This window comes from Capsicum annuum, chromosome 8, assembly GCF_002878395.1.
Source record: "Capsicum annuum cultivar UCD-10X-F1 chromosome 8, UCD10Xv1.1, whole genome shotgun sequence".
NCBI classification, from domain to species: domain Eukaryota; kingdom Viridiplantae; phylum Streptophyta; class Magnoliopsida; order Solanales; family Solanaceae; genus Capsicum; species Capsicum annuum.
This window is the reverse complement of record NC_061118.1, coordinates 148,322,736-148,389,611: the sequence shown is the minus strand read 5'-3', so window position 1 is coordinate 148,389,611 and position 66,876 is coordinate 148,322,736. Positions and strand designations below refer to the sequence as shown.

At 33.6% G+C, this 66,876-nt stretch overlaps 5 protein-coding genes across 6 annotated transcripts; 1 reads left to right on the top strand and 4 right to left on the bottom strand.

The window, feature by feature from the left end:
• Window positions 1-8,655: 8,655 nt before the first annotated feature.
• On the top strand, window positions 8,656-24,516 carry LOC107856815 (E3 ubiquitin-protein ligase KEG; the record flags this gene model as incomplete). Its single annotated transcript, XM_016701784.2, is given in 16 exon segments — window positions 8,656-9,531; window positions 14,157-14,519; window positions 14,641-14,871; window positions 15,048-15,170; window positions 15,470-15,806; window positions 16,418-16,575; window positions 16,860-17,017; window positions 17,172-17,293; window positions 17,917-18,051; window positions 19,633-19,757; window positions 19,866-19,970; window positions 20,063-20,305; window positions 21,314-21,647; window positions 21,958-22,146; window positions 22,324-22,629; window positions 22,769-24,516. Coding segments are annotated over 16 exon segments (4,875 nt in total). The 3' UTR covers window positions 23,990-24,516.
• Window positions 24,517-24,712: 196 nt separating this feature from the next.
• LOC107856826 (thioredoxin-like protein CITRX, chloroplastic) lies at window positions 24,713-56,728 on the bottom strand. 2 transcript variants are annotated; one of them, XM_047394539.1, is made up of 5 exons: window positions 56,699-56,728; window positions 28,526-28,773; window positions 27,682-27,804; window positions 25,437-25,517; window positions 24,713-25,215 (listed from the first exon to the last, which is right to left on the bottom strand). In XM_047394539.1, exons 2-5 carry the CDS (start codon window positions 28,727-28,729, stop codon window positions 25,099-25,101), a joined length of 525 nt encoding a protein of 174 aa, XP_047250495.1. In that variant the 5' UTR covers window positions 28,730-28,773; window positions 56,699-56,728; the 3' UTR covers window positions 24,713-25,098. The 2 variants fall into 2 exon arrangements, with proteins under 2 accessions (XP_047250495.1, XP_016557288.2); XM_016701802.2 differs by lacking the exon at window positions 56,699-56,728 and having other exon boundaries at window positions 28,526-28,862.
• Window positions 32,604-35,927, bottom strand: LOC107856818 (trihelix transcription factor ASIL2). The gene is made up of 2 exons (XM_016701787.2): window positions 34,332-35,927; window positions 32,604-33,250 (listed from the first exon to the last, which is right to left on the bottom strand). Exons 1-2 carry the CDS (start codon window positions 34,968-34,970, stop codon window positions 32,855-32,857), a joined length of 1,035 nt encoding a protein of 344 aa, XP_016557273.1. The 5' UTR covers window positions 34,971-35,927; the 3' UTR covers window positions 32,604-32,854.
• Window positions 42,137-45,215, bottom strand: LOC107856822 (U-box domain-containing protein 11). Its single transcript, XM_016701793.2, has 2 exons — window positions 43,911-45,215; window positions 42,137-42,181 (listed from the first exon to the last, which is right to left on the bottom strand). The coding sequence occupies exon 1, from the start codon at window positions 44,844-44,846 to the stop codon at window positions 43,911-43,913; it is 936 nt and encodes a 311-aa protein (XP_016557279.2). The 5' UTR covers window positions 44,847-45,215; the 3' UTR covers window positions 42,137-42,181.
• Window positions 47,866-51,402, bottom strand: LOC107856817 (aspartyl protease AED3). The gene is made up of 3 exons (XM_016701786.2): window positions 50,835-51,402; window positions 48,977-49,451; window positions 47,866-48,492 (listed from the first exon to the last, which is right to left on the bottom strand). The coding sequence occupies exons 1-3, from the start codon at window positions 51,327-51,329 to the stop codon at window positions 48,131-48,133; spliced, it is 1,332 nt and encodes a 443-aa protein (XP_016557272.1). The 5' UTR covers window positions 51,330-51,402; the 3' UTR covers window positions 47,866-48,130.
• Window positions 56,729-66,876: the final 10,148 nt, after the last annotated feature.

Here is a 66,876-nt window from a genome sequence, read left to right as displayed (position 1 = left end):
TTGTTGAATTTGAATGAGATTTTCATATCATTTGTACATATGGCGGCATCTCATTGGTCTTGGATTTGACTGGGATGTCACGTCACTTAATGAATTTGGGCTTCAAGGTGAGATGGACCTTGATGAGGAATACAATAAGCTTATTATTTTTTAAGCCCAAAATAAGTTTAAACCCAATAAAATGTGGATCAAATTTAAATTTTATATGAATTTGATCCAATAAATTTTATGTGTCCACAGGTTCTTTCTTTAATTTTATGTTTTGTCAGATGACATCAAATAATTTAGGACGGGGGAGAAGATTCATTGGGTTAGGCAGACTATTTAAGAATAAAACACAAAGAAAATGAATATTGTTATGAAATAACTAAGAATAAAGAAGAAAAAGAGTAGAGAGAATAGAGAGAGTCGTTATTTTTCTTAAGGAATGAGAGATCATCTTGAGGGATTCTCTTGGATCCTTGACGATAATTTACAATGAAGGAAGTCCTTCTATTTATAGGGGAAATTTAATCCTAGTTTCTGACTAAAAGGCAGATACTTCAAATCATGATAGATATCAACTAGATCTTATTAGATCTTGATAGATCTTATCTATATAGACATTCACTATAATGTAAATACATTTATAATACTCTTTCTTGAATGTCTAATTGATACATATATGCCTCGTTAAAACCTTACTAGAAAAAATCAAGTGGGAAAAAAATTTAACAAAGGAAAAAGAGTACACATCTCTAACAATACACATATAGACTGCCTCATTAAAAACCTTATAAGAAAAATTCAGTGGGACAGAACCTTGAAAGGGAAAAAGAGTACAACGCGTATTTGCTCTCCCTGACGAGAGCATCAATGAACTTTGCATCCCGATTATGTGCACTATCTTCTTGAAAGTTGCAATTGAGGGAGACTTGATGAATAAATCAGCCACATTGTCACTTGAATGAATCTGTTGCACGTTAATATCACCATTCTTTTGTAGCTCATGTATGTAGAAAAGTTTTGATGAAGTGTGCTTCGTTCTATCTCCTTTTATAAATCCTCCATTAAGATGTGTTATGCATGTTGCATTTTCTTTGTATAAATTTGTGGGTACTTTGTCATATTTCAAACCATATTTTTCTCGAATGAGATGTATTGTGGACCTCAACCACACACACTCTTGTTTTGCTTCATGAATAGCTATAATCTCAACATGGTTCGATGAAGTGGCAAGATAGACTGCTTTGTATATATCCAAGATATGGGAATATCCCTATATGTGAACACATAACCTGTTTGAGACCGAACTTTATGTGGGTCAGATAAGTACCCAACATCAGCATGACCAATAAGATCGGAATTGCAATCTTTAGAATAAAATAAGATTATGTGTTTGATCCCATTTTAATGTCTCGGTAAGAGCAGAACTATACCTTGCTAACAAATTAACTGAAAAAGCTATATCAGGCCTTATAGTATTTGCAAGATATATTATATCAAGTGACAATATTCAACATTTTCATGTGTGATATCTTCAAGTGTGTGGAGTGCAAATCAAATAAGTTTTCACTTAGATGCATTCTTTCATGTCACTTGATAAATGTTTCTACGTCAGTATACTTAAATAAAGGTAGAATTCAGATCCTGGTAATTTTTTACAATATTGCGTCAATATTGTATCTAAGATATTATTGATGATACATCATTTCATATTGGCTCACAGTGTGATATAATATTTTGAAATCTCATCACTTCATTATTTTCAGGTACCTGAACCTCTTATAAGGTTTTATGAAGTATTATGTCATAGACATTGCCTTCTTATTATGATTATTTGCTCCTTATCCCTTTTAAGGATTATTTCATTGGAACCGATTGGTCTAACATGCTTCACGCATGCATAGACTTTGTCCTTCATGGACACAAAATAGGAGCACTTGCAGCTTAAATATGAGATGCTTTCGACATTTGACTTGAATTATCTTTTGAATGAAGATCTGATGATAATTTCTAAAATATTTCATAGCTGCTTATAATCTTCCCCTTATGTTAGGAAAACTAAGATACATCCTTCATCTTCTTTGAGGAATCCATCTTTGTGCATCATCGTATATTCATTAATCGTATACCGCACATCAAAACTATTAGATGAAATAGTTGGTTCCTGACCTTGAACCAATTGAAAAGGAAGAAATAATCATAATTTATTGGTCTAATACATACAAGTGCTATTATATGCAACATATCATATTTCAGATTAGCACATGAAGCTTTGTTCTCATTAGTAATGGTTGTGCTATCTATCGAAGGCATTCAATGTCAAGCCATCATCATCAAAATGAATTGTCTTGATTACACAATCTGAAAGTTTTGCTCTTAACTCAATTTTATTGAGTAAGCAACTTTATGAATGTCAAATGCGGGTTGACAATGAATGTACACGTGCACATCTTATTGATACATCTTTTCAACAAATCACATGATAGGTGAACAAGCCCTTATTCACCTTTTATACTTTTTAGATTTTAATAGATTCAATCCCAATATTAGTTGGTCCAAACAACTTATCATGAGAACAAGCGACATAAACAATTCTCGAAGAATCTTCTAGTTCTTCAATACATGTCTAATACTCAATATGCACATCTTCAAGATGTCACAATTGTTCATATCAATTTATAAACTTTTATTCTTGTAAACTCCAAGTTTACTATGACATGTATTTTTTTCTTTAGTAAATTTCAGATTTACTATTATATGAATAAATTTCAGATTTATTGTTTTAGAAGTAGATTTCAAAATAACTCTTCTCAGTTATTCTGCCTCATTCAGAGGTGAGTTGTGATACCATCATAATCAAGTGCACGTTTGCATTAATAAGCTTATCATTCCCCAGAAATGAAATATAATTGTACCTTAAGCCTATCAAATTTTGATAGCGTATAACCATATCGAGGCATACATATCTTTCAAAGTATGTCATGTATTGCTACCACATTCACTTCAAGAATGGAGCAAATTGTCATCTTTCAGACCTATCATATATTGCTACCACATTCACTTCATGGAATAAAGAATATTCAATGGACAGGTTTCATGAATTTTCACCAAATACAGATTATTTTGCCTTAGCCATCATAATATTATCAATATGGTGCATTGAGATCCAAACTCAACATCTTATCCATATATGAGCGTCTTAGGCATAAACCGATGAGAGTTGAACCCAACATCTTATCATCATAATGCATCAGGACTCTACCTCAATGTCTTACTATTTAATGAGTTGAGACTTAAATCCATCATCATACCTTTTAACAATATTGTTCTTCAAGAACAATTTAAAGACAAAAATAATTTTGAACCAATTAGGTTCCCTCATATCCAAAAAATTCAATAGAATTATATCAATTTAATAATAAACTCGTGATGTCCAAATATTTGAACTCATTAAAATTAAATAGGACAAAATCAAAGTTGATTAGTTAGATTAAACCACAAGGATATAAGATATAATTTTTCACGCAGAAAATAACAGAATGTGTAATGAAAAAGTAATGCACTTTTAAGATGCTTAAACAATTGTATGTTGTTACTTTTGCATAACGGATGTACATAGAAATTCTTAACCATTACTAGGTTAATATAGAATAACAATAGTAGCGATTTTCCATACCGAGTTAATAATTGGATTCTTTCAGTAATCTAATTTTAACTTTGATTAGATGACTTTAATAGACTTTGCTAATGGATGAAAACCAATACCAATGTTTTAAGACTAGACAAATATTTAGATTTCAAGTCATAAAGTAGATTAATTCTAACTAAGATTTGTTATTAAACGAATAAATATTGCATACTTGAATCGACAGAAGATTAACTCTAATTTCATTGCTCAGAAAGGTAGAGTTTCGTGCTGATAACGCGTTATGAGATAACTAAGAATAAAAAGGTAGAGTTTCGTGTTGATAACATGTTATGAAATAACTAAGAATAAAGAAGAAGAGTAGAGAGAATTGAGAGAGTAATTGTTATTTCTATTGAGGATGAGAGATCATCTTGAGGGATTCTCTTTCTCTTGGATCGTTGAGGATAATTTAAAGCTCTTCTATTTATAGGGAAAATTTACTCCTAGTTTTTGACTAAAAGTCCTTTTATTTATTAGGGAAGTTTACTCCTAGTTTCTGACTAAAAGACAGATACTTCAAATCCTGATAGATATCAACTAGATCTTGATAAATCTTATTAGATCTTAAACATTCACTCTAATGTAAATACATTTATAACAAATATATTTTTTTTACTTGTTTTTGTGTGCTGGTTATTGCAATATTCTGAGGTTACTAACGACCCGTTTGGTTTTGGTAGGATGTATTAATTAAAATAGTCCATGTATTAAAGTTTAATCTTGCCTAGTTCATTGTTTGGTTGCACAACTTAATTTAACCCCTCTTTATTTATGGATAACTAATACACCATAGGGTGTATTTTTTTTTTTTTTACTTGCATCGGGTGTCCGAGACTCTTCAAGCCCCGACTAATCCCGGGGGTGTACAGGCCCTCGGCAAGGAGTTTCCCGCAAGTGCACCATGGGTAATTCAGGGTTTCACCCAGTCCGATGGCCCTCAAAAATTGTTTGCACCCAGTAAGTATCGAACTTGACATCTTGAAAGGGAGCACCCCATACGAGGAAATCTAAGAATTACTTATACTGGATCAAATAACATATGAATAAAAGAATTAAATGACCAAATTACCTTTCAATCTATTTTTTCCTTTTATCCAACTAATTAATAGCTTTTCTTTTGATATGATCACTTGTCTTCCTACCAAAAAACAGAAGATGTTACAGCGAATAAGATGAGTAAATTTTATATTAGTTACGAACGAACTTCGTAAGATGAGTAATTTTTTATCACTATCGAAACCATTTTAATCTCCATAAATCATGTTAGGCCAAAGCTATTTTCTCTTAGAAGATTTGGAGGGCCAAATGAAGCTAGTGGAACAAGAAATACTTTGGTTCAGCCCCTTGTTGCAAACATTGGTCCATTAATTAGTAGATCAAATGAAATAGAAATTCAACAATAAGATCAAGGGCATAATTATAAAAAAAGATATTTGTAGAATTTTAAATCAAATACAATGAACCAACACTTGGTAAAAAATAATTCATGCATTACAATTTTTGTATTAGTAATTCATCCATTACTAATCCTGCATAACTTGTCTTCCTACCAAACGACCCCTAAGGGATTAAATTGAGGGTACTGTAAGATTGAGATATTGTGAATTGTGATCATTCTATTCTATCAGGCGAAAGAGTAAATCTACATCGAGGTGACAAGTAATTTATACGGAGAAATTTTTTAAAACTTTTCTCATGTGATTTTTTTCTAATGAAAGTAGAAAAAATAAGCTTCATTAGCAACATTCCACATTGGTTGTGTCAAAATCAATCTTCTAACACACCTCATATTTATGCTCATTCGCCGCCGCCGCTACCACCTTACACCCTTATCTCCCATATTTGTTTAAATTAAAACAAATACTTTCACAACAATTTTCTTGCATAACAAATATATATATTTAAAAAAGCTAATTTTAATCTAAAAAAAATAAAAAATTTTAAAAAGCTCACTTGTTAAAATAGTCTATTACCCCCAACCTTTAGTCAAAATTTCAACTACACACTCAACCTTCAAAGATGATCTATTACCCCCTAAACTTACTTTTATCAAATTTATTACCCCTAGTTGCTGACCTGTCACTGGACATGACTACACCCGCCCATGGGCGCGTTAGTTGACCCATTTCACTTAAATTCTTTATTTTTCTGATTGTCATGTCATTATTTTTAATAATATAATAAATATTTTAATTATTACTGTAGACATGTAAATTTGTGCTCTTCAATAAGAAGTCAAATTTTGTTAGAGTTCTAGAAGTCTACTTTACCTAAATCTCGCTTATTTAAAGGGTAACATGTTCCCGAAACAGGCATCTTGAATATCTCATAAGCTGATGGGTATTCGTAAAAAGATCGGGATCTCTAATATCCCACAAAATTATGAGATATTCATAAAGAGATCATCCTATGTTCGAGAATAAGCCACTAACAGTTCTCGAATTACGGAGAAAATCAAGAGAAATTCAAGAGAGAAGAATCAAGGGAGGAACAGATTTGTAACCACAATCGTTTATCAATAAAAAAATTCTTGTTTCTTCATATTTTTGTTTGTGGTTAAAAGTTATTTTTCATGAATTAAATTATGTTGCAAACAAATTGGCACGCCTAGTGGGACCAAATCTGCCCTTCATCTCTTCTCTCATAAATCAGATCTGCAAATTTGTGCCACCGCATAAAGATGGAAGCTCTATTGGTATTTCAAGACTCGTCATCAAATCTACACTCGACAAGCCTTGAAGTAGGGGGCCTTTGTAGACATCTAAAATTTGTGGATTCTTCAATAAGAATTCAAATTCTGTTAGAGTTCTAGAAGGCTACTTTACCTAAATCTCACCTATTTAAAGGGTAACACGTTCCTGAAACAGGCATCTTGAATATCCCATAAACTGATGGGTATTCGTAAAAAGATTGGGATCTCTAATATCCCACAAAATTATGGGATATTCATAAAGAGATCATCCTATATTTGAGAATAAGCCACTAACGGTCCTCGAATTACGGAGAAAATCAAGAGAAAATCAAGAGAGAAGAATCAAGGGAGAAACAGATTTGTAACCACAATCGTTTATCAATAAAAAATTCTTGTTTCTTCATATTTTTGTTTGTGGTTAAAATTTATTTTTCATGAACTAAATTATGTTGCAAACAATTTTTTTTTTAATGAATTCTAATTGCTACGTCATATCTTCTTCTTCTCTTTTTCAAAATAAAAATTCAAAAACTCATTAATGGAGTTCCTCATCTTCCTCATTAATGGATTTCTCCGAAACAAAGAAATTCTTTTTGCTCTGAAATTGAAACCAAGAAACACTTGAACTAAGGAAATAATAAGATTTCTCCGATTAATGAATTCTTGAATGAGGAAGTTGGGGAACTCCGATTAAAAAAACTTGAAAAAATTCAAGAAATTCGATTTCCTCTCTTTTTGCTCAAGATCGCCATTAATGGCGAGCTCAAAGTTTCGAATTTCCACAATGCCATATATAATTTTCAACCCATTTCTCCGATTTTCTCTATTTTTGCTCAAGATCCTCCATTAATTGCGAGTTCAAAGCTTTAAATTTCCACAATGGGGAAGAATTTGCCATTAATGGCGATCTTGATAAAAAAGAGATGAAATTGGGTTGAAGAACTTCATTAATCCGCCGTTCAAGAACTTCATTAACCCGCCATTCAAGAACTTCATTAACCCGCCATTTTTTTCCCAAGAATTCTATTTTTGATCCAAGAAGATGAAATTGGTTGAAGAAGAAAATGAAAAATGGGGAAGAGAAAGGAAATAATAAAGTTAAATAATTAATTTTTAGAGTAAAAAAAGAAAAGAAAAAATGACGTGAAAATGACGTGGCAGCGCGTGCATCATACCATATTCCAAATGATTGATTGTCAGTTTTCGGGGGTTAATAATTCTATTTTAAAATAGTTCAGGGGATAATAATTTCACTTTAAAATAGTTCAGAGGGGTTGAGTGTATAGTTGAAATTTGAGGTAAAGGTTGAGAGGGCGCTTGACCATTTTTTTTTTTTAAGAAAACAGTTTTCATGAAATCAATCCCACCCTAAATGGAGAAGCTAAACAAATACATATTGGAATGCATAGTCAGACACAGAATTTTGCTCTACTCTCTGAACGACAACTAGGACATAAAAACTTGGGGTGGGTATAACAAAAATCAGAATTCAAATGGTAAATTTACTAGAGATACACACATGTCAAACTTTTTTATAAGTCAAATCACTTACATTTTTTCTACTTTAATTCCATCTTCTATCTCTCTCTTTCACACACATTTTAAAAACTAATATAAAATAGAATTAAAAAAATTTGAAAGATCAAGGGTAAAAAAGAGTTTTGCCTATGAGATTTCCCAATTCTTTACATGAGATTTAAATTGGACAGAAAAAATATAAAACAAAATGGTTTATATTAGAGACTTCTAAGCAACTCTTTGGTGCATTAGTAACAAATTATTAATGATATATATATAATAATAAACAGTGATATATATACTTGTTAGCTACTACCTCCCTCCAACAATAATTTTTCGTTATTTACTTGAGATTCACATAAAGTAATAGTAATAAATAATAGAACAATTTTATTATATTACTTTTAAATAAAATTAATTTAATATTTTAAGTAATAAATTAAATAATAAATATTATTTAATATTGATGGAATATTTTTTTTTTTTAAATTAAATTTATATTATACTTGTATCACGTACAACAGGTTTCAAGAATCCTACCAACGTTACAGTTTAGGATTTCCTGCCAGAGAGCAAACCGTGCATTAAGAAAGTTGTACTATACGTTTCGCTATTTGTACGTTGATAAAAATTTCCCGGGCACTAGCAGTAGAAATTGAAAAATTAAAAAAAAAAGAAAAAAGAAAAACCTCTCGGTAAAGCTTCCGTCTTCTTCCTCAACTCAACTATTAACCCCACCCACCCCCCATTTTCTCTCTCTCTAAAATCCTCACTTTCTTTCTCTCTCTACACTCCGTGTGGATCTGCAAGTACATAGTTCTGTACTTACTTCAATCGGCCCGACCCGACCCGGATTCAACAATCCCAATTTCGGCGAAATTGTTGTTTGTTTGTTTGTTTGATTGAGTGATTGTAGTGGTATTATGAGAGTACCTTGTTGTTCAGTTTGTCAGAATAGGTACGATGAGGAGGAGCGTTGTCCTTTACTCCTCCAATGCGGTCATGGGTTTTGTAGAGAGTGTCTTTCTAGAATGTTCTCGGCGTCTCCAGATACTAGCTTATCGTGTCCGAGGTGTCGTCATGTTAGTCTAGTGGGGAATTCGGTTACTGCTCTGAAGAAGAATTACGCGATCCTTGCGTTGATAAGGGATTCGAGGTATTCGAGTGAGGATGAGGATGATGAGGAGGAGGATGGGAGGGGGTTTAATGAGAATGGTGAGGAGGAGGAGAATGAGTCGAGGAGGAGGGGTGGAGCGAGGACGGCGTCGAGTTCGGGTTGTGGAGGAGGGAGGATAGAGGTGGGTGTGCATCAGGAAGTGAAGTTGATTAGGAGGATTGGGGGTGAGAGTAAGAGGCCTGGAGTGGAGATGTGGGCAGGGACAGTTTCGGGTGGGGGAGGAGGGAGGAGGTGTAGGCATAAGGTTGCGGTGAAGAAGGTGGGAATTGGAGAGGAAATGGATGCGGTGTGGGTGCAAGAGAAGTTGGAGAAGTTGAGGAGGGAATCTATGTGGTGTAGAAATGTGTGTGCTTTTCATGGTGTGACTAAAATGGAGAAAAGCTTGTGCTTGATTATGGATAGGTGTAAAGGGTCTGTACAGACTGAGATGCAGCAGAACGAAGGGAGACTCACACTTGAGCAAATTCTGAGGTAAAAGTTTTGACCTTTTCTTTTGTGTTGGATTAAGGGTTACTCCTATTTCCATTTGGTTTATCTTGTTGTTCCGGATTTTGGAGGTTTTAGTAGAGAATTGAATAAAACTGGAATTTATCCGTAACTGGAACTCTAAACTGTGGGAGAACTTTTGCATCTTCATCGCACGTGCTTTGTAATGCTCCCAATGTTGTCGCTATCTTGCAGTTGATGTTTCATATACGGCAACGTTGTGTAAATACATGTAAGGCGCCCGATTTTGGAGGTTTTAGTAGAGAATTGAATAAAACTGGAATTTGTGTGTAACTGGAACTCTAAACTATGGGAGAACATTTGCATCGTCATCACACATGCTTTGTAATGCTCCCAATTTTGGAGGTTTTAGTAGAGAATTGAATAAAACTGGAATTTGTGTTTAACTGGAACTCTAAACTATGGGAGAACTTTTGCATCGTCATCGCACGTGCTTTGTTATGCTCCCAATGTTGTCGCGATCTTGCACTTGATGTTTCATATACGCCAACATTGTGTAAATACATGTAATGTTCCCAATTCTGGATGTTTTAGTAGAGAATTGAATAAAACTGGAATTTGTGTGTAACTGGAACTGTAAACTATGGGAGAAATTTTGCATCGTCATCGCACGTGCTTTGTAATGCTCCCAACGTTGTCACTATCTTGCACTTGATGTTTCATATACGACAACGTTGTGTAAATACATGTAATGCTCCCAATTTTGGAGGTTTTAGTAGAGAATTGAATAAAACTGGAATTTGTGTGTAATGGGAACTCTAAACTATGGGAGAACTTTTGCATCTTCAATCTATCACACGTGCTTCGTAATGCTCCCAATGTTGTCGCTATCTTGCAGTTGATGTTTCATATATGACAACGTTGAGTAAATACATGAATTTGTAGATAAATGATAACAAGAGTGTGAAAATTAGTAGCTTGTCCCTGTGGCAATTATATTGGCTACTTCTACCACGTGGTAGTTAGTCATTGTAATGACGCTTCTCATATGTCGCATTAGGTATGCCATGCATGTTTCAAATTATTAATGTCCTGAAAGTTTTTTAAAGAGTTCTATAAAATATATTAAGCGATAGAGACTTACAGCTCCTATTTTGAACCAAATGATATAAGGTTGGCGTAGTACATTGGAACCAAAGAATGAAATTTGAAGAACAACTTCCTGTAAACATTGTTTTGCTTATATTATTATTATTATTTTTTGACAAGGTAAGGTTTTATTAAAAGAAGGTACAAATTACTGAAAAAAGAACATCTAACACGCCAAATACATATCTAATATATCTTCTATGGAGTCCATATTTTGCTCTATATTTGCCACAATACTCCTTTTGCAAAAATATACAGTTAACAAACATCTATTCTTAATCCTGGATAATATGTTATCCTTTCCCCTAAAAGCTGATCTTATCTCTTTCCAACCATATTGCGTTTTAGAGAAGTCAATTCCTTATTCAATTCTCCCCCCGAGGGGTACTTTTATTTAAGCCGCGTCCATAAAATACAAAAAAGGATTGTTCTCCAAACGTATTGTCTACTCTATCACCATTTGATGTTGCCATATCTTCAATAAGCTCTTAACATCGGGAGGCATTACCCACTTGACACCAAGACTCCTTTGTAAAGGAGCAACCCAACCAAAACAAGCAACTTTAATAGGTGCCATTGTCTTCCATATTGCTTTTCAAGGCCATTCTTCTTCACACAATCCCTTTTGTTTCAGTAATAGACTAACATTTTCTGATTCTGAATATTCCATCATTGCATGCTGCACCAGATCAATGAATCTCCCTTGTTATCCTCCAAACTGACATTGTCCAGTAATTGCATCAACTGAGCAAACTCTTCTATATCCCAATCATTGATGCCCCTCCTGAAAATCAACCACCAACCATTGTTTGAATAAAAGTCTACCACCTCCCCCTATTTATTTTTGGAACGGCTATGCAAAGTTGGGAACTTTTCTGTTAAACTTTCTTTTCCCAGTCAAACATCATAGCAGAAATGGATGACTGTACCATTCCCAGGTTTAACTTTACAAAGTGGCTATATTCACCCTATAGGTTACTGATAGTACTCCAGATCCCACCTTTTGAGGAAGATTATACTTGACTGGGTTTCCATCTGTCTCTCCTACCATATTTGGCATCTGTTAATTATTTCCAGAACCTATTACTACCCTCATTGTATATCCAAAGCCACTGAAATGATAAATATTTATTATGCGACCTCAAGTTCCTCACTCAAACCCACTTCCTTCGTTTCCTTCATCACCTCTTGGCATCTGATCAAATGGAATTTCCTGTTTTCAGCATTCCCTTTCCATAAGAATTTATTCCTCATAAGATTTAGTTTTTTCTCCACTGTTGCTGGCATTTTTAAAAAAGACTTCTGAACACTGTTAACCAATGCAAGTCTCTCCCAAAAGGATAAATATTGTCTTTTGCATGGAACCAACTTACTGTTACGCCTGTCTGGGGCCCCTTGCCACATTTTCTGATCATTCTTTCTAGCTCCTAGTGGTAGTCCTAAATAGGTAGGTGGTAGCTGTTCTGCCTTGCAGCCCATAACATTTGCCAATACATCAATGCGATGTTCGGTGTTAATACTGAATATCATTATAAGAAAGGTTTAATACTAAATACACTATTCTTTGGCAGATTCACTTTTAGACCTTACACTGACTATCATGCATATGGTGGTCAGTGTGGTTGGAAAGAAATGGTAGATGTTTTGAAGATAGGTCCAGTTCCATTCTTAAAGTAAAATGGAATTGCATTGTATCTTTACTTTTTTGGTGTAAACAGTTGTGTATGGTAGATATTGATCAACTAGTAGACTTAATAGGTAACTTGTAACTGCTACTATTTTTTATGGAGGTGGCCAGCATGTCCTTAACACAACCATCATTTTCAGCTTCACATAGTATCAAAGTATCACCAACATACCGTATGTGCGAGACTGTGAGCTCTTCTCCCCAATTTCTTCTACAATTTGGCCCTTTTATCCATCTTCTATTCTCTGCTTTTTAGAGCGTTCTACTTAAGATTTGTATCATTCTACTTATTTGGTACCCAACTTGCACCCACCTCGTCTATTTCACCTGTTACTCGGTATTGGGTAATTCTCCCCACAATAAACACTATTATATTTATTATTTATTTCCTTTAGAGGAACGAAGATACAAGTTCACTATTTGAATTCATTCTGTTCACTGACAAAATAAATCAAATGAGCTAAAGCTACCATTATAGAAAAGCTGTTAGCATAAATGAAGGGTTGAATTGCAATATCCACTATCAAGATGTAAAAGCAATATCCATAAACAGAATGGAAGAGAACTGCTGACTTCCAAGTATCCTAGGTGTCTTATTATCGATTTTAAATCAAGACGTAGAAGAGAACTAACTTTTAAGTCTATGATAAACTTACTTTTGCACTTGAGTCTTGAGATAATTCAGTAGTCCAAGGCCACATTGTTTGCTTGAGATTGTCTTTGCCGGACAATTCTTGGATAAAACATTTGTCATGCTTAGATTAGCATTACTATGCTAATAACACAGCCACTCCCGCTAAATGCTGATATATAGGTGATAAAGGTGTCAGGTTCGCTTGTGCACAACTTGACTAATCACTGATTGGGTAACTATACTCATCGTGGTTTTGGTAGACTGATGAAATCGCCTGGTACTTTTCTTTCTGGTGGGATTCAAGCCTTGGTCTTTCATGGCTTATCCCACTTTGGAGATGCTACCAAAATAATGAAGAGAGCAGAATACTATAATGCACAATATCTAATGGATTTACATGTACATAATTAAGATGCAAGAGAGTTAGTGGACTGCTCAAACTCCAGTCCCTTCCGTAAGCTCACCACTATAGAAGCTTATAGGGGTGACAAACTCAGTTAGATACAACTCACCCTTCCGCATGCTCTTATAATCTTAGATATAATCGTTAGATATAATCTTATAAGCTCACCATGATGTCCAAGAAGGTTAGTTGTGAAATTATAAGCTCACCATGATGTCCAAGAAGGTTAGTTGTGAAAGCTTGAAGGTCGGGGGAATGTCCTCCATAGAAGTGCTGGACTCAGCCGACAAGATTTTAGAAGCTTATAGGGGTGACAAACTCAGTTAGATAAGTTGCTAATTTACAAATCCTTTCAGCACTTCTATCACGGAGCTCTGGAAGTTCTTCTGTAGATTCTAAACCTATCACCAGTGTTCTCCCAATTTAATTATGTTCATTTTCATCCTCCATAACTGAAATGGTGAACTGGTAAGGAAATGAATTTGGTTGGATATGTTGTAACTATCTGGCTAAAATTTTATCTGCTTAAATCAAATGTTCAAACTTTGAAGCTTATCAAAAGTCTAGCTTACAGATGCTTTAGAGTATCAGCAAGGTTCAATTCCTGCCCAGTGCTTCCGTTCTTCATCCCCTTTCAACTCTTCCCCAGGCTGCTCATTGGAGTCCAGTTTACAGAGTCTAGTCATTTTTCTATGTGCACTCCGAGGATGGTGGATTTAGTGTTACATGTATCTTCTAAGTTCTAACCTTGATGCATTTTCCCATCTTAAATTCAGGTATGGAGCAGACGTTGCGCGTGGGGTGGCTGAACTTCATGCAGCTGGTATTGTTTGCATGAATATTAAGCCGTCCAATCTTCTTTTAGATGCAAATGGTCATGCTGTCGTAGCTGATTATGGGCTTCCTGCAATTTTAAAGAAGCCTGGCTGTAGGAAAGCTCGATTGGAGTGTGAGTCCACAATAACTCATTCTTGCATGGATTGTACAATGCTTAGCCCAAACTACACTGCTCCAGAAGCGTGGGAGCCCGTAAAGAAATCACTTAATCTTTTCTGGGATGGTGCCATTGGTATATCTCCTGAGTCGGATGCCTGGAGCTTTGGTTGCACGTTGGTGGAAATGTGCACTGGTTCTATTCCGTAAGTGACAACTTTGATTTCTTTAGCAATTACTCGTCTTCTTGCTTCTACTATGTTTTAGCATATGCTCTCTTCTACTCCGTATGAATTACTTAGAGCACCCTTTTTCATTCTTATGCAGCTGGGCTGGCTTGAGTGCAGAGGAAATTTATCGGTCTGTTATAAAGGCAAGGAAACAGCCTCCTCAATATGCAAGTGTAGTGGGTGTTGGAATACCGCCAGAGTTGTGGAAGATGATTGGTGAGTGTCTGCAGTTCAAGGTTTCCAAGAGACCAACCTTTAGTTCAATGTTAGCCACATTTCTTCGCCACTTGCAAGAGATCCCTCGAAGCCCTCCTGCCAGCCCTGATAAGTAAGAACATTTAGCTAAGCTGATATTTTGTAGCAGGATTATCATATGAACATGGTTGCAGCAGTGCTCTTCTTGTTCCCTAGTCTGATTGTTAATTATTAATGTTTTGCAGTTTTTTTCAAGTTTAATCATTGGCCACTCAGATAAATGTTGATTTTTATATGTTAAAAATGCAGTAACTTGCAGTACTTGGAAACGAATGGGGTAGTACCTTCTGCAGCATATCATTTGGAGGTTTCTCTTGATGATCCCAGTTTTCTACACAAACTTGTCTCCGAAGGCAATGTAAATGGAGTTCGGTAAGTCTTAACGTGTTTCTTAAGTAGTAGGATATTCCATTTTGCCAAATTATTCGAGAGACTAACAGAAACTTGAAAGGAAAAGTTTCATAATGTAAAGAAAAAATTAAAAGATATCAGGTCATCAAGATTTTTCAAATTTGGGAAGGGAATTTACAGAAGTTACTTGTGCTTAATCACATATTCCTTCAAGAAATTTCAGGAACACCATTCCCTGAATCGTCTTTTTGCAACTTCTGGTAGTTCTCCTAAGAATTCTTTTCCTGTGTACTTCATCTCTTTTACCCTTCTGCATGCAGAGATTTGCTTGCGAAAACTGTCTCAGGAAAAAATATTACCTCTTTATGTTCTGTACTGGAGGCACAAAATGCTGATGGGCAAACTGCTCTGCACCTAGCTTGTAGAAGAGGAAGTGTGGAACTTGTTGAGGCCATTCTGGAATACTCGCAGGCAAATGTGGATATCCTAGACAAAGATGGTGATCCACCCCTTGTGTTTGCTCTTGCGGCTGGATCACCTGAATGTGTTCGTGCTCTTATCACGAGGCACGCCAATGTCAGGTCTAAACTTAGAGAGGGCCTTGGTCCATCTGTTGCTCTTGTGTGTGCATACCATGGCCAACCAGATTGCATGCGTGTAGGTCTCTTCATCCTTCTATGTGTATGTTGAGAAAGATGCATCCTTCTATGTGTATGTTGAGAAAGATGCTAAGCTAAAACTGAAATGTGTGGGACAACGGAAAGTCAGGCTATTAAAGAGATAAGATAAATACTATTCTAGATTAAAAAGTAAAAGGCATCCAGTAGGTACAGGTTCAATTTCTCATTCTTCCTCGTCCTTCCCCTACCTGACACACCTCCTTCACTCCTGTTATAAGAAAATGAACAAAACAAAATAAAAGAAACTCCATAGTCCAATTTGAAATTCATGCTTGTTCACTGGTGAAACTCCCTACTTTGTATTTGAATCTCCAAGGTTTGTCCAGACCCTGCCTTTCCATTCTTCAATCTATTTCAATCATTTTTGGTAGGTGGAGTACCGGGGCAATTCTCATCATTCCATCAGTAGGCCGACACCCCCCCGGCCAAAAACCACACACACAAGAAAAAAAACTGAAAAAGAAGACAAAGCATGTTTACAGGATGCTGTTTTCTTTTTTCCTTTCACATAGAAATCTTTGGCATCTGCTCGTTGTTTTACTCATTATTTGAGTACTCATTTTTCCTTATATTTTTCCCTTGCATCAGGAATTATTATTGGCTGGGGCTGATCCAAATGCTGTTGATGATGAAGGCGAATCAGTGCTTCATCGAGCAGTTTCTAAGAAATACACGGACTGTGCTAAGATCATACTGGAAAACGGGGGCTGTAAATCGATGAGTATCTTGAACTCCAAAAATTTGACGTAAGTTCAAATGTGATTCCTATTCATTCTTTGAAATTCTTTGTGAAAAAAAATTTTCTACTTGGCAATTGTTCATTAAACCTGCTTCACTTCTACTCTAGTTGTTCACAGTTTGGCTTTTCGAAAAAGCAACAGAGAAAAAACTGATAGTGTCAAAAAAACAGTGAAAAAATTGACTGCTCGTGAAGAAGGACGCTCGAGCATGTTTGTCCTTATATTATTCTTTGATCTCCTCCTCTCTCCCTTTTATACATGGTGCATCTTTTGTCTCTTTCCTTCTACAGGCCACTACACTTGTGCGTTGCAACATGGAACGTTGCTGTTGTCAAGAGGTGGGTGGAACTTGCATCTATTGAAGATATCACCAATGCTATTGATATTCCAAGTCCTGTTGGTACCGCACTGTGCATGGCAGCAGCCTTAAAGAAAGATCGTGAAGCAGGTGAGCTGACTATATATATATATTGCAAAGATTAAATTAAATGTAGTTGGTTTACTAGATATAACAGTTGATAGTCGTCTTTTTTTTTTCTTCCTTTTTTGCTAGCCATACATGTTCTTGGTTGTCATTGCAGTAATCTTGTTTACTTTTGTAGAGGGGAGAGAACTGGTACGATTAATTTTAGCTGCTGGAGCAGACCCAGCTGCACAAGACACACAACATTTTCGAACTGCTTTGCACACTGCTGCTATGATAAATGATGTTGAGTTGGTCAAGGTACGCTGATATGTACTTGAATTTGGCAAGTACTGTTTTGGAAGTAAGATAATGTAAATCTTAGGTCATATGTCCAAATCGTGCTTTGGCTGGACTGTGACACTTTTTTATTATCAGTTTGGTTACATTTTTTGCTGATCGTATGTTAGTATTCAGGACACTACCTCTAATGATTTTTCGTTGGAAAAAAAAAGATATTTTGTTAGTTCTGTTGCTTTCCATTGATTCAGATAAAATGTATATAAAATTATTTCTGATCAAATAAATGGGTTATTACTATAAAGACAAAACTTAATATTAGAAATGATTGTATGAGGCTTTAATTAACCCTTCCTTCAGGCGGAACAGTTGTGTTAGAAAGTTACATTGGGAGTTCATACAGGATGAGGATCATTGGGTGCTAAATATGTGCAGAAGTGATCTTATGTCCTATTTTGTTTGCTCCCCCCAAATTATTTTAAACTATGCACGTCTTTCATGTCCTTGTCAGTCAGTGCATGCCTTTACTGCCAAGAGACTAGTTGATTAGTTCTGCCCAATAGCTAAGGAGGGTTCTTTTTCATTATAGTATCTTTTAACCACTAGAATATTTGTCGTCTCACGAACTACCAAATTTTCTTCAGATTATCCTCGACGCAGGAGTTGATGTAAACATCAAGAATGTGAATAACACAATACCTCTCCATGTGGCATTGAATAGAGGTGCCAAATCATGTGTCGGATTGCTTTTGTCTGCTGGGGCAAATTGTAATATTCAGGTCTGTAATTGACACCTTTTGGATCTATCACTAGATACGAATATATGAACTGTCTTTGGCTCCTTTTCTCTGTGAACTTTCTGTTTTATCTTTGTGATGATGGTATTTTTTTTAATCACACCTAATAGTATATGTGCTATTTTCTTTTGGTCCATTGTACATCTGGGCTGTTTAATTTGCTTTAAATTAACCTGGAAATTATCATTTTTTGTTGTTCTTGCTGTGAGTCCTTGGAATATAAGCCTATCAGATCCCTGCTTGACCCCCTCGAATAAATAATTTAAAAATAAAAAGAATAGAATATAAAGATAGCAAACATAAAAGAGAAATTTTTGTGGATAAGAAAAATATTTCTGCCAGATGTACTTAATGAGACTTCATTCTCATATTTGCACCTGAGGAAGGGCTTAATTTGGCATAGTGAGGACTAAGATAAAGGGTATCAGGTGTTCATATATTTGCATACATACTGCTAAGTTAAGAGATTCAGTGGTGCATGGCTAGTATTCCTTCAAACTTGTATTAGATGGGCATGACATTTTTGGAAACCCAATTTCTTTGTTTCCAGGATTTTTTCGACTGTATAACTTAACACCAAAAAAATAGGAGGACAATTTTTATGACTTTGAGAATTTCATTGATTTATGACACAATTGGTTATGGTTGGTAAGCCTATTTCTGTACACTTTTGCTTTTGTAGTTACTCAGTATGTAAACTTATCTTATCATGGGACGAATATGACAATTTTAGTCTTAACATAATAAACCAATCTAGCAGATTCCTTAAGAGTTCCGTTCTTATGCATATATTATTATTGTGTGATTTTACTTGAGGGTTGGAAATAATAGATGATTAGAGTGCATCCTCCTTTCAAGGAGCAGGATGTGTTGAGCGTAATGCAAGATAAATACAAGCAAAGCACTTAAGTAATTAGAAGAAGTCTTAAATGTAAGACACAATCATAAATCATAATGGTAGTTGTAAAGTTAACTTTGATATACTTTTGGAGAGAGAAAGACTCTACCCCAGCTCAAGTACAAGGGTTTGTATTTTTGGCCTCTAGAGTTAATTTACTGGATGTATTGGATATTAGATGCTTTTTTAGAATTCACGAGCTCCTTGCAATTATAAAAGTACTGGCTTTTGCTCTGTACATATGTGCACCTGATGGTGCTGTTATCATCATTAAATATATTACTTTTTGCAACTTTGTTGGAGTTCGGTAACTGCAATGTTTGAGGAAGGAAGTTCTTCACTAAGTTTAGATGTGCAAACTCTCAGCGGATACGCCCCGAACTCGAGAAATTGCCGAGTTTTGTATTTTATGGTCATAGAACGGTTTTTCCAAAAGTTCCTATTCTAACAAGAATGACCCTCATTGGAAATCTACTTCTGCAAATTGTTTTTGGGAGGCTCATACACGTATGTAGGCACCTCAAAGTACATCATAGTTTCAACCATAATGGCCATGGCTCAGTATTTCATTTGCTCATGACATTTACTTGCATCTCAGTACTTGTCGATATTTGTTTGTCTAACATTCCACTTTTAGCTAATTTTGTATTTCTCCCTGATGTCAGGATGATGAAGGTGATAATGCTTTCCATGTAGCAGCATTCTCTGCTAATATGATACGTGAAAATCTTGATTGGATTGTAGTTATGCTCAGGTATCCTGATGCTGCTGTTGAAGTTAGGAATCACAGGCAAGTTTCAATTAGCCCAAGTCACTCCTTCATATGATCTATTTTATCATAGGGTTACACTCTTGTATCTGAGTTTGGCATTAACTTCAGCAATGTCTATTGTTGCAGTGGCAAAACTTTATGCGACTATCTGGAGGCTCTTCCTCGTGAATGGATTTCAGAAGATTTGATGGAGTCACTTAGGGAGAAGGGGGTCCGTTTATCTCCCACAGTGTGAGATATTTGTCATTATTTCATAACAATTGTAAATTGCTTGTTGATTGGGCTTGATATTCTAAACAGTTGCATGCTCATATGCTATTCAGATATGGAGTAGGGGACTGGGTGAAATTCAAGAGAAGCATTGTCACACCAACTTATGGGTGGCAAGGTGCTAGACATAAGAGTGTTGGTTTTGTTCAAAATGTCCTTGACAAAGACAATCTCATTGTGTCCTTTTGCTCTGTGGAGGGCCGGGAGGCTCAAGTATTAGTAGATGAAGTTGTTAAAGTGATTCCACTGGACAGGGGGCAACACGTGAAGCTCAAGCCAGATGTAAAAGAACCAAGGTTTGACATAAAATTGTTGTTACATTGTATTGATAGTAGGGCTATGTGCTTCGTATGTCCGTTCTGCTCTCTTTCTCAAGCTAGAGTATTTTGGCACTAAACCAGAAATTCTCTGAGGAGGTTGGGGGAAATCATATGAAGGCCCCGATTTTCACTGATTTGTTGAATCTTGCTCAACAGTCTTTTCCCGCTGGAGATATTCTCTTGGGAATGGTTTAGTGCATTCCCTCTTATTTCTGTATCTTACGTTTGAAGAAGACAAATTGCATGGGCCTTCTTAACGGCGAGTTACTGTTCTTACTTTCTACATGCGCCTTTTTCCCTTTCTTGGTGTTGTGTTTGGCTTTTGTAATATCTCATAATATTTGGCTATGTATGTACGATGAAGTTTCTTGCTATCATTATGATCAAATAGGGCATGAGTTCCTTATATAGTAGTGATTCATTTATGTAATAATCAATTTTTCCTTTAATTAGGTACGGTGACTTAGATGCAGTGCATGGCAATAACTTAGTGGTCCAAGAAACAGATGCCTCAAGTCTTAAATAGATAAATACTAATATAATGAATTTATAGCTCATAAGTAGGTCTTTCTAAGTGAAATAAACCGAATATTAATGAAGAAATTTGAAGGTACGTAGAGGGAAATCTGGCTCTTGATGGAGTAGCAGAGCTTACGTATGATTACCCAAGTTTCCTGTTCCTTAGCTTTTTCCTTGCCAAATAGCTTATTAGATTTTCTTGAGCTGATATATGAATGTCACTTGCAACGAGGTTTAAGATGAAATGTTTTAAGTTTGGCTCACTCATTGATCTAAATATTCAGAGGAAAATATAAGAGATTTAGAGGTCTAAACAGCTTAAATATAGTATAGGGCAACAAAAAATTGCATCACTTACAAGATTAGTCAAGTATCGTAGTTCTGTCTTGCCAATTGCTGCTTAGTTTTTCTGGTGCTGACTCATGAATGTCATTTAATAGCTAATAATAACTAACATTGCTACAGGTTTGGTTGGCGTGGCCATGCCCATGACAGCATAGGAACTGTTTTATGTGTTGATGATGATGGGGTGCTTCGTGTTGGGTTTCCTGGAGCATCTCGAGGGTGGAAAGCTGATCCTGCAGAAATGGAACGCGTGGAGGAATTCAAGGTTGGAGACTGGGTTCGGATTCGTCCTACACTTACAACAGCGAAACATGGATTTGGATCTGCAACACCCGGAAGCATTGGTGTAATATACTGTATTAGACCAGACAACAGTTTGATGGTGGAACTAAGCTACCTTCCTCATCCATGGCATTGTGAGCCAGAAGAGGTTGAACCTGTCGAACCATTCAGAGTAAGACATATATTGTTCTGTGACTCTACTGATGTTCCGTAGTTTATTACTCCCTCGTTCATTTTATATGACACTTAAAGTTTTTTTTGCAAAAAGGTGACATTCTTTTATATTTGGGAACTGTTTTAACTTCAAACGTCCCATTTTGCTGTTGAGACATGCTGTTATAGTCATAAACATGTCATGGATGTTTATTGGTTAAATGTTGTGCCCAGTCAAACATCATCAAATAAAATAAAATTGAGTAGCTTCTTCAGAGTTTCTATTGCCTGTTCAATTGTTAAATTCTGCTTTCTGTACCTTTTCACAGATTGCTGATAGGGTCTGCGTGAAGCGCACTGTTGCAGAGCCAAGATATGCTTGGGGCGGTGAAACTCATCATAGTGTAGGAAAAATAATTGACATAGAGGCCGACGGTCTGCTGATCATAGAAATTCCCAATCGGCCCATCCCGTGGCAGGCAGATCCTTCTGACATGGAAAAGGTGGAAGATTTCAAGGTAATACATGTAAATGATCAATATTTTGTTCTTTAATGAGGATGCTAGATGTGGGTGTTGGTGATTTTGGTAATTCAGTTCCTTTTTTTTAGGAGGGGGGGGGGGTAATTCGCGAGACAAAAAAAAGTAGGTGTAGGTAGCGTTCTCAATAATGTTTCTCTTATCTGCCATTAACAGGTAGGTGATTGGGTAAGAGTAAAAGCTTCAGTTCCCTCACCAAAATATGGTTGGGAGGATATCACAAGGAATAGTGTTGGTATAATCCACAGTTTGGAGGAAGATGGTGATGTTGGCATTGCTTTTTGCTTCCGCAGCAAGCCTTTCTCTTGTTCGGTGACAGATGTGGAGAAGGTGCCGCCTTTTGAAGTTGGACAAGAAATCCATGTTCTGCCATCTGTTTCTCAGCCTCGACTTGGATGGTCCAATGAGACACCAGCAACGGTTGGAAAGATTGTGAGAATCGACATGGATGGTGCTCTAAATGTAAGCTTGCACTGCTTGTCTCATTTTAAATTTGGAGAGTATCTGACCTTATAAGTACCATAAAATCTAGTGAACTTTGAATTGTCTTCCAATTCATTTAGTTTTTAGTTTTAATGAATTGACCTTTGATGCTTTCTAGGTTAGGGTTGCTGGGAGAGACATTTTATGGAAGGTTTCTCCTGGAGATGCAGAAAGACTTTCTGGATTTGAAGTAGGTGATTGGGTACGTTCAAAACCAAGCCTGGGAACTAGGCCCAGTTATGATTGGTACAGCATAGGCAAAGAAAGTTTAGCTGTTGTACATAGTGTTCAAGACACCGGTTATTTAGAGCTTGCATGCTGTTTCCGCAAAGGGCGCCTAATGACTCATTATACTGACATTGAAAAGGTTTCTGGTTTTCGAATTGGGCAGCATATTAGGTTTAGGTCTGGGCTGGTAGAACCAAGATGGGGCTGGAGAGGCACTAATCCAGATTCTCGAGGTGTTATAACTAGCGTTAATGCTGACGGAGAAGTTAGGGTTGCGTTTTTTGGTTTGCAATGTCTCTGGAAAGGGGATCCTGCAGATCTTGAGATAGAGCCAACATTTGAAGTCGCAGAGTGGGTCAAGTTGAGAGAAATTGGAAGTGGTTGGAAATCTGTAGGGCCAGGTAGCATTGGAATTGTGCAAGGAATGAGCTATGAAGGCGATAAGTGGGATGGAAATGTCTCCGTCGCTTTTTGTGGAGAGCAGGACCCGTGGGTGGGATATTGCAGCCATCTTGAGAAAGTAAACAAGCTATTAGTTGGCCAGCGTGTCAGAGTTAGAAACTCTGTGAAGCAGCCAAGATTTGGTTGGTCAGGTCATAGTCATGCAAGTGTTGGAACTATATCAGCAATTGATGCGGATGGCAAACTAAGAATCTACACACCAGCAGGCTCAAAATCATGGATGCTTGATCCTTCAGAAGTAGACCTTGTGGAGGAAAAGGAAATCCAAGTTGGTGACTGGGTCAAGGTTAGGGAGAATGTGTCTAACCCAACACACCAGTGGGGGGATGTCAGTCATTCAAGTATTGGGGTGGTGCACCGCATAGAAGATGGAGATCTTTGGGTTGCATTCTGCTTTACGGATAGACTATGGCTCTGCAAGGCCGGAGAAATGGAAAGAATTAGAGCATTTAAAATCGGGGATAAAGTGAAGATCAAAGATGGGCTGGTGGCACCTCGGTGGGGATGGGGGATGGAGACTCATGCAAGTAGAGGTGAGGTGGTTGGAGTAGATGCTAATGGCAAGTTAAGAATCAAGTTTCAATGGAGAGAAGGGCGTCCATGGATTGGAGACCCTGCTGATATTGTTCTTCACGAGCATGATGAATAATGAAGGAGTTGCCTTTATTACAGATCCTCTTTTTATTAGATAGCGGACAGGGCAGCCAAGGGCTTCTTTAATTTATAGGAGAGGCAGTCGGTCAATGTTGTGTCTGAGCGAATGGCAGTATAGGTTGCCCCAGTGCAGTTGACAGCCATGAAGACGGAGGGATGCAGGGTAGATGTGATCGACAGAGAGATGGATTAAAGGTTAAAAGGAAGTTTGGGGTTGATTCAGTCAACGATGCTGCCTGCGTTGGGATTTTTCTGCATAATGTTATGTTTTAGCTGCGTTAGCAGAAATATGCTTGTTTACTGTTCTGTACAAATCACAAGTAATTTTTGGGTTCATAGCTTCTAAACATAGTTCACTTGCACTGGACTGAACATTTCTCTCCTATATCTTGTCATTTTAAAAAAGCTGAGGCCACAGCTGATATTTTTGTAAAATTTTATTTAGCCGTTTGAATAGAGAAGCATGTGAAGTTAATTGTCTTGCCTCTTCTATTGGTGAAATATGATTTGGGTTTCAATGGATCTTTCCTTCAATTTCTCAGCTTTCTGATATATTTGTCCAAACATGGGAAACGAGGAGAAAAAGAAAGATTTGCACCTAAATTATACAGGTAGAAAATATGGGTAAACATTTTTTCAGAACTTCAAAACAGGCGTGCATGGTATCAATCCAAATTATTTGTTCTATGATTATTGTTGAAATTTTCAAACTCTATGAGACCTTCAATAAAAAATCTAAATTAAATTCAACATCAAGATTCAGCTTCGAACAAGCTACCATGAGAACACTTAGCAGGGTACATAATACACTTTCAATCTAGAGGAAATCTATTCATCTAAACATTCATTTCTTATCTGAACATGTTACAACTCTTACCACTGCTAGGCAGATACCAAGTCACAGATTCGCAGAGAAATTGCTGAAAATTTATGTGGAGATTCACATATTGGTACCACGCTATGAATGAATGAGGCAGCTCGACAATAGCAGCAAAGAGCATGGGCTGCATAGTTCCATGACTGCATGAGCGTAGGTGAGTGAGAAGCATAGGAGGGGTGGCCCAAGGGCAGCGGCAGCCAACAAAGAACCTACTGAATTATTCTTCATAAATCATTATCAATGATGTCCCGCATCATTTGTATTGGGATGAGCCCTTCAGTTCTGATAGCATCCTTATTTGGATCTGGACTTATGAAATACAATGTAGGTAGTCCTCGAACCTGGAGGAGATCATTTCAGTGTAACAGACAGCTTTGCAAATTCTCGAAAGACAACAGAATGCACTTATGAAATATGTGATGAAAGCAAGGAATTCTGATAAATGATGAGTATAATGTTGAGTGACAGGAGAGAAAACAGAATTTTTTTCTTCAAAAATGATGACCGTATTGAAAGAGAAACAAATTTTGATTCAAAGGAGAATGATGGTAAGAGGTTGTACCTGCATATCACGTGCAAATTCGTATTCATCATCTGTGTCTACTTTGACAATAAGTGCATTGTTTTCATACTCTACAGCAAGCTGTCAGATGAAGTTGGAATTATACCACAGAACAATGAAATAACATGTTTATCAGCCAAGATAGCATATCCTTGAAGAAAAAGATAGTTAGCTCTGAAGAGAACAACTCAAAGATAGTTAGCAAAAGATAACCTAGTCTGCCTAGTAAGATACTAAGCTCCAAGCAGACTACTACAGTCTACAGATGGATAGCGACTTACGCGGAGGAACGTGAGACTCTCTTTACCTAAGTTGCATGGACTCTTAACTTTCGATGACACACCCATGTCGAATTCTCCAAAAATACTTACTTTTGGAGATTTCGATACACATCCATTGATATTTTTGAAGAGTCCGAGCAACGTAATTCTTTACACCAAAAGACACCTTCTATTTCAAATATATCAATTAAACTTGATTTAGAGTGTAGGATCTCCAATCTTGCAATCACGAGCTTACTCTTTAACCCTATACAAGAGGGTAAACTTATAAAGGCCTAGAAGAAATAGAATCCTTTGATTATAATTTGTGACATGTAATTTATGTCAGGCTTCCAATCGAATTCCTCCAGGGTTGCAACAAAATATAAAGATTAATGTCAATATTTTCTCTGAATACTAGCTCCTCAACTTACTTAAAACTTATCAATTACGAACTTTTACTTTAAAGTGTTTTCAAAAGAATAGTTACTCTTCAGCTGATATTCCTTCACCACATAGCAGCAACTCATCCATTTAACACAAACCCTTTGCTCGTAAAGACTTTTAACCATTCCGCATATAACTACTAAATAATGGAGGATTTATGCAACCATCAATGTGACATTATTCAATAAGAAACTAGGGAAATCGAAAATCACTAAAATCTCCATATGGCACTGTCTATTTATATCCTTTCTCACAGAAACAATGACTACAGAAGAAAAGGTCAACACAAGTTCTTTTTAAGTTATTCGGACTCTTCACTTTCGGTACCGCACCTGTGTCGACACGACATGGGTGTGGATGTGGGATCCGTACCCAATCTGGTCAATCGATTTTGGGTACTTTGACAAAAACAACATGAGAGTCCAGACAAATTTAGTGAATTCTGTAATCAAAACAAAAGCGAAGATGAAATTGATGAAAATGAAATACATTGTCTACAGAAATTTCTGTTTCTGTGTTACTGCGTTTCCTTTTATCTACTTTCAGGATTCTCCTACTGATCAATATTTTCCACATAAATATCTCAAAATTTAGGTTTTGTAACTCTAATTTTAGATATTTGAATTATTTTTAGCTGAATTCCGACACTTGTAATCATACTTGGATCCACATGCCCGAATCTTAAAATTGAGACCATGAAGAATCTGACCTCCAGATATACATCCTTATCGGACACCCATACCAAGTCCAGAGTAACTTAAGAGTTTTTTCTCCAAGCAAGTGAGCTCGAGGAGATTGAGGATAAAACAAACTACGTGACTATCATAATCACCTGAGAATTGACACTTATCTCTATCTTTGCAATAACTGAATGTAGGCCCTCAGAATGGCACGAATTTGAGTTGCTATATATTCAAATACACCATAGCAATGAGCATAAGGTTTCCCTAGAGTTTAAAAGGATTATCCCCACAGTGATTGACGACTCATGATTTGTTCATAGAGTTATCAGGCCTACCTTACATTATATCATTCACTACGATAGAAAAATGTCCACTCCTAACTTCAAGTATATTTGGAAGCATTAGAAATTCAGGGATAATAGATTCACTCCTCTACCCTTCTCTAGGTTTTCTCCTCATATATGGCAAATCGGCAACAGTGATTTTAAGCATTTAAAACAATTTCTAACCATTGGGAGCAAAAAGATACACCCCCACCCCACCCCGACCAAATATGTAAAGCTTCACAAACATAGCATGCCCTAAAACCAGATAACAAAAAGTTCCATAGGTTGTCGGACTGCTAAAATTAGCCAAACTATGACGGAATACTCTAATTTTATAGCGACCCCAACTAATCTAGAATTGGAGCTAGAAAATGGAGTCATGATCAAACCGAGTGGTTCTGCAAACTGGGAAACTGATCAATTCAAATAAACAAGTTGATTAGAACTCTGGTACGATAGAACTACATTAAGCCATCAATAGCAGATTAATGAAATGCTTAAGACGTTGTCATGTGAAATCCAAGCTTACCATTTCAAGTTCTTGCGCCATCAAAATACAAGGACCACACCATGTGGCATAAAAATCAATAATCAGTGGCACATTCCTTTCTCCCTTTATCAGTTCTTGAATCTCATTGGCAGACACCTTCTTCTGCAATCCCAAAGCAATCAGGGAAAAAATGAATCGAAATTAGCAACCTTGCATAGTGTGCTCATTAGAAACAAAACTACACTTAGGGACCATTTGGTAGAACGTATTCGAGAAACTAATACACATATTAGTCATTGTATAATTCAATCCTTTGTTTGGTAGGATTTTCAGCCTATGTATAGCTACATTCTATTCAGTATTATAGGGTATATAACTAATATATAGCAAACCATGATACTAGTTACAGAATGGTTATTAATACACAAATAAGCATGATATAAAGACGGAATTCTCCTTAACACACCAAAACAAATAGTACGCAGTTAATAAGAAATAATCCAGCATAACTAGTCTGAACATTATGGATGCACCCTATTTCATACTATTCTTATACATTCTACCAAACAACCCCTTAAAGAATTCTTATACAGATATATTCCTCTAAATGATTATAAAGCAGAGTTCGTTTGAGGATTTGTTGATCCAGCATTTCCAGTTTTTTCAGCAATAAACAAAGCTTATCCACAATGTCTGTCTAAAGAAAGCACGTACTTCCGACTTTTCCAGCAGATGAACGAACAAACCCAATAGTCGAAATTCGGAAATAATATTGAACTAAATTTGAGAAAGTAAATGAAATTAACCAACCCAAAAAAAAAAAGAAAATAATCAAACAAAAGGCAGCAGAAGATGTATGTAGAGTAGAGAAGAGAAAGCATACCACAAGATAATCTTCCCTGACGTATTTGCCTACAGCTGGGGTTTTACAAATGGATTTTCTAAACAGGGTTTGGGCAGACCATAGTGAGGGGGTTGGGGGAGTGTATGAGAAGAGTGGGTAATTGAGGGGTTTGTAGGACAAGTGAGAAGGTGAACAGGCATGGCGTGCTGGAGGGGTAAAACAGAGAGCTGCAGCAGCTTGCATTCTTTCTTTATCTGCTCTGATGAAATGAGAGAGAGAGAGAGAGATATTTAGAGGTTTAAGCAGCAAAGAGATAGGGGTTAAGGAGAGAGAGAGAGAGGGGCTGTACAAAAAGAAAAGAAAAGAAAACATAGGTTTAAATAGGAAATAGAGAAAAGGGTAATATAATAATAATAATACAACGAGCTAAGTTTCACATCTTGGGGAATTGCTTAGTAAAATCATTTTTATTTACCAAAATGAATGAGTTGTAATGTAGTGATGAGATTATTTCATTCTTAATTGGGATTCGAGTCTTGAATATGAAAAAATTTCTGTTGGGAGTATCACCCCAAAATAATCTCTGTCAGTGGCAGATCCAAGAATTCAAGGTTGTGGGTGCTTAAATTTTTTTATAAAAAATAGTATGTAGCTGTAGCTATTCGAACCCGAAAAGCTGTACACGGGAGGCACATCCTCAAGCTACTATACCCAACCATATATGTTTGTTCTCTGGGTACTTTTTAATAAATTATACAATTTATTCTGTGTTTCTTATATAATGATACCTAATTTACGTCGAGTTTAGTGGGTGCCGGAGCACTCCAAAATTACACATGGGTCCACCCCTAACCCCTGTAATGCATGATCCAAATTAGCCGGAGCTCTAATACGAATGCCGAATACTGGGTGGAAAACCAAAAAAAAGATCATTTTTATTTCTTATAGGAGAATAAACTTATTCAGACTATTAACTACTCCTATTATTTAATAGTCTGAAATTGATAATATCTCACTATTGACTTTTAACTTATTTTGATATTTTTTAACTTAAAAATAAGTGTTTAAAAGTATATTTTAATTTGTGTTTAAAAGTATATTTTAATTTTCTCATTCACCATCAAAATTTTTAAAATACTTAAAATTCAAAAATATTTAAAAATAAATCAACTCCAAACACCCACAAAAAGGAACTTGGAACCAAACTATGTAATCAAACTAAAAAAAGCATCAAACTATGTCATATATTTAAAAAAATACCAATTTATGCTTAACTCACAAAAATTGCGAGTTATACACAAATTTTTTTAACGGAAGGTAACTAACGACTTCAAATTTTTTGAAAAGTGCATAACTCACAATTATGCATTCTTATTTTAGCATAACTCACAAAAACTGTGAGTTATGTATTCTTATTTTAACATAACTCACAATTTTTGTGAGTTATGCATTCTTATTTTAATATAACTCACAAAAATTATGAGTTTTGCATTTTTATTTTAACATAACTCACAAAAATTGTGAGTTACGCATTCTTATTTTAACATAACTCACAAAAATTGAGACTTATGCATTCTTATTTTAATATATCTCACAATTTTTATGAGTTATGTGTTAAAGAATAAAGTCTTTCCCTTTTCCAATCTTCACTTGACCGATTGAGATTAAAAATTTCAAAGATCCCTACCTAGTTTCAATTGGTCCATCCATTGTGTCCATCGATTGTGCTTCAAAACAAGAAAAAGCGGCGATTTTTCACTGATCCAGCATTATACATCCATCCAGCATTAGCAATGATATTTTAGACCTACCGATAATAATCGGCAGTATCCAAGCTTAGTGACAAATGAACATTTGCAGATGTTCCAGCATTATGCATCCATCTAAGTTGAGATGATTGACCATAATTATAATCTTTTTCAAAAAATCAATATCATTCGTGTCACGCAGAGTTAAGCCCCTAAATAAAATATAATATATGACATAAGAAATAGACAAAAAATCATTAAAATATAAAATATTAATAATAACACACATTAAGAGAAATTACCGATCACTTTCATTCAAAGTGTCATTCAAATCAGGTATTGAGATATGTGTTGGCGTGTAACTCGGCATGATGTATTGGGGAGTATTCATGTAAAAAAAAGTATTATACTGAGTTAAATGAGCACTAACAGCACTTGTTGGATCATCAAATTGCATATGCACATTTGTCTGTATTGGAAACTGCACAAGATGATTTTTACGCTCCTTCTTAACATAAACTTGAAGAATGTTCAGTTTTATTTGACTAGCATAGTCACAAGGAGCCCTCAGAAATTTAGTCAATGACTCATCATCACTAATAATCCATTCTCCATAATTTACCATTCCTTGAGATGAGAAGGAATTTGGATACTGTCCAACTATAAATAAATCAAAATCATTACTTTTTATTTTCATTCTTCTAAAAATTGATTCTACAAATTCTCTGTAACCAATTGTAATTGGATACTTCACGTTGGACTTGGGGGATATACTATAATATATTGTATTTCCCTCATGAATAATTTCGCCATCCCCAAAAAGTGCAACTTTAACACGTTCAGAATTCATTCTCTAAAATTTGATAAAGTTTTGAAAAGATAAATTGAGTTTGAAGATAATTGAAAAAAGAAGAATTGGAGTTGAAGAAGAAGAAGAAGAATTTGAAAACCATATGCAAAGAATGAATGTATACGGGCGTTTAAATAGGAGAATTTAAAAAGTATGCAACTCACTTTTTTTTGTGAGTTATGATAAAATAGATGCATAACTCACAAAAAAGGTGAATTATATACTTTTATGAGTTAAATAGAATTTCGGAAACGTTTTTCATTATTTAAATAACTCACAATTATTGTGAGTTATGTTAAAATAAGAAGTTGTGAGTTATGTTAAAATAAGAATGCATAACTCACAAAAATTGTGAGATATGTTAAAATAAGAATGCATAACTCACAATTTTTGTGAGTTATGTTAAAATAAGAACGCATAACTCACAATTTTTGTGAGTTATGTTAAAATGAGAATGAATAACTCACAAAAATTGTGAGTTATGCACTTTTTTAAAAAATTAACACTGTGAACTGTTTTCCGTTAAAGATATTTGAGCATAACTCACAATTTTTGCGAGTTAAGCATAGATTGATACATTTTTAAATATATGGCATAGTTTGGTGCTTTTTTTAGTTTGATGGCATAAAATGGTTCCGGACTCCTAATAATTTGGCTGAATAATGCTGTTGCTGTAACTTGATGGGGGCTAAAAATGTCCTTTCCTTACACAAGTTTTACGGGATTTTTTATTTAATTTCAAATATTATGGATTGGACGTGCTCATCTCTCATCTCTTTATTTTTCTTTATTTATTTGATAGTAAAGATTTTCTTCATTTTAACATAAATATAAAGTATATGGGAGGCTATAGTTGACATAGTAGGGTAGATATGTGAGTGTTTGCAGTAGTACTATTGAGATTAGGAATACAAAATTAGTTACCGACAAAAGTAATCAGTATCGTTGTAAAAAAAAAAAGTAATTAATATCTAAAGTAGCTAGAGATGATCGATTATAAAAATTAGAGTTATGGTGAATCATCCTGTCTTTAGTTATTTATTTCTGTGTCTTTGATGATGTCTCCTTCCTCGATGACATGAAGAGGATGGATAACGAAAAGATCAGGAGGTCCGCCCCTCTCCATTATTGTGTTATGTTGCAGTCTTGGAGTGAATTACCTCCATAAGAAGTCATAAATGTAAAACGTACAAAAATTTTTAATAATTATATTTTACATGAGATACAATTACCAGCGCATGTAGAGAAATAAATAAGTCTCTTAACATTATCATTTGTGGACTCACTTATTCATCTGTTAGTGTGTGATATATTGATGAGTTAATGTGATAAAAATATAAACTTAGTCATATGAAGGAAAGTTGTCTATAAACATACAATATATATTTCAATATTTTAATGCAGAGTGTAACTGAGAACAAAAAATTCACTAGTACTAAAGTTAATTCAGATATAACAAATTATGCACACCCATATAAATATATAGCTAATATTGGCTTAATTTTAAGATTGTGGCATATAAAGTTGATGGTAGGTTAATTTTATTCCTCTTTATCTTTTTGATAAGATTGATGAAGGAAGAAGTGATATAGTAAAGTCCTTTAAGATTACAAATCAGCAAGATAATGATGGAAGTGGCAGTTATTACTAATCTAAATAAAATGTCCTCCATAATTAGATATAGTGGCTGGGTCAAGAAGATATCATCAAATTAAAGATGATAACAAGGTTATTTCAGTTTCCACAGCCAGATAAAATATTATTTGCTCATCATGAACTTCTTCCAATTCTCAATGAGGAGTCAACTGATCCTTTGGTAATACTAGCAAAGAGCTTAGCAATCTCAAGCTGAGTGTTGGCAATGATCTCAGTTCTCTTAAGGTCCATTTCTCCTCTTTTGGCCTCAGCTTCTGCCCTCATTCTCTCAATGTCTCTCATCGTCTCCATTCGTGCCTGCTCTGACCTTACGACTACTTCAGCTAGCAAACGTATGCTCTCTCCGATTTCCCACCCTTCCACTGCCCTCTTTCGCTTCTTTGATCTCAATTTCGACTTGCTCTTGTTGTCGCTGTAGAGCGCCGGCGTGCTGCTGCTATTTGTAGCTGTTGCGTTTTTGTGATCTGGAGCTGCAGCATTGTCTGATAATTTGGCGTCCATTATGTCTTCCTGGAGACACAGATAGGCATTTTCAGTTTCATGCTCCTTATAGAAGATAGTGCACAATTTATAAAGGATTGATTGTTTTAGTAATAACTCTACCTAACCTACAAGTTACTTTCGTTATATTTTTTGTTGTTCACTTGTTAGTTCACTATCTTTAGACTCAACTAATTTAAATTCATAATCAGAAGTCCAGCTACTTTGAAAGGTAACACAATTCCTATCAAAGTCGACTTTTTAATGTCGATGACTCCAACTCAGAATAAATAAGTACTTATTTCTTCATTATAATATTTGGTGGTGAGTTAAATTAGGTGCTTAACCAGCCTGTCTGGTTTGGATTGGATTAGTTACGTGCTCTTACCAAAAGAGCTTTTATGCATTCTTACAGTGTTTGAATAAAATAAAAGAGCTTTTATGCATTCTTACAGTGTTTGAATAAAATAAAAAAAAATACGCACTTGGTTTTAAGCCAAAAATCATAAGTTAATTCTTTTAACTTATCGAACCAAAAGTTGTAAGCCCGTTAAAATGGGCTCACAATCCTGCTTCACATGTGTAAAATGACACAATACATAAACAGAGCACTTAAACAAGCTTGACCTCAACTAACGAATAAACACTATAATTTGAGAGCACGTATGTCGACGCTTTAACTTGTCTCTACTATGTCAATTGAATACTCAAACTTATAAAATAATTGTCTAGACACCTCAAAATTTATGTGTCAGGTTGGCGAATGTCCACTGGACATAGTGAAGAAAGTAATGCAAAATTATTATTTTAAGCACAAACGCTTAATCTCTTTTCTTATACAATTAGATTTTGAAAATTTCTTTCTTAACTCAGTGGCGTTAAGTATATAATATTCGTTTTTCTCTTCAATTCACATAAAAAAAGGCGCAAAAGAAAATCAGAACAAAAAGCACAGATCATAATTATTTGGACTTCGAATTAATTTTCTTTTAATTGAAAATACTGCAGAACCAAGTTGGTTAAATTTATTAAAAATTTGAAACAGTCTAATTGATTAAATAATAATACTGATTAAATAATAATACTTGTCTACATAGTATACTCTACTAACCTTTATTCCTCTGTCCAAACCATTAGAACCATGCGAATTCTGATCACCATTCCCAATAGGCAAAGCCGTCGGCAGCGGCGGCGGGAGCGGCGGCAGAGAAGTAGGAGGAACTTCCGGAGGTGGAGGCATTACTATTGCCGCCTGCGGTGGTTCCACAACGTCAACCACACAATTCAGCGGCGGCGCAACCGCCGCCGGCGCCGGAATTAGCGAAAAGGAAGCTGCGGACGCGTTATTTCCACGTAACAAAAGGTCAAGGCGAGGATATAACGGCCAGGAAGAAGCATCGGCGGCGGTTGCAGATTCCGATCGGTACCTTTTCTTCATGGACTCAATTTTGTTCTTACACTGCGTTTGAGTTTTTGGTGATTTGGTTGAATTTGCACGCGCCGACACGTGCTTAGCCACGTCTTCCCAATCTTGTCCTTTGAGCTTAGCTCTGTTACGGAGTATCCATTTCGCTTCATAAGCTTCTAGAAGACACGAAACTGCTCCTTCACTCCATTCATCCCTCTTCAACCTATCACTGTTGTTTCCAGTGGCAACTTGGTAATTTTGCGGCTTAATCTTCGGTGAGTAATCATCTTTGTTAGATATTTCATGATTTTGATGATGATGATTCCCAGCTTGTTTATCCATTAGTATTAAGTATATCTAATAGTCCTCTTTCATTTCTAATGAGTTATAGTTAGCTGGTAACAATATTTGAGACCTGTAAGAAAGACATACGGAGGGAAAGAGGAAGTAAGTGGGGTAGAACGGAGGAGGAGAAATGATGGAGGTCAAGCCACTAGAATTAAAGGGAGAAAAAGGTGAAACAAATAGCTAATTAATTCCAGTGGGTTTAGAGAGAGTTTGAGTTAGCCAGTTTTTCTTTATTTTTGGTTTTTATTTGGGCTTTCATATTCATGTTGAAGGCCGATTAATTAGAATTCTCATGGTGTAGATCGTTGAGTTTATTAACAAATATTTTCATATTCAAAATTTGATATTGAGATCTCTGATTAAATGAAGAAGAGTCTTGTCTAAAATATCTTTTGATGGTAGTTTGAATTAGTTAAAATAGATGATGAGTATCAAGGATTAAAAGATATATTTTGATGTTAGAAATTAATTTTATAAATAAATAATTACGTATTTTAAAAAAGTATTGAAATAAATAATAATCAATTGTGTGTTTGATAAAAATATGTCGATAGGCACTTTTATGTAAAAAAGTTATTTACCAAAAAATATTATAACACTTTGAATAAAAAAGAATGAATGACGAAAATAAGTTGGAAGAATAATTAAAATTATGTTTTAGAAAAAAGTAATTAAAAATTACCAAAGATATTAGAGATATATAATTATAAAAGACAGATCAAATAAAAAATATTTATAAATTGCAAAAGTCATAAATTGAGGGTAATCAGCTTATGTCTTTTGTTATGTTGGTTGATAAACTCTTGGCTTATAGGTATTTTTGGTGTTTATTGGCATATAATCTAATATGGTCTCGATTAAAAACCTAACTTTTAAGATTAAAGAAAAAAAAAAGAAGAAGAAAGAAATAGTAGACCATGTTATCCATCGAATTCGCTCTAATCTAATTTCTTGACACTAAAATAAGATGAATGCTTACTTATTTATTCACACCGTGTTCTTTAACACCTAACTAATTATGTTACTCTTAATTAACTAAAAGTTAAGATAAAAAGACATAACAATACTTGCGTATGAAAGTTATTGTGTTGTATTTATTGATCGAATATAAATGTTCGGAGAAAAATTAAGATAAAAAGACAACAATTATTTGGGTACGAATATGTGTTTTGTATTTATTGATTGGATATAAACATTCGGAGAAGTTCTTAAACAAATTGAGTGCCTAGCAAGAGGAATGGACCTAAGGTCAATTTTTGGATGCTCTGACATCCATTAAACCTGACGAAAATTGAGTATAATTATATAAAAGAATATATGAAAATTGATACATGATTTAGAAAAGCGCTTCATAAATCAAGAAGATAGATGGATGTTTTAATTTTCGAGTAAAATAATAAAGTTTTAGACATCAATATGTGTTTTCGGACCCCTGAACATCAACGATCTCTAAATTCTGGTCCCCACCAAAAGAGGGAAGAAAGTGTTTAGCGTGAGCAACTCCCTGTAATTTCAAAAGGTTGTCAACTTTAGGATTCTTATGCATTAAGGAGAATCATGGAATTTCATAGTGACATAAGAAAATCTTGTTATTGGATTTTGTTTAAAGATATATTGAACGACTTTCATATCGTAATAATCAAATCAAACTTTAATGCTCCCTTAGGACACCTGTTACTGTGTTTAAACATTTAAAAGGACGCAGCATATCTTAATCCTCCTATTAATTACTCCAAGATGGAGTACTTAATTATTCCCTAAGAATCTCACTAATCACTATAACTAGACTTTACATGGTTGAAAAGTACTCCCTCCGTTCCTTTTTACCCGTCCCAAATTAAGATGACACAGCTATTAAGAAAACAATGATTAGTGATGTAACTTTATCATTTTGCCCCTCTTAATTGTGTCTTGTTATTAGTTCCAATATTGATGAATGACTAATACCAAAACACCATTTATATTCTTAATGGTGTACTCTTAATGGTAATCCTACATTTTTTAAGAATGCTAATAACAAGGACTAATCAATTACACTAAGGGTATAATGGGAAAAAAATTTGTCTTGTCTTGATAAGTAAAAAAAGACAAGTAAAATGAGACATCAAATTAGGAAATTTGAGAATGGTAAAATGGGACGGAGGGAGTACTCCCTCCGCTTCGTCTTAATTGACCTTCTTTCTAAAAATATTTATTTCAATTTAATTGTCCAAATTCTAAAATCAAGAGTATTTTATACATATATTTTTCATTTTACCCTTGATAGGAATACTAAATACATTCATAGTTTTCAAAATCATTGAATGATGCATAAATGATCTTAATTCTCAAAATCAAAATTAAATGATTATTACTAGTTTCAATTATAAATATTCAATCCTCTAGATATCATACATGGGATGAGATAATATGTACCAAATTTTAATGTTTAATCATTGCATTAATTATTTCATTTTAAAAGACATATAAGGATAAATATATTATTAATTTCTTAATGAATTAATCAAGTCCATATAGAGGTCAACTAATGAGAAATGGAGGGAATATTAGATAGAGACAGTATAAATGTGCCTGTACTTTAGTATACATATTAAATACATAATATGGTGATAGAAAATAAAAAGAGTTTTAATACTCTCACATGTAAGTCCAAGTTCAATTCTCTTTCACTTGGTTTTTAATCATCGTAGGAACCAAAATAGTTGAACATTTTGTTGGGAAAGAAAATTGTACTTGAAGTTGAATTGTTAAGTATAAATTACATTTTATGAGATTGTTTGGTAGAGTATATAATAACAACTGAATGGTGTGTATTGATAATGTTAGAATTAGTTGTGTTGAAACTATTTCGAATTCATCATGAGTATATACACAAAATAGTATTCCTTATTAATAGTGATGAGATTATTTTTTATCCGACTGAATACATGTATTAGGTTCCTTGCTTTTTTAATAAACATCTTTCGGTTACTAGCATAGTATTGATGAGGAAAAGAGGAAAAAATTGTGCCCAACCAAACGATAGGGAGAGAGGGCAAATGTTGTTTAACTTTGTCAAATGAGTTAATGATGGTAATCCAACTTTTCTTCCTACTTTTTGTTAGTGTTATCTTTTTAGTGAATATGTATAGTGTTTAGTTTTGTTGAAATGTGGTTTTGGGCATATTTCTTTTGGCTGTTAGCGTTGATATGAAGCCAACCATGACATCCACCTATAAATTGGTGGTCAGTCACGTGGGACTGTCACCCACTCCATTTTATCAAACACCATCCCGTGCCATATTTAGTGCCGGAATGGATGTAGCCTCTTTATATTTAATTAAAATTTGAAATTTTAATCTTGGGTTGGAGTAGAAAATTAAATTAGTTTCCATGCTAATAACTTTACATGGTCAATTTGAGATTATTGGGCTAGTACGACCAAGAGATGTAGCGAAATAGATAGATAGGAATTTTTTTAATTTTTTTTTTTTATCTTTCACAAGAGATATCGAATTTGAATTCCTAGAAATGAAAAAAGTCTCTAATAGAGAGTATTTTTATTTTTTTTGATGGATTTTATGTGGTGTAAATTCAAGTTAATCGAATTAGTGTATATAAGATGAAAAATGATTATACCAAAAAAATTATTGGACCAGTAAAACAGTAAGCGCCGAATATAACTTGCCATTATTTTTCTTTTTAAAATTTTTATGAAATGAAATATCTCACTTTAGAGTATTGGAGTATCAATGAGCACTTGACAAAGCATATACCATCCACTTTAAGAGATGCAAAGATTCATCAACTTTGGCCAAAGCATTTAACTATTTCAGGTATGGACCATCAAGATTACTGTGGAAGTGTAGTTATTTATTATCTTCAATCAAAAGTGATAATAGCATAACTCGACCAAAAACACTGTAAACTGAAATGCTACATTAATATAAAATTGGTAGCCAATGCAGTAATCTCTATGTTGGTCCTCTCTGAAGTAATTGGGTTCCATAAAGTCAACGGGACTAAAACAGTGGTGGTGTATTTTTGGCCTATGAAAGTTAAAATAGAAAATGAAAGAGGTACGTGTGGAAATTTTAGCCATTTGGACAACCTTTAAGAAAAGCAATTTGACAATTTTACTTGGAACAATATATACTTTTCAATAGATGTGTGAATATTATGCGATGGAATAAGAGTTTTTAAAATTAAAGAAAGACCACCTAAAAGCTGTTCACTGAAGAAAGATATATAGAAACAACGCATTATAAAAGAGCAATAAGATTTTTGAAAGCTTTAAGGATTTATTTTTTTCAATTTTACCCTTGACATTAACTAATGATCGTAGAAGACAACGAGAGGCAAGTCTTGATGGATGCTTCTGATGAATCTCTCTTTTAGCACGAGGATTGAATTCGGGTTAAATATCCCTTTTGTTTTCTTTGAAAGGCTCTTATGATTTTCTCTTGGTTTTGCGCACTAGGCAATGAATGCGCCATCGTCATTCCAACTTACGAGTAGCGGCTCCTTTTTTACTTTTAAGGCCTTTCCACTCACCTTTTTAGCCTATTCTCCACATATATTGTCGACTTTTCACCTACACGTGAGGACTGGACAATCAACCCAAAGATATTATGTGGGCGGGCAAGATCTTTTCTCCATCAAAGCATTGCCTGATAGTTTAACATTAGAGTTTTCTTTATTATATCTACATAGTGCTTGTTAGATTAGGCTTGTCTCTTTTGGATTGCTACACTATTTAAGTAAAATGTGAAGATATTTGTACTGTACATGTCTATCACTGAGGAAGCCAAGATGGTAGAAGAGCTACCTATTGATATGTTGGAGAGGGAGGGGGTCAAAGTCTTCCGTTGCCTGATAACATCTTAATCTACGAATAAGAAATAGAATCATCTAGCCAGGTAGGTAAACTACACAAAGTCGGGTACTTCTATCTAAGCACAAACCATGGAAAGGAAAGGCGGAAGAAAAAACAATGCTACAAAATGTTATAGAACCAAGAACTTACAGAGGACTACCAGGTAAGGGTCACTAGGATAGTAACTAAACCCATGCCTTACACTACAGTTAGTCCTTACGTAGGGTAAAATTGATCAACATCACTACTAACTGGAGAAAGCTAAGTGGAGAGGATCTAAACCCAACTAGTACAGCAGCAAACTCGTTACTCATTTCAATAGGGGTTTTTCCACCTCATCAGAAAACAGAGACAAATAGAGGAAAATCTTGATGCTTCTGCTGAGCTCCTTTTTTAGCACGAGGAATTGAGTGATCAAAACTCGTAAAACTACTCCGATACAACTCTCAATCCAAGGAAAGGAAAGAGGCATAGGCTTGATACTCGCTAACCCTTTTCCTTCCTTCCTGTGCCCCCCCTTGCCCTCACCACACACCCAAAAGGTAGGGGAAGAGAAGAAAAAAGGAGGCTCAAATAACATGCAAAAGCACAAACATCTCCAAATTAGATGCACCAAAGAGCATTTCTTCAGTGTTACGAGGTACAAATGCATTTCCAATTGCCTTTGTAGCTGAAAGTCTCATCAGAAAATTGTAAATAATCTGCAAGATATATGTTTAATATATAGAACTAGTCCGAGAAACAACAGTACCGAGTCTACAGACAACTTACCTCTTCATGTACTTAGCGTGTCAAATCAAGTATTGTGTCTATATAGAACTCTCTAGTTATGAATGTGTAGAGTCAACTGGAAAGCCAGAACAGTTTAAACTCTCTCTCTCAAAAGATCACAAAGAAGGAACAACAAATATTCAAAGGATAAACTTCTTTCCCATTTTCCCCTCGAGAAAATAATTGAGACAAATTCCTTAAAAACAAACTCCATGCACCAAAAGCAATTTGGAGTTGCCTACCTTTTAAATAGGCAATTGGTTAATATAGTCAATGTATTTTGACCTCATTTTTTTAAATAGAAATGGACAAGAGTAGCAGAAAGCATTGGAACCTTGGTCGAGACCATTCGAGACGTTAGGTAAGTCAGTTTTATATGGGGGAAGGACAGCGGAAGACAAAAGTTAGTATCTTACAAATTCAAGAATAACTGAGAATACAAACATGAATATATTGCAATTAAGAATCCTATAAGGTCCAAATTGCTAGAGAAGCACCTTCAAGGTAAATTTGCTAACTTACAAACTTAAAGACTACCTAAAGGTATTCGATATATACTGAAGGGTCAGAACTGAAGCCAAATAACTAGCTGTAAATCTAGTCAAGGTACATGCAGCTAAAAGATCTTGAAGTCCATCTACTATACTCATTTTCATACCTTTGACATACCTGGAGCAGTTATCACGTTTTCTCCAGATGAAGCAACTAACCACATCAAAGATGTCTTTGGGAGATGCTGGGAACAATTATTAATTGTGTTTCTTAAGCTTCACCAACTTTTGTCAGGTTTTGATACTTCTAAGTTGCTGTCTACACTGTTTTCCTAAATTGCTCGGACTCTCCAAAAATGTTGCCGCACCCGTGTCGGATCCTTCAAAAATACACTATTTTTGGAGGATCCGACACGCACCCGTAGACATTTTTGAAGAGTCCGAGCAACTTAGCTGTTTTCCACTTCTCTTATAGAACTTATCCATCACTACATTCTTAGAATTGAATGTCATGTACTACGATAATAATTTCGTGGAAGCTTTCTTGAGTATATATCATTTTTTACAAGGTACGCTTTTATAGGTATACAGCATTCAGGAGTCATTATAGAGTAACACCGTCTCCCTTCCATTTCACCTTCTATTCCCCAAAACTCAGCAATTTATGCTTTAATTTCAATTTTAGAAATGAAACATATATTTTTGGAATTTGTATGAGATGTGAACAAATAGTGAGAGCACGACACGAGCTTTTGGGGAGAGAAATCTGATATCTCAGGTTCTTCTCTTCAGCAAGACCTATAATTGGCTTATAAACGTAAAATAATCACTTTGAATATAGTTTCAAAATTTACATCAATAGAATGTGCTGCAGCCACGTCGCGGGCATTGCGCAGCCCCCACAGTAGAAGGCTGATGCTCTGCAGCATCACCCTCAGAGGCCTAGCCATTCGCAGTAGCAGTGAGCAGGGGGGATGCAGAAGCAGAAGATACCATTTTCAGAAACAAACCGGGGGGGGGGTGGGGGGGGGGGGGGGGGGGGGGGGTTCTGTGCATGTATGCATCTAACAGGATAGTCCTGCTGCAACCTGTAGAGTTATCAGGAAATAACCAAACAATTTAAGACTAACAAAGAGATACAGGAGAAGAAGAAAGTAAGTCCATCTCTCCTGTATTTAGAATGGAACGACAAAAAAAGAATGAACGGAAAAGCTTAATTTATATGCTACGCTAAGTGAAAATTGGTGTAACATTCATAAGGAGGGACAGGAGAAAGTGGAGATGATGGAATTCTTTTGGAAAGAGTCCATGGTGTTGAGGTAACACTCAAGTCACCAAAACAGAGAACAACCAAATAAGACTCAACTTAGTAATTTCCATCTTAAAACAATTTTAAAGCAGAAAAACAAATTAAACTCAAGTCTCAACTTAATCAAAATTCTCTAAAAGGCAGCCCAATGCACTAAGCCCCTGCTAATGCGCAGGGTCCAGGGAAAGGCCGGACAACAAGGGTCTATTGTATGCAGCCTTAATCTACATTTCTCCAAGAGGCTGCTTCCATGGCTCAAACCCATGACCTCCTGGTCAAATGGCAGCAACTTTACCAGTTATGCTAAGGCTTCCCCTTCTTAACCAAAGTCTCTAACTCATAAAATTAGATTTGCACCGACATGTCCCACATTTTACTCGTGGCCATGAGGAAAAGAGAGGACATTTTTATCTGCTCTAACCTACTACTTTTCAAGTTGTCACAAGTCTAATAATATATTCCCATTTATAAACATAATTCGTAAGATGTTCCAAAACAACGTGGAATCACTTGACCCCTACCTCATGAGATTAAATTTTATTAATCTAAAAGCACAAACTGGTTGAAGGGAAAAAATGAAAATCGAGAAATTGAACAACTAACAACAACATACCCAGTGTAATCTGACAAGAGGGGTCTGGGGAGGGTAGAGTGGACGCAGACATAACTCCTACCTCGTTGAGATAGAGAGGTTGTTTCTGATAGACCCTTTGCTAGAATAAAGCCAAAGCCTTCATCATACATGAGAAAGATTATCACATGCGATGCCACTGGAGCGCAACTTATGATAAGGCTTCAACAGATAGCATCATTCGAATCTCCGTTCTTAATTGACAATCATCAGGCTTTAGCTAAATTGAACAACTAACTATTCTGAAATAAGCATGACCACATATTTCAAAAGCTAAAGAGAAAAAGGAAACAGAAGCTGGTTTTAGAGTGGATGTAGAGCCTTTGAATCTAATGTATTTTGTGCTGTGCAAAATAAATAATGAACTAAACCGATTAAAGCTACACATCGATGAACCAACAAACTACTGTAGTAATTTATAAAGGATAGTGAAATGGCACACATAAGAGTGGACAGACCATCTTGTATGTATAACTATTCAGATTACTTATCAAAGAATGGAGAAATCAATACTCAATTGACTGAACTAACCCTCTGCTCTCTATGGCAATAACTTTATCATCAAACAGGTAATGCAATGGTCCTTTTAACAATATCTAGCCAATGCAATACAGTTCTAAATATTCTGTTAATACAAAATAAGAAACGCCTAAAAAAGAAATGATTTATCTACAAATTAAAAATAGGAAAAGGAAAATTCAAATCATGTGGTATTCAGTTTGTTCTAGTTAGTATTCAATCCAAACTAATCCTTACAACCACATTAATGCATTTTCACACCCCATTCACTGTTATATAATATCACAAAGAGTACAAACACGAACTCTAAACGAAAGGTATCTATACAAGCATAACCAAAGAGATATATTTGACATACTCATAACGAGTGGTTCGATAAGTAGTCCATCTGCTCCTCTTGAAAGGTACAAGAACTCGCATCAAGTATCTTCAACAACGCCATTGCCTTGCTCCTTCCTTTCTCCGTTCCATTTTCCGCCACTTCAATAATACCATCCACAGCCCCTAAAACTGTGCCGCGAATACTATTAACTGTCTCCTCTCCGCCACATTGCACCAAATTCAGCAAAGCTGAAACTGCGTTCTCTTTAGTTCTACTGCTTGATCCAGTTGAACTATCCAACAAATCCACCAATACACCAACCCCTGATATCCTCCTAAACGCCTCCCAGCTCTCATCACAACCAGCAATTTGCGCGATCACAGCTGTAACATCCTCCAATATCCCAACTCTACCGTCATTACAAAGCAACGAAAACAACGGGGGTACAGCTCCAAGCTCGATAATTTGAGCACGATTCAACGGATAAAGCGCTATACCAAAAAGCGCTTTAAGCGCATCTTTAACAGTTCTAGAATCCGAATTAGGGTTCTTAATTATATCAATAAGCCCGAATAGAATATCCCTCTTGTGCCCAATTATCGGCCGATAAGTCTCCGCGGTCAATAAGCTGAATATCGTCGCGGCGGCGCACTGAGCTACGAACGGAGAAGAAGGATTCCGGAGCGCGTGGGAGAGCGCATCGAGGAGCCCGCGCGTGGACATCAACAAATCCTTGTTGGAAATTGAGAGATTATGCAACGTGGCGGTTGCGTTCTCCTGAGACAGTTTGTTCGAAGAGTACAACGATTCCGACAAGTACGGAATCGCTCCAGCGTCGGCGATCAACGGCCTGCTGTCGGAATCGTTCTTTGAAATTAATCTGAGTTCACAAATTGCTTCGGTTCGGATTTGCTCCGATACGGAACTCAGCTTCGTAACGAGGTTCTTCACCGCCCTTCGTTTGACCTCCATTTCCGATTATTACTTTTTCCTCAGGGCAATTTTTCAGCATATTACAATTCGTTGAACTAATCAGAAATTCCTTAATATAGTTGAGATACATGTTATTAATAATTTAAATTACGCCATTGTTGACTTTGAGTTAGGAGAGTTTGGTGTGCTGTGTGTTTCTGTACAGACGTCCTTTTCCCTTTGAGAAAAAATTAAAACAGTGGGAACATAAAATTAGATTGAAAATTACTAGTGTCATTTGGACTTTTTAAAAACTTTTAATTAATGAAAATTGTGACCCTCGGTGGAATAGGTAATAAATAGCCAATTAAGGCATTAAGCTGAAATCAGGTTAAATTGTTACCCTCGATATGGACCATATGGTTGTAGTATGTCTCTTTGTAAATTATTTACATTCATGACTAACAGATTCACTGAAATACCAAGTATGAGGTGGTTTGGAGAGATAAAGTTTGACACATCTGACCTCTATCTTGTGAAGATAGAGAGATTATTTATGAAGGAACCTCAACTCAAGTAGCATCTTTAATTTGGAGTTTTTTCTATGACTAAAAATATATGCGTAATTTCTTGAATTTGTTGATTTTTTCCGTATTGCCACCTAAATTAGGATATACTCCTATTAAACACTTCAACTATATTAAAATTATGTCAATTAAGTATAAATTGCACAATTTCATATTAGGTTCAAAACGTAAAAATCACTTGTCAAGACATAATAACTATAATCAATGCTACAATTACATATCATCAAAGGAGAAAAAAAAAAATTGAAAAAAAATAACAAAATAAAAAAAATCATTTTTATGCCTCCTTCCTCTAGAAGCGTTTGTTTCTTTCCATCGTTGAAGCATCAATAGCTAATAACATATATTCGATTTCTTCTTTCTCCCTCTTCTTCCATTATTATTAGTTTTTCCCTTATATCCATCCTATTTATTGTTTTTGGCCTCTTTTGATTTTTCTTACTTCTCAAACACAATTTTCAATAAAAAGAAAAAAAAAGGCCTCATCTTCACTCCTTCATTTTTCCACTTGAACAATGCGCAACAGTCATTAAAGGAAGATAAAAGCAACAATACGACATACACACTGATATATCGTAATAAGCAACAATAAAAAAGAAGAGGATCGCGTGGTTCTGATTTTTTCGACAAACCCCAACACAACCAGCTATCCCTCCCTCATTTCCGTCTCACCGGAGAAACCACCAGTGAACATACCAACAACGGCAACGATCAACACCATCACTAAACCACCATTGTAAAAATCACAGCTACCTTCATCCCGTTTTTCGGCGAGCTGCCGGTGAACCCATCCAACACATTCATTGACCAAGTTCGAACCACCGTTCACTTCATCGGAAAACAATCATTTTTCTCCATTTTCATACACCCCACCAAACTTAACAAATTCTCTCTTAACGCCTCTTCTTCTCCCATGAAGCATAAAAATGCAATTCTCTTTGTGCACAACTTGATTACACACACAATATTTAATTTTCGATGTTAAATTTCTACACAAGAACTCAGATATTTTATATTGAATTTGTTTTGTTGAAGAAAAGAAAATCACTACGATGTTAACTTCATATCCTATTCAAGATCTCCAATTGTTGAAAACAATTGTCTTTTATGTTCTAAGTACGTAATTTTTGTCTGCATTGAATATTTTGGAAGAATTTTACCTATAAGAGGAATATATATATATAGTAAATTATAACTTCTAACTCTCATAGTAAATGGTGTATTGCACTAGTAATTATGTTTAATTGACACACGAAGGATTTCGGCGTTCAATAGAAACATGATTCAGGGCTCCATATGTATTTAGCCCTTTTCTATTATTTGAAAAATCTTAATCTTTTGTCCATATCCAACGTTTGATTTTCTCCACGAATTGATAGGGATATGGGATTGGGTGTTTATTAGCCCATGCCCCATGGAAAAAGTCGGGGAAGGTGGATGCCTAGACAGTGGCGGAGCCACAGCCAACGAATGGTGGTCAGATGAACACCCTTCGTCGGAATTTTTTTTTGAATATATAGGTTAAACATAGATATTTATGGTTATATACTTATTGTTGCACACCCTTGACAAGCTAGAGAAGTATAGTCTAGTGGTCAAGAGTATGCATTTCCGCGTCAACAATCCGGTTTTGACCTTGGCAGGTGCAACAGTGCTTTATTTTCTTTGTTTTTTAAATAGTTCTTTGCCCAAAAAAAAATATGAACACCCTTAATCAAAAATCTGACTCTGTCGCTGTGCCTAGATGGTCCGGTGACTAGTGGATTGTGATGGCTAGATAAGAATTAAATGGTCAATTGGGAATCATGGAGAGGCACAAGGAAGGTATGGTCACGAAACAAACTAGTACAAAAAAGAAAACGAGGATGAATTTGACTTCTTCGTTTTCTAAAAAATAAACAATAACATGGATGAATTTGACTTTTTAAAATTATTAATATATAGCTTAGGCCTTAGGGTCATAAATGTAAGACATATATATATTATACAGAATTTTTAATACCACATCATGAATTTTTCATAGTCTTAGTTGTAATCCAGGATAAGGGTGCTGCTAGATTTGTCAAATAAAGGTTAACAATATTGTATAATAACAATAACATATCAATGTAATTTCACAAATGAATTTGAAAAGAACTGCGTGTGTTACTTTACTCATATCTTATTGGACGTTTGATATATTACAACTAGATTAATTCTGAGATAAAATAACACAATGTTGTGTTCATCTCCAAAGTTTTTCTCACAAAGTCTCTTAAAAATCTCAGGTTAAAAACTTTTTTCCTTTAAAAAATTTCAGCTTATCTAATTTAAATCAAATACATATTTTATACCAAATTTTTAATCCAATTAACTAACCACCTTCTATATCATCATTATTTTTTTTCACATTACCATCGTTGAATTATTGTTTGGTAGTGTTTGTTCACCAATTAAACTAACAGTAAACAGTGGTACAGTATTATAAATGTGTGGCACAATTGGAAGGGAGGGACCAGTAATCATTTTACTATTTTATTTTTCGTTTGAAGGTGTGGAAGCCAAGAAACAAGAGTATCTGGAAACAGGAACTATTACTTTCAAACCCGTGACACAGACAATAATACTATATGGAAAAGCAAAATACACCTACCGACAATATGAAATTAGTTCCAAACTCTCTCCCCCTAATAATTCATAAAGCAGATAAAAATACCAAAGAAGGTCCACATTTAACTTAAATTAAGAAAAATCCAAATTAGTACGCAACAGTCGTTCTCAGCTACATGCTTCACGAGCAACGCCAACCCTAGAATTGGGGACATCAAAGAGAATCCGATGATTCTGCTGCTGCCAGCTGGCGATGACGTTGAGTACAGAGTTCACTGGATCAGCAGGTGAAGCAGCCATAGCTAAGCAAGTGGTAGTGCTTGAGCTGCTTCTTATAAGGAAGTTGTCTTGTGGCAGCGTCACGTTCATTCCGGCGAACATGAGTGTTATTGTTGGAATTGTAATTGGGACGGTGTAGCAGGTGTCGAATCCCCCAAGTGATGTCACTGTTGTGTTCCTACCCATTCGACGCCTGAATTCGTTCCTCACTGCTGTGTATGCTGCCTCCACTAGTCTCGTGAATACCGTCCCTAACAATGACCAAAAATAATAAATTGTGCTTCAGTTGATTGACCTTAAAAAAAAAAAACATATCTAACGTATCTCAACTATATATATATATATATATATCGTGTTCACTTTTACTACCCGGATGTCACCATAATTAGAAAATGTAAATCGTTAATAGTTAAATTGTATTTTACTAAATAGTTGATCTTGTTAAATTAAAGAGTGAAGCGACAAAAATGCACCTAAAATATTTTTGTTTTCTCGAATTTTCTGAATTATTCGGGTGCGAGTCACTTGAATTATTTATCAAAAACACATTTCACCCGTTAATTATTCATTTTCCTGTTTGAAATATCAATTAGTATCATTCACGTAGAAAAAGTGTATCGTTGAAACTTAAAAATGTATCTATGATAAGAAACTTGACAATTGATAGTTAAGATATGAAAAGATTTATTGCGACGATTAAAAGTAACTAGGAATAATCATTAAAACTTGAATTACCGGAATCAATGATTGTGCCAGCGCCGGTGTTAGGATTGAAAGCCAAAGCACTAGGAGGGATCTTGACGATTGCCTTGCCAACTTTAACTCCGACCAAATTGACATAGTAAAAAGATGATCTCCTTGGGTTTCTTAGCAATGGGGTTGTCTTAATCCTTAATGGCTGGCCTTTCGGACCCAACCTAAGTGTGCCAGAAAAGTTGGGAGACTTGTAACTGGGCAAACAATAGGAGAATGTCGACTTGTAGAGGCTATCAGCTTGGGACATAAATGACAATGAGCCACGACCCAAAGCTAATAGACCCTGGGGTGGAGCTGAGCTGCCAGTGGCCTTTCGGATACAACCAAAGTTGAATTGGGGTACTGGGTCAGCAGAGAGTGCAAATGTGTCTACTGAGAGGCCTCCACCTATGTTGGAATTACCGTAGGTTAGGTTGAACGTGCAAGTGCCCGCATCACAGTCCCGTTTTGGTACCTAAGCAAGTAAATTTAGCAAACAACAATAACGATAATATATTTAGTATAATTTTAGTAATTAGCATTACAAATCATGTGACGAGAATAATAATAATAACAATAATAATAATACCAAATCATGTGACAAAAGTCACGGGCCCTGCGGCTGATTTGCATTATTATCGACAATGCCAGAAAGGAACAACTTTTCCTGACCTCACGCGCCGTATCTAGCGCGTTATGAACTTCACATTAATTTTTACGAGTTTAGCACGATCTTAAAAGAATGAATTGCTTCATCTAATTTCTACCTACTTTTTCGGATTTTACTCTTCGACCGAATAACATGGCAGCAATTTTTCTAAAATCATGATTGTTTTTAATTCTAAATCAAATTAATGTCGATAAAAGTTTATTCTTAATCATTACTCTCTTTGTTTAAAAAAAAAACACCTAGTATGACTTGGCACAGAATTTAAAAAAATAAAAAAAACTTTTAAATTTTATGTGTTAAATTTAAAATACGTCAAATATACTAAAATATCCTTCAATCTTATAATCTTAAAAATGGCAAAATTAAAATTTAAAAGTTACTAGAAAGGTAAGAGCGGCTTTTTTTTAAACGGATTAAAAGGAGGGAGTAGTATGAACTGATATAGCTAAGCTTATTTGAATCGAGTAGGATCATTAAATTGAAAAGACACAGAAGGCGAATTATTTATGTCATTCATATGAACTTATCCAAAAATGTTGTAGATATTCCATCGTAGCAGAAATGTACCTACATCATTTAAGTTCCAACTACTGAATCTACCCTCTTTGTTACTACGATTTATGTGTTCTTTTTGTTGTCTTGGTTAAAAATATGTCATTTTCGACCTATTCAATATTTTACTCTTTTCTATGGTCTTGTTTCTACATTTAACAACCTTCCAATTTCAACATTCCATGGCATATTTAAAATCATGAATAGAATTGTTATTCTTTTACTTTTAAATTTTTTGTGGTAAGTCAAATTAAAACACAAACGTAAACCGGTATATGTTGCATAAATGTTACTTTTATTGACACTTTTTATGCTTTAATTTGTTATGTCAAGAATGATACATTTCAAAACTTTATTAAATACTAACCTTTCTACTTTTAGATTTTAGACAAGCTCTTGTAGTTATAGCAATGCCACCATATGCATCTTTAAGACTTAAAAAAGTCTTTGGTTCTTTCTATAACTTCAAAATGAGAAGACAAGTGTAATTTCAACTTTTTACGGGAAATGTTAAAACTATAAGACTTAAAAGAACTTTTCGCTATATTCTATATGTCTTTAGTTTATTAGCATAAGATTCAAAAGTTCTTTTTATAAATAAATTAAAACAGAGGTGAGTACTAGATAATTACATACCAAGCTGCATACGGCACGTTCACAGCTAACATTGTTGAAAGTGGTAGACTTAGTGGAGGCAAAAACAGTAGATGAGCAACCAACACATCCACTACAAGGGAACCAAGAAAAATCATTGCTATTATCCAAAGCCACCATCAATGTCTGAGGTGGTGTTCCAATCTTGGCCTTCACAATGTAAGATGGGGTCTGTAGAATTTGTCTACCAGAACCTATAGGGACAAAAGATCTACCAGCCACAAGGCTAGCCAAGAATTGTAGCCTGTTTGTGTCCTTGGACTGCATTTGGAGGACATTGTCCACCCATGATGTGTACTTTTGTTGTTGTTTAAGAGGTGAACATGGACTGTTTACATGCAGGACTTGTAGTGTTGTTGAGTCTTTGTTGTTGTCTTGGTGAAACTTGGCACATTTGGGGTTGGTTAGTTCCCCTGCTTGGGCTAGGCTGAGGATTAAGAGAAGGGATAATGAGAGAATATGGATAGTGCCCTCCATTGGCTTTTGTTTTGGGTTTTGGTGTGGTTTAAGGGTGTTTACCTACCTCTATATATATAGTGGAGTGTGTCTTCTTTTCTTTTAATTAATTTTGATTTTAATCTTTTAATATTTACACTCCTAGTCCTTCTACTTCTAAATCTTCACAAATTTAAATTATATTGCTCGTGTATTATGTTAAACAAATTATTTAATTAATTATACTGCTCTTATATTATGTTAGATTTATACTGCTATCGGTCCTAAATTGAAGGTCAATCGGAAACAACCTCTCTACACTTCACCTGAGGGCTGAGGTAGTGGTATGGTCTGCGTAGTCCACTATATGAAAATACACAGGGTATGTTGTTGTTGTATATTATGTTAGATTTGTATTTATTAGGGAATAGAGTTCTAAGATTGAGCTAAATATAACATATATATTTCCTATATTTTTAAGGGATCAAAAATGTATACTACTATATCTTAATTACTCAAGGCTACCATATGAAATATTACAAGGACAAATATCTGAGTTTAGATAATTGAAGGATCAAAAGGGTAATTACCCTGTCTTTTGGGAAAATATCAAGAATCCAACTGCATTTTTCAAAACAAAATTTCCTATCAGAGAGAGTAATACAATTTGTATTTAAGTGTTTTAAGCTATCAATTAATTATCACTTAAAATTTGAGAAAAGAGATCGTTTTCACCCCAAACTATACCTGAAAAGTCGAAGCTACACCTAAACTATACTAGTGACCTATTACACACCTAAACTATACAAAAGTGAAACTATTTACACCCCTAGATCTGATGTGAAAATAAAATTAAATTAAAAAGAAAAAAAAACGCGTCTAAAGTCAAAATTATTGTTTAAAACCCCACCCCATCACCCAACCCCACACAGATTCTCTCTCCTTCAACCCTATTTTTATTTTTTTTTCTATTTCTATCTCAATCTTCTTTCTTCTTCATTTTTTTCAATTCACAACCACTGCTCCTTGTGGTTGATGAAAATGATTTTTTCATAGTAGTTTTTGTAGAGAAAAAGAGAAGTTGAATCGTTGAATCGACGTGTTGAAGTGAGAAGAAGGTTCACCGGACACAGTTGAACTATTGTTTTCTAAATTCAATTCATCTTGTTGATGTACTTTCAAATTAATCTGTTTATGGGAGAAGAAGTTTAATTCAATTTGGTGATACTTGTACTTTCAAAATTCTTTACTCATCTTGTTGAAAATCATTGAAATTAAAAAAAAAAAAAGTCTATCAAATTATTTTTTTTTTATGAGACTTGTAAAGATTGGAGAAAACTTATTGGAGAAAAAAAAGAAGAATATAACATTGAATTTGAATGAAGTTGTTGCTTGGGTGTATTGATTTTATATCAACAATGGAAGAAGAAGATGACATTATGGTCATTGGGAAATTGAAGAAAAAGAAAAAGATGGTTTTGGACATTGAAGAATTTATTGAAGAAAAAGAAGAACAAGAACAAGAAGAAGGAGGAAGAGGTTTTAGACATTGAAGAAGATGATTTTGGACATTAAAGAATACGTGCACTTCCATTGTTTTGGACATTGAAGGAAAAAACATAATTATTTAAATAAAAAAAAATTATGAAGAAGAAAGAAAGAAAGAAAAAGGATTTAAATTAAAAAGAAGAAAGAAAAAAGAAGAATTTATGAAAATAATAAATTTATTATTTTTTCGGATGATGCTGACGTGGTGCTGATGTGGCGTTGACGTGGCAGCGCGTGTAAAACACCACACCACATGCAAATGGTGTAATGTCTGACAGGGTGTAAAAAGTATCACTTTTTTATAGTTAAGGTGTGTAATAGGTCACTAGATGTGACTTAGACTTTTCGGGTATAGTTTGGAATGGAAACGATGCCTTTTTCCCCTTAAAACTTCAACCGAAATCCGCCATTTAGTAATTCTGAAGTCCTTTCCCTTCTTGTTTTGAAGAAATTCAAGGGTAGTGTATAGCAATCGATACGATAAATTAAAATAAGTACGAGGATCTTCTAGACCATTTCGTCTGAATTATTAGAACATGGGTGGGACTTGGGAGCAAGAGAGGAGGAGAGAAGTATCTAGTTTGATACAGACTGTATTCCATTTACATATCTTGTCATGCACCTCTCCTCTCTGTTCTCCACATAAAAGATTAAAAAAAAACATATTACTACTATTTCTTGGTATTCAATTTCTGGGACAATTTTTATAATCAATTAAAGTTGTCATATAGTGACGACCAATGGAATATCTATGAAAAATATCAACATGAATTAAGCAACAAGCTTAGTAAATGGTACTCAGTCTGTGATAACATTCTATCTACTTTTGTCTATTTCCTCCAACCATCTAATCAAGTTCTTATAGTGCCATGCATATATTAACAACACCACTTGTTGGTCAAAATCAGATTTGCTTTTGTCTTCTTAAATATATATTGCAATTAGTGCTCCTTTTCTAACGGCTTGTATTATGGACACAAAGAAAGAAAAGATACTTAACAAGAAAAAACTTCTCGTGAGTGGCGGAGCGAGGATTTTCACTGATCAGATGGTTCAAAAGTGCACGTACGGACTAATCGAAGAGGGTTCAACATCTACTATTTATACATAAAAAATAATTTTAATAATATATATAAATAGTGTAATTTTTCACCGAAAAAAGTTCGAATCATATGTTAGCTCCCCCTTGCTTCTAGCTAGTTTGTGCACACTCGTGTTGTTTGATATAGAAGTAAACTTCTGCATAGATTAGTAATTTATAAATTGTTTAGTACGATTAATAACTATTCGTGAAGGTAATTGTTACGTGAATTATGTTACGAGATTGTTATACATGAATTACTTACTCTAAAAAAAATATTTTTGATTTTTTTTTCTTAAAATGTAATCTCATCATTATTAATACACGTTTCTTATTACCCATATATTCTACCGCATTAAATAATCCTCAATGTATATACGTATTATTTAGTACGTCTATCAAACATTATATAATTTTATACAAATTTTATGTTGAGATCAATTGTATTAGTGTAATCCAACCAAACTAGTAGCCTGTGCAAGTTTTTATGTTGAGATTTTGTTAGTTACTCACTTCTATTAATTGTTTTGAAAAAGAAATACACACTTATATTGCCCTTTCCCCAACTAAGCTTTTAAATTACTAAAAATTACACAAATACACAACTTATGTTTTCAATATTACAAAAAAATCCAACTCACTAAACATATTACCAAAATCCCAACATATACACAGAATGCTATGTATATGTGGGTTATGTTATGTATATTAATAGGGAAAGAGAGTAAAGTAATTAAAAAAGTGAGAAAGAGTGTAATTACTTCCAAAAAGGTTGGTATTTATGTTATTTATACTTTAAATTATCCAGAAAGACAACTATTTATAAGCCCTTCTTAAACTCTTGTTTTCGTTGCCAAAAGAGCTCTTTGATCATCAACAACAACAACAACAATAACAACTAACACTACTATAAAAAAAAAATTCCTTGTTACAAGTACAACTAGCTACTTCCTTCTTCTCATTTTACTTGATCTTTGCATAAATGAGTTTTATTGCATACTTTTTTCATATTACCATTATTATTCAATAACTACTACTATGTGAAATAATAGTAATCAAATTTAGAGTTTTTAAAACATCACTAATAAAGTTAATTACGTAAAATATGAATCTAACTAAAAAAATTTTAAGAGGTGTGTCTAATCAACAAGAGTCAAGTAATATAAAAATGAAAAGACAAATATTGAATTGTAAGAAAATAAATTGTATATACTCGTTCCATTCACTTTTACTTATCACGTTCCAGTCTACCATCCCTACTTAATCCCTCTCTAGAAATATATTATTATAATAATATGGATCTATCCATTAATGCAAGGCTTTTTTGGGTCTTCATCATGATCTTATATAACGGAGATGATCAACTCCATGCCAAATATTTCAACGTTGAACTTGTAGGCATTAAATTCAGAGTGCCGTTGTATAAATAGTATATTTATTTATTTTATAATATTATAAGCTTGAGTCTATTGAAAGAGAGATTGACATTTCAACGTATACTATTTTTTTGTCATTTTCTACTATGCTTATAAACCAAGAGAACACATGGAGAAGTAAATAGAAACTCAGAAGGGATCGTCTGCTTTATGGAATACACAATTTCGAGGTATAGAATTTGGGTCTCAATATTGGAACATTTGGTTGGATTTTTATTTTTGCTATCGACAATTCTAGATACATATTACCATATCATTAACTATATATCCTGTGTTAAAATAATTAAATGATCAAAATCTCCTCCTCCAACATCCTTAAGGAGGTTAAAATTAAAATTGACATAAACATTTATTCAAATTTATCTATTATAAAAAACAGACAAGTATTTTACAGTATACTTCATACATGTATTTTAGTTGACCTGTTCTTGCTAAAAATATTTAATTTATTTCAATTTAATTGTCCCATTTATGAAATCAAGATAGTTTTATTATATTTTTTCAATATTATCTCTATTATTAAATGACTAATTATATTCTTAAAGCATAATTAATAATACTATTATTATAAAATAAGTTCCTAATAAATATTTTTTCTTAAAGTAAATATCAAGTCAGGCCAACTATTTCGAAACGAAGGAAATACTGTGTGTGCGCGTGTATATATATATAATAAATGATGTCATTAATATTATTTATTCTCCATATCAAAAGTCATACTTTATAATTAAATTATAACTTGATTGAGAATATATATATCCAATAAATGTTGTCATTAATATTATTTATTCTCTATATCAAAACTCAAAAGTCATACTTTATAATTCTATTATAACTTGATTGCCAATCATACAAGCCCCCATAGAGTACGCATCGGTAGGGATGTGCATCGGTAGGTTCGGTTCGTTTTTACGTGTTATTAGTTCGATTTATCGGTTTTCAGTTTTTAAATATATAAAACCAATAACCAACCAATAAGATATTTTCTTATCGATTTTTGGTCCTTAACGGTTCGGTTTTTGGTTTAACCAATAAGAAAATACTTATAAAATAGAAATAGTAACAACTAACATAAAAAAATGAAATCTTAATTACCTCCAAAACCTACGCAATGCATTTTAGTTTACAAGAATCTTTAAACTTGAACTGAATGTTAGTTAGGGAAAAAATTGAATCCTAATTGTTGAAAGCTATAAATGCTTCAAACTTTTTATTACGATAACAGTCGAACTTTATATTGTGCCTTTGTTGCCCTAAATAGGTTAATACTTTGTGAATCACTAAATTATGAATTAGTAGTGCATATAATCTATACACATATCTATATCTATATCTATATAGACAGAGAGAGAGAGAGAGAGAGAGAGAGATAGATAGATAGATAAAGAGAGAGATTTAAATATATAACATAAATAGGGATAAAATAATACTCCCTCCGTTTCATAATAAATGAATTATTGGATTTTGGTACACATATTAAGGAAAAGGCATTAAAGACATAAATTTAACATAACTTTTCATTTTTACCCAAAAAGAAAAGAAAAATCTGACCTTGTAATACCTTTTCAAAAGTTAATTGGATGTCAAATCATAAGGGCAAATTTGAAAAAAAATTCAATGATTCACTTATTTTGAACTATCAATAAATACCCCAACAGTTCACTTATTCCGAAACGGAGGGAGTAACTTAGTGTATCCTTATTAGGTTATCGGTTTAATCGATAACCCAATAAGCTAAAACCGATATCGAACCATTTACCCAATAAATTTTTTCATAAAATCAATAAAAAACTGTTAACCCAATAACTCAATAATATTTTTATCGGTTCGATTCATTTTTTTTTCGCACAGCCCTACGCATCGGGCCATAGATTATGGATTTAACCCCAATAAAAAAGGAAAAAGAAAAAGCAAAAGGCACTAATGGAGAGACCCACACAAATAGCTCTTCTTATTACTAGTGTTATATAGTTCGATTTCGCAAATAGTTTTAAGAAGAAAAAAAAAGGTTTTGATCAAATTTATGGTCTAAGACAATCCGAGATCATTTTTGTGTATATAAATCATTTTAATAATGTAGACAGAAATTTCAAAGTTAGGTTATTTTTAATTATTATAAAAATGTAATTTTTTTTTGGTACTAACTAATAAATAAATTATGTTACATAAATTGAGGGAGTGTATTATTTTGACACAGAACCAAGGGGGTTCAATCGGACCTCACGTGTATATTGTGCAATAAAGTAAAAAAATGACCTTTTTTATTATACGGACACTGTTGAATTTCCTTGATATGAAGAAAAATCCAAACATATATAGTGGTAAAAGATGTTTACAAATAAAATTGCTTTATATCATATCTGCTAATAATTAACCCCTTTGGCATTCTAATTTTTTGTAATTCTTTAATATAAAAGTTTGATTTCGCAACTAATTTTGGAGACATTTTTTGGCGTGGGGTATCACTTTTGCAATTGCAATTAGGATCAACGTTTCATTTGAGAATATTATTAGTAATATATAATATAGTGAGCATTAGCACATGCATGAGGGAAAGAAAAGATGGTCAGTCCTTAGAATGATTTGATAGATTCCATTAGTAATATATTGACAAATTAAGAGTAGGGACACTTAGAACAATAAAAGAATTAAGATTAGAACCTGATTATTCAAATGAAGTGATTAAAATCTCCATCTGATGCCATACTCGATGTACCAAAAATGAAAAAAGGTATACCCTAGAGAAGATGGGTTATCAGCAGTGATTGTTTACCTCTAATTAAATATTTTACTTTAAGAATCAAGAAGATTAAAATGAAAATACATAATATTACTTAATTAGTTATAGTTAAGTGCTAAAAAATGTACTCCATATGCTAAAAAATAAGTATATTATATTAATTGACTTTGATGTGAATCTCGGTGTGGTTATTAATGCTTTTAAAATTTCTAGTCAAACATGTCAATGATAGCTACGAAAGATTAATATAATGAACTATACACTAAACTAATTGAGATAGATCTTATTAAGAGTCAATTTTAGCTGGCCCCTACAACCCTATAAAAGGGATTGCTTGATGTTCAGCCCTATTTTTAAAGTAGTTTATAGTTTATACACTCTACTTGTTAGAACTAAAATGAATTTTCCAAACTACAGGAAAATGTATTGAATTTTCTATAATTTTTAATAAGAAAAAGAGAAGAACCTGATCATTAACTCTCTATAAAATTAAGTTCGATGAAGCCAAATATAATGGTCCTTTTCAGTGGAAATAGGTGGAAGCATTCTCTAAACCTCTTTAATTAGCTCTACCATACTAAATATCGTCACATCTAAAATTAAAGAAGAAATACTTTTATTTAATTAATTATGTACTAACAACTAAAATGTTGTCATTGTATCATTTGAACTTACACTTGATTGAATTTTTTATTTTTTAAAAAAGTCAAAGGGTGCCTAGGGCTTCTCCTATTTCAAGTTCGAGGGAAAACAAAGGCTCACATGGAAAATTTCTTCCTTAATACTCCACAATTAATGAAAGGTATGACCTCGTAGTTTCCTTTTTCAAAATATTTTGATTACATTTCTCACAATGAATATTTTGACCTGGTTCAATATAAATTAAATTTATAAACTATAATTTCTTAACCCAAGCTCCAAAATAAAAAAATAAAATTAAATTGGACAAGGGTGTTTTGAGTGTCGGTGAGAAATAGGATGGAATATGCTTTACCCTCTTCTCCATGTTAACATTGACAAACAAGAAGGTGAGATGCACAATATACATAAAACAAGCTAAGGAAGGACAACAAAATTAGACAGCCCAATGGTGACTTTCAACTGCTCAATTTGTCAGTTAGGAAAATGGCACAGTGTACGTAGAAGATATTGGCATGCATGTGACCACTCTACTTCTCATCTTTGCCAGTGAGAGGTGCCCTATTTTTAGTCTAATTTTTGGCTTCCCTTGATCACTAGTTCGTTTGTTTCGATAAACAAGGTGTCATTTTTAAAATTTTCTTTAAAATTGTTGTTTTATTGGTCAACTGAACAGGTGCGGTAATTTGTACACTGGAAAAGGGGTAAATCCATATGTAATTGTTCTTCAAGATAACCACCAAACCATTAGCATCCAATGTTGTGCCCTAATAATTTACAAAATGAATCGAGAAGGTGAGGTATCAAAGTTCAAGTTTCAATAGAAGCAAAGACATACGCGATTTAATTTCTTCTTATATGTTGGTGTACGGAATTATATGATATTTGTGTTGGTGAAAGTGACATATACCTAGTAAAATTAATCAAAATGCATGCAAATTAATCCAAACATCAAACATGTTCAATAGTTACTGCTTTTTTAACTGGTATGCATAGATCATACTTTGATTATATAATACTGTCTACCTATATTATATATCCGTTGACGGAGTAACTGGTAAAGTTGCTGTCATGTGACCAGTAGGTCATGAGTTCAAGCCTTGGAAACAGCCTCTGACAGAAATGTAAGGTAAGATTGCGTACAATACATCCTTGTGGGTGAGGACTTTCCCCAGACACGCGCATAGCGAAAGCTTTAGTGTACCAAGCTGCCTTTTTTTTTTTACTTTTACTTTTAAGAGATTGCACAAACGACTATTTATGTTAAAAAATTTCACAACCAGTAAACTATAAAGGGGTGAAAAAGACAGAAGCTGGTAAAAGAAGTTAAGTGAGACGTGAGCACAGAGGCGGAGTCAGGATTTGAAGCTTGGGGGTTCGAACCCCATCTCAGGGATGCGGAAGTAACGCGCCTACCACTGGACTACCAGCATACACATTTTTTGAATTTTTTAATTACAAATATAGAGTCTGTACAAAAGATAGGGCTTTCGGCCGAACCCCCATCAACCACACTGGCTCCGCCCCTGTGAGCATAATATTAGATTGAGTAACAAAACAGTAACACTAGCTAGATGCCCCAATATAATGTTATGCCCATGATATGGGGTCACTTTTTGGTCTCCATTTTCCAATTAATCAACAAAAAAAGGAGGGAGGAGGAGGAAGAAAAAGGCAATTTCCTTTTATGATTAATGTCCTAGTATAATTTACACTATGTGTTTCTGGTGAATTGCAGCTTTATCATATTGTGCTTTACCTGTTCACTTTCCACTTCTTGAATGGGCAGCACAGCACCTTTTCTAATTTCTTTAGGTTCACGAGAAAGGCCCCTATCATTCATCTACCGACACAAACACATTACACACCACCTTTTTCATCAAATAAAAAGACTACTACTTGTGCGAACTAGTCGAAGGGGTTCAATATATACAATATATATATAAAAAATAATTTTAATCGTGTATAAATTGTGTAGTTTTTCGTCGAAGAGAATTCGAATGAACACCTGAATATATGCTAGATCTGCCACTGGTATCATATAGTATCTCATATACTAATATATACTATATATTATAGCATATGTTTAAAGGGAGATTTGCTGATTCACTTTTTGAAAGGTTAACTTACTATTACGAGTTAATTAATTGAATGGTCAGCAACAAGATTGTATTTTATTTTTTTGACTAAAAAATACATAAGAGGTTTCCTAAATTTGATTGATTCGAATATGTAATTTGACATCTAAGCTAGGGTTAATATTTATTGAACACTTATAGCTGACAAAAAAGTGTACCTATTAAACATATTTTAGCTAGAGACATGACATGTGATGTAAAAGTTACACCAAAAATTGGATCTTGTCAACAAAATGAATTTGTTGTGTTGAGAAGAGGTTGGCAATTAGCGTAAGTATAAGGGATCGTTTATGTATTCTATCTTTTTTTTCAAGAACTGAACAGAATGCTTTTCTTAATTTTTATAGTCACTTGATTTTTATTTTATTATATTAAAGTCAAAAAATTATGTTTTGTAACGAAAAAGTTATTCAATTTTACCCATGCATCACATGAGTGACTAGATTATATTTTGAAGTGAAAAGATCACTCAATTTTGTTGACGTATGATAAAAAATGTCATTATGAGAAAACAAAGAAGACATTTTCTCTAATACTACATCAAAGTTAAGGGACTTGTTTTTAGATATAGTTAAAATTGTAATGTATTTTAATTTTTATTAAATACAGACAAAGTTAAGTGAATCTTTAATTAAAACAAACTATTTAATGATCTGGTAATGTTCAGTGATTTTTTTCTTTTTTTAAAAAATAAAGACTTTTATAATAAAGGAAGAAAGAAGAGAAAAAACTAGTTCAAAGAAGATTTTACTAAATTTTCTGTACTTAACAATGAAAAAAAGATGACGATTTTCTACTTAACTTTAATGTTTAAAGTAAAATATTTTATCAATAAGAAGCAGCAGTGGCTATTGTATATGTTTATGGAAGTGGGCTACATGAAAGTCTCGATGGATAACAAAATTTAATAGTAGTTGTAGTAGTATTTTTGTCAACCCACTACAACAGACACATCATATGATATTTTATTTTTGATGATGAACCATTTCAAACTCAAGGTGCCGATAGATCCTTCTTTACTATGGCTGCCTTGGCATAATAGACCAGCCCAAAAGTTCTAACTACTTTGTATGCATCATGATTTGTAATCTTTATAGGTTAAATTCCTTAATATGATTTGTAATCTTTTTTTAAAAAAAAAAAAAAACTACTTCTTACAATAAACAAAGATGATCTAACTATGTAAACAAACTTATACTACAATGTCTATACCAAACATAGCTCTAGAACGAACTTGCTTATTTCTTTAGAACGGAAAATCTCCCTTAAGAGTTGCAAATTGAAACTTGTAACTCGTGTATTTACTCAAATAATTAACCAGAGTTTAAACCATATGCACTTGCGTTTGAAAGAAATTATACAATTACAACACTTCAAAATAGTTACACATAGCTATCTAATTATCATTGACCGGAAGCTAGAATAAATAATATAGGAATTCAAACTTATATTTATTTTGTAAAGAAAATTACTTATCTTTTTTTTTTTTCCCCAAGGTATCCCCCAGCCTGACAGGCCAAGGACTAATTCTTAGCGGATCTGAGCTCCATTTAAGGGTTTGCCCCAGGCCAATTGGTTGTTACATGCACAAGGCGGGAATCAAACCCCCGACACTTGCTTAAGCGACCTAATGAGCTAACTACTAGGCCAACCAAGCTTGGTCGAAAATTACATGTTTTTCTTTTATGTGCCTCGTAAGAAGACATTTGTTAGGAAAGATCTTTGATTGTCTAACTATTTTACCCTCATTTATATCTTAAGACTAGAGGTGCATGCCCCATGTCAGCACGGGCTCAACACTATAGACATCTTTTAGCACCAATGTTCGATATTGATGAGATACAAACATAAATGTACATTGATTTAAAACGATAATTTTTTAAATAATAACCATTTGACGGTACTTGCTAAGGAGTGAAGTTTTATAAGATAGTTTCTTTCCACATGATAAAAAAGTGTGATGTGTTGTGTAGTTGGGTTATTTTAATTGTTTGATGATAAGATTGAGACCTGTTACAAAATATAAAAAAGATGTAAAACTAATATTCATAGGATTATTTCATATAAAAACTGAAACAAAAGATACTTCAATTAACAACAAAATTTTGGATCATCTTCTCAAAGATGATTATGGTTGAAGTAGCTGCAACAAACATGTCATAAACTCATATTTTTCTTGTTTTAATTAAATACTACTCCCTCCGTCCCATTTTATGTGTCGCCATTTGACCGGACACGGAGTTTAAGAAAAAAGGGAAGACTTGGTAAAGTTTACCAAATTATCCTTTATCAAAAAATGTGTCAATATCTTTTTTTTTTTTTAATTAAGTGGAACCAATAAGGGTAAAAGGGTAATTGCGTCTTTAAAAAGTTGCCTAATAAGGAAAGACGACACTTATTTTGGGACGGACTAAAAAGAAAATGATGACACATAATTTGGAACGGAGGGAGTATTAATTTTCTAATACATAAATGACTTATAATAATTAATTAGGGGTGACATAGTAAAATCACGGCGCAACTCTTGAAGCAGTCATGTCGAAACCAATGTTTTAGTTAAATATTATGAATTTTTTAATATATAAATGACTTATAATAATTAATTAGGGTGATACAGTAAAATCACGATCGAAGGAGGTCAACTTAATTTAATACATCAAGAGTTAATTTATCATTTTATGTTTTTTTTTAATACGATTAAATTTTTAACACTTAGATGACTCATAATAATTAATTAAAAGCGATATTTAGCAAAATTATGGTTGAAGCAGCTACAGCACGCATGCCATCTATTTTTTTAATTAAATATTATTAATTTTTTAATACATAAATGAATTATAATGATTAATTAGGGATGATATAGTAAAATTACGGTTAAAGCAGCTGAAAAAAATGTCATAAATATCTATTTTTTAATTAAATATAATTAATTCTAATATATAAATGACTTATAATAATTAATTAGGGGTAATATAGTAAAACAAATTATTAATTCTAATAAACAAATGACTTATAATAATTAATTTAGGGTAATATAGCAAGTCACGGAGCAAATAGGGATAATACAGGTAGACATGTCATCTATTTTTTTAATTAAATGTTATTAATTTCTTAATACATAAATAACTTATAATAATTAATTATGAATAATATAGTAAAATCATGGTTAAAGCAGCTGAAACAAACGTAAAAAATATCTATTTTTTAATTAAATATTATTAATTCTAATATATAAATGACTTATAATAATTAATTAGGGGTAATTTAATAAAAAATATTATTAATTTTAATATATAAATGACTTATAATAATTAATTAGGGGTAATATAATAAATTACTGAGCAATTAGGATAACAAAGTAAATGACGAAGCAGTTGATTTTTTTAATTGAATATTATTAATTTTTAATACATAAATGACTTATAATAATTAATTAGAGATGATATGGTAAAATTACGGTTAAATCCGCTGAAACAAACGTCACAAATATCTCTTTTTTAATTAAATATTATTAATTATAATATATAAATGAACTATAATGATTAATTAGGGTAATATAGTAAAAAAATATTATTAATTCTAATATATAATTGACTTATAATAATTAAGTAGGGATAATATAATAAATTACGGAAAAATTAGGTGTAATACTAACAGACATGCCATCCATTTTTTTAATTAAATATTATTAATTTTTTAATACATAAATGACTTACAATAATTAATTAGTAATGATATAGTAAAATAACGGTTAAACCAGCTGAAACAAACGTCATAAATATCTATTTTTTTAATTAAATATTATTAATTCTAATATACAAATGACCTATAATAATTAAGCAGGGGTAATATAATAAAAAATATTATTAATTATAATATATAAATGACTTATAATAATTAATTAGAGGTAATATAGTAAATCACGGAACAATTAGGGGTAATATAGACGAAGCAGTGGTCGAAACCATAGACAAACATGTCATCTATTTTTTAAAATTAAATATTATTAATATTTTAATACATAAATGACTTATAATAATTAATTAGGGATGATATAGTAAAATCACGGTTAAAGCAGTTGAAACATACATCATAAATATCTATTTTTTTAATTAAATAATATAAATTCTAATATATAAATGACTTATAATAATTAATTAGGGGTAATATAATAAAAAATATTATTAATTCTAATATATAAATAACTTATAATAATTAATTAGGGGTAATATAGTAAATCATGGAGCAATTAGGGGTAATATAGTAAATGAGAAAGCAGATGATTTTTTTAATTAAATATTATTAATTTTTAATACATAAATAACTTATAATAATTAATCAGGGCTGATATAGTACAATCGAGTTTAAATCAGCTGAAGCAAACGTCATAAATATCTATTTTTTTCATTAAATATTATTAATTCTAATCTATAAATGACTTATAATAATTAATCAGGGTAATATAGTAAGAAAATATTATTAATTCTAATATATAAATGACTTGTAATAATTAATTAGGGGTGATATGATAAATCGCGGAGCAATTAGGGGTAATATAGGCAGACATGTAATCTATTTTTTAATTAAATATTATTAATTTTTTAATACATAAATGACTTATAATAATTAATTAAAGATGATATAGTAAAATCATGATTAAAGCAGCTGAAACAAACATTATAAATATCTTTTTTAATTAAACATTATTAATTCTAATATATAAATGACTTATAATAATTAATTAATTCTAATATATAAATTACTTATAATTATTAATTAGGGGTAATATAATAAATCACGAAGCAATTAGGGATAATATTGACAGACATGTCATCTTTTTTTAATTAAATATTATTAATTATTAATACATAAATGACTTATAATAATTAATTGGAGACGATATGGTAAAATCACGGTTAAAGTAGCTGAAACAAACGTCATAAATATCTATTTTTAATTAAATATTATTAATTCTAATATATAAATGACTTATAGTAATTAATTGGGGGTAATATAATAAAAAATATTATTAATTCTAATATATAAATAAATTTTAATAATTAATTAGGGGGTAATATAGTAAATCATGGAATAATTAGGGGTATTATAGTAATTGATGAAGCACCGGTCGAAACCAGTACTTCTATTATATAGAAATGTAATATCTCTTTATTAAATATTTACTCTATTAAGGTATTTATAGTGTTCAAGAACAATTACTAAGAATAAATAAAAAAATTGAAACAATTTTATCATTAGCTTCTAAATTTGAGATAATTATTTCTATAAATTCATGACGTATAATTTGAGACGGGCAATATTATATTTTCCGAAAAAGAAAGAGCAAATGAAGTGGGCCCTGAACCGGCACAATGAATATGGGTTTACTTCAGTGAGAGTGTCATCCCAACAGCATTGGCCCGAATGCACTTATGATCCAGATTCCAGACTCCAGATTACATTATGGGAAATGACACTCTATAATATTTTTTTAAAGTAAATAGTTTAAGTTTAATATCTTTTTAAAAAGTGGTAAGTCGGGTATATTATTTTTGCTATATTTATTTTTTAATTTAGATCATTTTGATCTATGTAGTCCAGATACACTCCATATACAATACTGATACAGTTTTTAACTTAGACCATTCGACCCTTTTAAAAATATTTTAATTTTTTTTTGAAATAAATTTTTTAACTGAAAAAATATTTTTTTTATTGTTTAGAAATAATAATTAAATATATTACATAAAAACGATATAATTGTTATATAAAATATGTCTCTATATAAGATATATTTATAAAAATAGTATAGTTCTATCAAATAGTATATGTATAAAATATATATAAAAAATATATACAAAGTAGATAAAAATTATATAATTATTGTATAAAATGTATAATTATTGTATAAATTATGTATTGAAACTGTATAATTTTCGTATAGAATATTCATATGTATCATATATGTATAGAAACTGTATAGAAAGTGTATAAAAATGGTATAGAA

Bases quoted from the DNA above. Each gene is read 5' to 3' on its own strand.
- LOC107856822 (XM_016701793.2), bottom strand. From the start codon at position 44,846: ATGGAGGTCAAACGAAGGGCGGTGAAGAACCTCGTTACGAAGCTGAGT.
- LOC107856817 (XM_016701786.2), bottom strand. From the start codon at position 51,329: ATGGAGGGCACTATCCATATTCTCTCATTATCCCTTCTCTTAATCCTC. The intron at 49,452-50,834 runs GTATGTAATTAT...TTACTTGCTTAG, and splicing joins AACGTGCCGTATGCAGCTTG to GTACCAAAACGGGACTGTGA. The intron at 48,493-48,976 runs GTAATTCAAGTT...GGTCATTGTTAG, and splicing joins TGGCACAATCATTGATTCCG to GGACGGTATTCACGAGACTA.
- LOC107856818 (XM_016701787.2), bottom strand. From the start codon at position 34,970: ATGGATAAACAAGCTGGGAATCATCATCATCAAAATCATGAAATATCT. The intron at 33,251-34,331 runs GTTAGTAGAGTA...CTGTGTCTCCAG, and splicing joins GTTTGGACAGAGGAATAAAG to GAAGACATAATGGACGCCAA.
- LOC107856826 (XM_016701802.2), bottom strand. From the start codon at position 28,858: ATGTTTTCTTTTCTTTTCTTTTTGTACAGCCCCTCTCTCTCTCTCTCC. The intron at 27,805-28,525 runs GTATGCTTTCTC...TTGGGATTGCAG, and splicing joins TCAGGGAAGATTATCTTGTG to AAGAAGGTGTCTGCCAATGA. The intron at 25,518-27,681 runs GTAAGCTTGGAT...TTCATCTGACAG, and splicing joins TGGCGCAAGAACTTGAAATG to CTTGCTGTAGAGTATGAAAA.